Source organism: Haemaphysalis longicornis, unplaced genomic scaffold (genome assembly GCF_048455015.1).
Source record: "Haemaphysalis longicornis isolate Haplotype H1 unplaced genomic scaffold, Haemaphysalis longicornis Haplotype H1 scaffold_1, whole genome shotgun sequence".
NCBI classification, from domain to species: domain Eukaryota; kingdom Metazoa; phylum Arthropoda; class Arachnida; order Ixodida; family Ixodidae; genus Haemaphysalis; species Haemaphysalis longicornis.
Window position 1 is genome coordinate 402507303 of NW_027526203.1, and position 72089 is coordinate 402579391.

At 48.2% G+C, this 72089-nt stretch overlaps 1 pseudogene; it reads left to right on the top strand.

The window, feature by feature from the left end:
• The first annotated feature begins 14619 nt into the window (after positions 1-14619).
• LOC144161177 (uncharacterized) lies at positions 14620-22188 on the top strand (annotated as a pseudogene).
• Positions 22189-72089: the final 49901 nt, after the last annotated feature.

A 72089-nucleotide genomic window follows, 5' to 3' on the forward strand; every position in this document is an offset into this window, starting at 1 on the left:
ATAAGGCAGGAATTAAGATGCATTAAGGGCGGTAAAATAGCGTGGCTGCACGGTCGATGGGCGAACATGTTAAGAAATAGTGCCAGTCACAATATTGCGCGAGGATTTGGCTTTGCAGCACTTAAGAGGACTTGAGTATTCCGACAAAATCATCTATTCGCTTCTCCTCAAGACATCCCCAGTGTTTGGGGATGGACCATAACATGTTCTTAGTATACGATGACCTTGAAGACAACCACCTTGGGTACCATGCCCTAGGCCAACAACCTGAACCCATTCATTAGCTGAGGGCGCCAGGCACGCCGAAATTCTGAGTAAATCCATCCGAGAAAATCGATCCGTTACACTCGTTCCCCGAAAATAGAAAATCGTGAATTCTAATTGAACCAAATGACCCTACCGGTTTTTAGTTTATTTTGCGTGTAGGAGAATTCCCGTACCGATTCCGAGACTTCACTGCCATGCTTATGCAGCCGTCAGTTACTGAGAGTAGGTAAACACTTACAACAGTACGCTTAAATTGTTGGGCCAGTCAGAGCACATTTATACCGTAGTGGATAGCGGTTAAAACGTTGATTAGCGCCGCGTGCTCTCGTTTAGTAGGGATACTTATTATGCACTCTTAGAGGCACAACATTTCAAATGAAAATATATAATACGTACACCTGGCTCATTGTATACTCAACTGACCTGCGCCATTTCCTCCAGTAGACCGCTGTATACCACAGCCAGAGCTTCACCCAGTACTAAAGATTATTCCTTGCAGGCATAAAAATGGGTGACACCAAACGGCCGTTAAAGTCAATGCCTTTAATGGTTGTCATAGATCTACTCTTTGCGTGAAGAACTAACAGGGTCAAGAAGTGTTATGAAACTGTTATGTTATTTTATGAAACTGAGTTACGAAATGTACGCTTTTTTTTTTCGAAAAATTTTCACTGTGCAGCTTTTCGCCAGACTTCGCTGCCGTTGCACTGTGCGCATGCCCAGCCCCCCGCAGGCCAGCTTCAATGCAGAAAACTTCGCCCGTTTCAGCCAGTGTTAGCCTGGAATTTTCGCGGATAATTTCGCTGGCTCGCTGTTGGGCACGTCCTTCGAATTTTCTTGGGTCGAGAGCACCAACATGGGAGTCGGGAACAGATGAACCTCTTCAGCTGAAGCAGCAGGCCAAAGCCCGATCCTTTCCGCATTTGCTCAAGAGGAGATGCTGCAGGAGTTCCACGATGGCGACGTGAGCTTGGTGAGCTTGGGCTGATCAGTGCTCGCAAACGTGGGCGCAGCATGGGTGACCTGGACTGGCAGGGCTGCCATCTGCACAAACTCAAGCTGCAACAAGAATCAGGCGCTTCAGTCAACTACAAACGGGGGGCAGCAGCTCCGTGAGAGCGCTGAAACAGGACTATCAGGCCAACGCAAAGAAGAGCTGGAGCCCCATGAAACGTCGTAACAGGGCGACGACGAACTGTGCCTCACCACGTGGTCTTCAGTAACATCCAGAAGGGAAAGGAGAAAAGCATCCCGGGAGGTCGTTTTAAGGCTCATGATCATCATCATCGGCGGCATTGTAATTGTCGTCGTCGTCGTCGTCATCGTCGTCATCATTATTATAGAAAGCGTCGTCATCGTAATCGTGTTCTGGAAGCTGGTGGTCAGCGCCGCGTGGCTCCTCGTTCTCCGCGCTTCGTCGCATGACGAATTTAAGCAGCATCTGCCCTAACGAAGCCTTCATCCCCGTGGTGAGCTGCTTGAGTTATTGGGCGCGTCATTCGCACGGCAGTGAAACAGTTCTCAGAAGGGCGTTCTTAACCCTTCAATGTCCCCAATCGACAGGTCTGACAGCGTGTGCCCTTCTCCCCGAGGCTGTTCGACTGGTGACCGGCGCCGTTTCCACGGATGCTGCACCCAGGGCATCGGACGCCCGCGCTTACCGTGGGCCCCAGCGGCCAACCCGATCTGGTGTCGCTCCCCCCAACGGGTTTGAGCAACGCCAAGCCTTCGAACTTCTGGGAGTTGCCAGCAGCGGCGGCAGAAGGCAAGTGACCGAGATAAAAAAAAAAAAAACTGCTCCTTAGTCGACGAAAGGCATTTAGCCGGGCAAGGGACTCAAAATCCCCAGAAAAAAAAACAAAAAAAAAAAAAACTCCCGCATCTGGAAATAAAGTAACCAAGATGAAAGTAGGTCCACGGTAGAAGTTCCAAACACGACGTAGCATATTTTGTTAAGAAAAATCGCGCTCCTTTTTGTTTTCTTGGGATTATTTGCTCATGGGCAATTTAGAAGCGAGTCGATGTGCCTTCACCTTACATTCAATACCATATTTTATCACATGGCTAAATATATTGCCTAAAATACTTCAAGCGGCTTCCAAAACAGCTAGAGCAGCCCACCTACTGCTTCTCCCCTGAAATCACCTGTTTATTGCAAGGCATTCACACTAGCTACTGCGGCTAATATAGGCAATTTATTGTGAAACGAAAGGAGACATCCACCTCATGTTAAACTGCTCATATATATAGTAAGTAGGGAAGCACTTCCATGGTCTCACCATCAGCTTCTGCTTAGAAGTATTAAAATATTCGACAATGTAGATTCTCAGCTATCACTTGATATTGATCTCCCTACAGCGAAGTAACTATTCCTGCTATCAACAGATCCGACTGGCGGTCTTTAAACTAGGTTTGAAAATGTGTATTTGGCACCCGCCGCGGTGGCTCAGTGGCTAAGGCATTGTGCTGCTGAGCACAAGGTCGCGGGTTCGATTCCCGGCTGCGGCGCCCGCTTTTCTGGTGGCGGTGAAAAGCAAAAACGCCCAAGTGTACGAGATTTCGGCGAACGTTAAAGACGGTCAAAATTAATCCGGAGTCCTCCACTACGGCGCGCCTCATGGCCTGTGTAGTTTCCGTGCATTAAACGCCGTCATGATCATGACGAACGCAAATGCATAGAAGCCGGTTTCATAACGTGAGGGACCCAGGTTAGATTCCGATCACGGGAAGTGTTTATTCCTCATGGTTTGTTTCATGCGGAGGGGGTCTCCCAATTGTTTGCTGTTGTGCTTAATTTTGGGGGTTAGGTTATCGCATTTTTTTGTTTTTTATCATTTATTTCCGGTTTCCGAAACTCATGTGTACGTTTGCATCCGGGTTTCGTAAATAGGCGGCCTGGGAAGGCGAGAAAAAAAATGGTTGTTCCGCGCTATTGGCGCCTAAACTCGTTGTTAGGTTTTTATTTTTACCGCTTCAAAATTAACCCCTTTGGCTCTAATATTAGTGGAAATCCAAATCTGGCCATTTTTCTTTGTAGGTGTTGAGCACTGCCGGCCGTTGGGGTGGCCGAGTGGTTGGGTTGCCGGTTTCATGGCGTAAAGGTCCCGGGTTCGATTCACGGGACCTCCGTAACCACATTTTCTTCTTGAGGCGCGCACTTCCAACACCTTCTGTTCGTGAGCTCCTTCTCTCCTCGCCATTTCCCCTCACACTTCTGGGCCTTGCATTTTCCCCTCTCTACTTCGACGATGATGATGGTTTTCTGGTAACGCTCCATAATAGGAAATTGTACCTTCTAAGGTGCGACTTGGTGGCTTTTAAATGGCGGTGAAGGCTCGTAATTTTTAATTTTCAATTGGAAGTGCTGCTCTTTGTGTTACGCGTGCGCTATATTCTGTACAACTTCCAAGATCGCAGCAACGCACCGACTGCGATGATCTATAACCCAGCGTGTGATAATCTCGGCGATAACGGCATTTTTCCGCTTCCAGGTGACGACAGCGCCAACAGCAGCTCTTTTCTGGACACGTCCTTGGAGGTTCCCTCCATCGAAAGCTCGAACAACGGCGCCGGGGAATCGTATTCCTCAGCAGCAGAAGCAGCAGCCCGACGCATGATCCTGTCTGCAGATGCCGAGGAGGAGATGCTGCAAGAATTTGACGATGGCGAGGTCGTCCCCGGTCCGCTCCTGCTGACCAGTGCTCGCAAACGTGAGAGCATTGTGGGGAACCTGGAAAGTGACGGATGGCATCTGTACAACCTCAAGCTGGGAGACGACCCAGGGACTACAGCCGAAATTCCAGTAGAGGAGCAGCTCCTCGAGAATTTGGAGCGGGGTTGTCAGGCCAAAAGAACGAAGAGGAGGAGGCTGAGAAACTCAATGGGATGATGAAGTGCGGCGCACAACTTTTTAAGTTTATAATGCCCCTTTACCACGATTTCTGCATTGACAAAATGAATTCTTAACGAGCAAAACAGTTTTATTGCGTCCAATGCTTGCGCTTTTTATGCGCGTGCTGCCGCAAAAAACATGCGGTTGCCGAGAGCAGTTTAATAATATATAAGCAGAATAATTAGAACCCTGACCACGCCAGTGCACCCATGCCCTAGTCTGCTCCGGAAATTTTCCGACGAACCGGAAAAAGTCATCATGAACCCGCATTATATACAGGAGAGAAACGAGGGCAGCGGGACTTTGGTGAGGTGCTTTGGTGAGCGGATTAGCGTTCGTGCTGACTTAAATGTTGCCTGTTATCTATAGCTTAAGCACGTGCTTCTCGGCTCTGATGCGCTGTAGATAAATGCAGGGGGGGGGGGGGGGATCGAGGTTTTTTTTTATAGGGTGGTCTGCCTCTATCAGTGATGATGATGATGATGATGATGATGATGATGATGATGATGATGATGAGGAGGAGGAGGAGGAGGAGGAGGAGGAGGAGGAGGAGGAGGAGGAGGAGGAGGAGGAGGAGGAGGAGGAGGAGGAGGAGGAGGAGGAGGCTTTTTTATTCCCCGATATTTCGGAAAAGCACATATTCAAGAGAAAAAAAATCAACTAGACTTTTTCTAGGACCTGAGGGGTCATCTCCTTGGGGGTATAAATTCAAAAATTAAGGGAGGGGTCAGGACATCCGGACCCCCACTCTGGACCCACCAATGCTGACGTAGCCGTTTATTGCGGCAGCGCGGGTCCCGTGTACGTTAAACATTTCTTGGGTAATTTTTGCAGAAATTTTGAAGGTATTTCGTATGCAAAATACAACTTTTATTCCAAAGTTTAGGGGTTTATAGTGCCCCCAGCGCTTGTCTGGCAGCAAACGATGCTTTTTTCGCTGAGAGAGAGAGAGAGAGAGAGAGAGAGAGAGAGAGAGAGAGAGAGAGAGAGAGAGAGAGAGAGAGAGAGAGAGAGAGAGAGAGAGAGAGGAGAGAGAGAGGAGAGAGAGAGAGAGAGAGAGAGAGAGAGAGAGAGAGAGAGAGAGAGAGAGAGAGAGAGAGAGAGAGAGAGAGAGAGAGAGAGAGAGAGAGAGAGAGAGAGAGAGAGAGAGAGAGAGAGAGAGAGAGAGAGAGAGAATAAACATTTAATAGGGCAATTAAACGGTTGTGGTTGAGCCGTCACTCTATGGGGTGGGTTCACGAGCTCAGTCCAGGTACCCTTGGGCCTTGGCTGCAGCCCTGGCACGGGGTACCAGAAAGATCTGGTCAATGTGACGGAGCTGGTCAGCAGGCCTTCCCACTGCTCTGGGGAAGGGTTGGAATTGAGGGAAAGTGATGGGGTGTTTTGACTGGCCCACACCATAATTGAACAATTTAATCAAAATTTTCAATTCTCCCGTCAATCATGTTTCGTGACGTCAGTGATGACGTAAATTGAAACGCACGCTAGTACGTTGACTAGTGTTGCAGCGGATGGCGAAACGTCTTTCGTTGCTTCGTTTACCGTCCGCCCTACAGGTGGCGCCACAATAACGCTCAGGACAGCTACATGTCCGCACTCGCTTTGCTTCTGACCGCATTAGCACGGGGCTTAGTTTCGTTATGGTTGATACTGAGCGCTTCGTGCAACATTATGTATAATCGATAAACATGGTGACGCCAAACAATGTCGCTAATGATGGCCAGTGTCGTGTGAGACAATTCATCAGCCCCAGACTGCTGTACAGTTTTGTGAAGTGTACTGCGCGCAGTACGCACTGGTGGTTCCAAGTTTACGTGCCCGTTTGTAACTTTAATTTTTACCACACCTTTCTGACTGCTATAAAATATTGTGCAATAAATGTAAGTGCGAAAAGCTCTTTCGGCAAACTCTCAATCCCTGTTTAATTTGTGTTGGATTTTGTCGGCCTCAGCCAATCGAACCAGCTGCCCATAGCACGTCATTGGTTCAATGCGGAAGAATAGCTATGGTGTCGCATGGCCATTCTTTGTTTTCGTTATTATATAGCTTATTTGAGTGAAGTCTGCATACAGAGTTGTGTCTAACGAGACAGTCTTTAGAATAAACTAAACTTTCTTTTTGTCTTCATGACCCCCTTAATCTTAAAGGGGCCTTGAAGACAAAATGCAAGTTTCGTTCTTTTGAAGGATTAATTCATTGGAATTCACCAGATGGCGCTAGAAGTATGAACAAAGTACCGATAGGAATGTCGCTGCGTGCAAATGGAAAGCGAAGAGGGCGGTGAGCACCGGCAGGAAGAGTTGAAATTCACAGCCTCTCCCTCGACAAAACAAGACGATGCAGAAAACTGAAGGGGTCCTCGAAAGGAACGAGAGCGAAGGAAACAAGTCCGAAAAGAGCAGCCGGGGACCTGGCAAGATTGTCGGGGGCCGTGCACTTATTCCTCGTTTGCCTTTTGAAGGTGTTTGTTATTGAGAGTTGCCACCCGCTTTATTGGATAACTCCTCGCCTGGTCGCCACCATTATAGCGGTTGTCTCACTACTTCGCCACCTCACCTGCGCCCTCACTTTACTTCTGCAACTTAGGGTTCTGCTTCATCATCTACCAATCTTAATTACTACCACTTCTCTGCCATTTATTTCCTCCATCCAGATAAGAACAATGTAGATCGTCAGCTTTGCTGATGGAGGCGAAAAGCGAAAACACCCGTGTGTTCATGATTTCGGCGCACGATAAAGATCACGAGGTTGTCGAAATTAATCCGGAGCCCTCCACTACGGCGCAGCTCACTGTCTCTGTAGCGTCGGCGTGTTAAACCGCATAATCAATCAAAAATCTAGTTCGTGATATGCCCCATCCAGAAGAAGAGGAAGCAGTCCTGTTGCCATTTCGAGAATTGTCATCATTGCATAATCAACAAGGTTATCATCATCAGCAGCAGCAGTAGCATCATCATCACCACAATCACCGCCACCACCGCCACCACCGCCCCCACAGTCATCGTTATCATTGTTGTCGTCGTCGTCGTCGTCGTCGTCGTCTTGGAGTGGTACCCGCCGCGTGCCGCCTCGTGCTTGGGCGCTTGGTGCGCGTGGCTCGAGGGTTCCTGGTTCCAATTTAGACTCGCCTTTGCCAAAATGAAGTCTCCAACCCCATGGTGAGCTGCTCGAGGTATTGGGCGTGTCATTCCCACGGCGGTTAATGCAGGAATTCTCGACAGGGCATCGGTAACCATTTAAATTTCCCCGGTCTGCAGTTCTGACGAGGTGTGCCGTTCTTCAGGAGGGTGTCTGCTGGTGATCGGCGCCGTCTCCAAGGATGCTGGAGCCAGGACATGGAGCGCCCGCGCCTCCCGTGGGCCCCCAGCGGCCAACCCGCTGTGGTGTCGCTCCCGCCAACCGGGTCAAGCGACGCCATGCCTTGGAGCTTTTGGGAATCGCCATCGACGGCGCCAGCAGGCAAGTGGCCCAGATAAAAAACTACTACTTACTCGAAAAAGGGGATTTAACCAGGCCAAGGACTTTAGAATTCCCAGATTCTGAAAAACTCCTGTATCTGGCAATAAATCAACCGAGACGACAGTAGGTCCGCGGTATAAGTTCCGTACACGACGTGTAACGCTTTGTTTGAAGGAAAAATCGCGTTCCTTTTTGTTTTCTTCGGGTTATTTGCTCGCACGCTCAAGAAGTCCGTTTTGAAGTGAGTTTAAGTGCTTTCACCTTACTTTTCATATTATATTTTATCACATGGCTAAATATATTGCCTAAAATATTTCACCCTGCTTCCAAAAAAGGTAGAGCGGCGCGTCTGCTGCTTCCTAACTGAAATTACCCCTTTATTGCAATTCACTCCAACTAACTACTCAGGCTAATATAAGCACTTTATTGTGAAACGAAGCGAAACTTCCCCGTGACGTTAAACTGCTCCCTGAATGCAATTTAAATACTAAGTGAAGAAATAGTTTCCTCGCTATCGCCTTCTGTTTAGAAGTATTAAAATATTCGACAATGTAGAGTCACAAAGCTATCACTTGGTTTTTGTGATATTTGTATGGCGAAGTAACTATTCCTCGTATTTACAGATACGAAGGTGCTCATTAATATTTTTGCAAATGTATGTTTGGGGCGCTTTATAGAACTGGCCTTATCGAAAGTGTATGCCACGATTATCAATAGCAGACAGATGATGATAAGATTAGAAGACGGTTTTGTACTGTCTTTGGACTCTACAGGTGATCGCTGACCCGATATTGTAGAATCCTTACCGTTTGTGCTAGTTCTCCGCACCCATGCTGTTTCGCAGCACCGATTATTTGAAGGGGGAATGTTAGCTGGCCTGAAGAATCAGGTTGAAAGGAGGGAAGAAAACAAGGAACTAGATAGATACGTAGATTAAGATTTAGAAAATAAGAACTCCAGGTAATCATGCTGGAAAAACCAGGAGGCCGTGAACGTGGTAACCGAAGTTTCCCAGTAGAAGCACTCCGTGCGCCGTAATCTTGTGAGGTTTATGCGACCCCCAGCCTGTGTGAGCATGCATAAACCAACCTAAAGATTGTTCTGGACGTAACGCGAACCCTATGTGTGTGCCTACTACCATGTTTACATTAACTTTCACGTACGCCAAAAACAAATTTAAGCTTTCCGGGAGGATGCGGTCTCACTAATCGTGAAAAGAAGACGTCATTTTGGTTGCAGTGTCTTCCCTTTCCGATTTCAGACGGCGCACCTATTGTCCGTAGATTCAAAGGGCTTCTATCTTATCAACATCATCATTCTGTAAAGAAATTTTATTTCCGAGTTATTCATTTTCTTCCCAGAGTCGATGCGGTCGGAACTGAGAACGCTGACACCGATTCACGATTAATGACGTTGTCTGGCGACGTAGAACTGCATACGACTGGGAATCGCTCGTCCCATGGTTTGAATAACCGCGGGGGATGTTCTTGCACGTGTGTTACGGCGACGGCGGTAAATGGCAGGGTTTTATTTTACGGCCGTTCGCGCACAGGACTGCTTACACAGGACAGCTAGAGATGTGAGCGGTTGAAAAAGAAAGCATAAGAAAAAAAACATAGCTTCTACGCGGAAAGTTGTTGTGATGCGATCAATCTGGAGTGAGGGAAACGTTTTTTGAAATCAATGCCTTGACGTAAAATCGTCCGCAGATTTTGAGAGCGGAATCTCTGCTGGGACTTTTGTGATGCAGCAGGTAACAATTATATTCTTTTCAGTGTTAACGAAAAAATTTATCGGGCACTAAGATCTCTGAACTGATTTGAAGGCGAAAGCCCCCGATTATGGAGGACTTCTTCACTGCTGCATCGTGCTTGGGGCGCCGTCCCGTTCACCTGCCATGCGGCACGCATCCGGATGATTCTTCTTCCATCCTGGCACGGTACAGGTTTAGAGCTGTAGTTACAACACTTGTCTAGTGCTCTTGACGAGCCCGGTTCATGTCCCATTCGAATCCAAATACATCCCAATGTATATTTCTTTACTCATTTTTTTTTTTTCAGCGGACGTCATTAAGTTTCATCCGTGCAGTCCCCAGTAACTACGGTTACTTTTCGCGTTTAATGTGACGTCTGAGGATTTCACCTTAAGAAATACGTAGATTTTTTTATAGATCTCTCCGGAATCATCTATTTTCAATTTTTCCTATTTCTCTGAAACAAAAACATGAAAAAACCTGTTTTTCTCACGCCCCTCAAAATTTCATGAAAGCTTGCATCTCTACGGAGACAGCGTGCCCTCTTGACATGTTAGCGTGTCGCAGGCTTTCCAACAATTTCATGGGATTCTCAACTATCGGCATAGGCCCCGAAAGAATTCGCGATGGAACGATGAAGAGTTGCCAAAACGCCCGAGAACAGTTCCCGACAGAGCAGTGACATTCACTGGCGGCGATGGCCTGTATTTACGCCTCGGAGTATTCACTCAGGTCGTGGCTTGCACGCTAGTCGTGTGGCTACAATCTACTCTATCGTGCTTCTGGCCTTTCTTGAAATCTTTTTCGGCGTTCCCTTCTCCAGGTTGAACTGGTCGTTAATCCACTTCTTCCGCAATTCTGTGCCCCAAGTCTGCTTGCGAACATCGGCTAACGTCGAGAAAGACCTAGCCAGAGCAGAGGCAGTGACATGCCCCTTTACCGCTCCTTAGCGCTGGTCCGCCTAAATTTCAGGGTGTGTGTGTTTTCTTCAAAGCCAGGATTCGTGGTTTTTGGTGAAGAGTACACTGAGAATTGCTTTTCAACAAAAAGTGCTATGGCTTCTTTAGCTCACAATGTTCGTCCATTCGGTGCCCTGACTATACTCTACTAGCGTTTCTGGGTGATTCTAGGGTACCTAAGTGTTTAGTAATACTTTGTAGTGTGGTGTTCAGCGTTTCAGCGCCAGAATATATTTGTTTGGTTTGGGGCATTTTGGGGCGACGGCACCTAGCATACACGAGGGTTAGCACCCATGCGGTTGGCACAGCGCATTAAAAAATACATTTTTATGTTTCACTTCATGAATCACGGTCCTGGTAGTGACATCGGGCGGGCTGGCAATAATGCCAGTAGAGATACTTAATGCGTTTTGCGCGGCTGGTTGCATAGCCGCAGTTCGCGCCTCGTCCGTAGCACGTAGCCCGTAGCCCGTAGCACGTTCCTCTTAATATCCGCGGTAGGGTGAGAGTTAATGTTAGGGTGAGAGTGTAAGTCGTCAGAAGTTGCAACCAAGTCCTCGAAGGTTCTCGGGTATGGGGACGCTTTTCCGCTTACTCGCATCTTCTCTCTCATTAGGCGATTGGGCGGCGCGACCACAGATCATCGAGCAGAACGAGGGAACATTCGGACTTACAAAGAATGGGCATGTGGTACTGTGTGTTTGGAGCAAGTTTGCTAGGCTAAGCACAGACTTCTTGCGAGCGAACATCCCATTGCTTCCTTTATAAGTAATTGGTTTAGAGAAACATAGCACTGATTGTTTTTTCATGCCCCAGCAGCTTTTTTAGCAGCACGCCTTGCAGCAGCGCGCATTGGTGCCGGCTCATAAAGCGTCGCCCAATACCGCAGTACGGATACCTATAACTGCAGGTTACGTATCGCTTTGGCAGTTTAACCGCGGCAACTATCGGGTATGTACCGAAGTTCGGGCCAACCTTTTCGCTTTCAGGTCATAAGACGGCAGCCGGTACCCGCAGCTTGAAGCACGTAGCACGTTGAGGGCAATGACTGTTTTCCCAATTGGCACCGCATCACATTGTGGTATGTACAGGTACTAACCTCAGTGCATGCAACACTAAGCCAGGCTTCAGAGTGCGGGCCTAGATTTCTGGCGGTTGACGTTCCTCGGGCCTGTTCTGCAAGTGATCGATTGACGGATTCCCTGATGCGTGTGGCATGGGGAAAAACCTGCTCGCGCTGCAGCAGGGTGCATACCTGTTCTTGCTAAAAAGAGTTGTCCAATGCCAACGAAGTCAACAGTTTTCCGCTCCTAGAAGAACATTGAGTAGAATGAGTACTTGTTAAAGCGACAGATTTCTTAGTGGTACCGACGGCGTCCTGTAAAAAAAAAGAAAATAAAAGCTAATGCATTTCACCAAGACCGGTTGGTCGGTCGAAAATCTGATAAAGTGTCTGGACACACGGCGCGTACGTGAAACCGGGCTTGCACTGTGTCAAAACGGTTACTTCAAAATCGCGAAAAAGGAGAAGTTCTAGGTGAGGCAATACACGCATCCATCATAAAGTAGTATGGTACAATAGACCAAGTCCAATTCTGGTCCTTTATCCAATAGACCACGTGCTGGTATACATTTAGATCATTCGTAGATTCGTTTACTTCGCGTGCGAGAAATAGTCAGATGGGTTCGTTCTTGGTTTGTGATTTGGAACTTTGAAGATTTTGCGATCGATTGGACACGCTTTTAGAAATGGTTTTGGAGCCCTTTCAACACAGTTTTGATGTTAGAAAGCTTTCGCGCTTGTCTCAACTTTGTTTAGGAAGGGAAGGTAGTTTTTTTTCCCAAAGACTACAAGTTGACGAAGTTAGACCTCAATGCGCTATACGCTAGGGCTAGCATCCTATGCTTAGATCTAATGTTCGCCAACCATCATGTTGAGCCACACGATGTTTCGAGCAGCGTCATGCTCATAATACTTGACCTGTGGGTTCCATCGACTACGTTAGACATCAAGCCCGGAGGGTAGGCAGAACACCGGGCTTTCACACGCCCGCATTGCCCCCTCCCTTTGATGCAAAAGACCATTTGCGGAAGCGAGTCATAAACCAGAAATTTCGCTTCACGAAAACCTTCATAAAGGGGCTCACACGAAACATGCTTCGGGAAACTGGCACCACAAAAAAGGCTTGACGAATTTTCCGCCAAATCGGCAGAGGCAAAGTAATATTCCCTTTCCAACCGAAAAGTCCTTAATTAAATGAGCGGGGAGCTAGGAAAAGGCGCTCTGGCGGTTATGCGAGGAAGCATATGGCAGACGGTTTGGCTAGGCCAACCGCTGCATGTCGCGCGAAATCAGCCTACATTCCTGCTCTACGAGGCAGCTTGAATTCGGGAAGGGCGCAACTGAGCTGGCGGTCAGTGCGGAACCACGCCGAAATCTTGTAGGTCCGCATGTATACCAGGCACACAAACCAGCCCAGGCAGCAGCAGGATACGCGATCATGAGCCCGCCGTGCTCGCCGCCTGAGCGTCAGTTTAAGGACACGGCCAGAGTCCTTATACGGCGTAGCGAAAATCGACATCAAGGGACAGAACCGCGTGTGCAACAAAAACAACGGGCCCTGATTTCGCGTGACATCACTTTCATGGGGCAGCAGCCGTTACGGGGAATTTGTCGGGAGCCCCGTCTGTACACTATAGGTGCACTTCTTGCGCTTTACGCTTAGTATTTAGCGTTTATTTGAGTTAAAATAAGAAATGTTTGCAGTCTCTGGGGCTTTTCAGACTTACAGTGCACCACAGTTTGGATTTGGGGGCATCCTTGCGAAAGTTATGCCTTTTTTTTCTAATGCAGGCGTACAATGAAAGAGCCCAAGTGTGTCGGCTTGTTAGTTCGTTAGTTAGTTAGTTTGTTTGTTTGTGTGTTTCTTTGTTTGTTTGTTTGTTTGTTTGTTTGTTTGTTTGTTTGTGTGTTTCTTTGTTTGTTTGTGTGTTTCTTCGTTTGTTTGGTTGTTTGGTTGTTTGTTTGCTTGTTTGTTTGTTTGTTTGCTTGTTTGCTTGTTTGTTTGTTTGTTTGTTTGTGCGCGGGATTTGGGGCCACGTTAAAGGACCTCCTCGCTGTTGTCCAATTATCCTCTCGCTCCACTAAAGGGCGTGCCTTATGTCCGAGGTACAGCTTCGGCCCCAAAAACCCAACCAGAACAAAAAGAGTGAATGTTTTATTTGAGTGTGAGGCGTAATGGTGTAGTTCTTACGTTTAAGCTCCGTGGTACACTAAGGGCCAATTAAGGAACAGCAGTGGGACATTTTTTTTCTTTTGTTTTTTGTGTTTTCGAATTATATTTTGGTTAATTAGGCAGTTTATAATTCTCGGAGATTTAGATATTGTTTTTCTGGGTAGTTCAGCTTTGATTAAGGCAAAGAGGGGTATTGGAATTTTTCACTTAACCTCATCGCTTATGGGGAGAGCGCAGTATAGCGCCAAACACGGCTTTACGCGACAAACGTAGCCGTACGGCATTTACGACGCGGATTTTTATTGTATAGCCTTCCTAAACATTTTTTTTTGGCAAAGAGGGTCTATCTTGCATGGTTAACAAATACCTAGACGTCCTATGGCTTCTTCTTGGGCTTTTCGTAAGCTGCCATGAAGTGTGGGCACATAACATCCCGACAAAACCATAAAGAAATACTGAAAGGTGCTCGGCGTATTGTCCACGTGCTCGACAATCAAGCATGGGCATGTCTCAACTTTCTTCAGGAAGGGAAGGTAAAGTTTTTTTTCCAAAGACTACAGGTTGACGACGTTAGACCTCAATGCGCTACGCTAGGGCTAGCATCCTATGCTTAAATCTAATGTTCGCGTCTCTTACCGAGCTCCACTCTGTTTTTGAACTTCACGACGCTACCCATTGCGGTTTCATGCAATGGTCTGTGCTGTGTGAACGCAATTGACGCCTCACGACGCAGGAAAGGGACGCTGGGCCGTGGACAGACGTGGCGGCGCCTGCAGCCGGGGGCCTCATTCGAAGCCCGAGAAGACTTCCACCCGCACTGCCTTGGGCGACAAGAGCGCTGCGTCCAGCCGACAACTGCTCTCTAAGGAGGAGGGCAAGCCAGGGAGAAAGAAGCGCAAGTAAGCGAACATTTACCGCCCCTGCTATCCTGCCCGTGCTCCCCCGCGTGCAGTCGAGCGTTTTCGTAAGAAGTCAATGTCTGGGGAGAAAGCGTGCGCCCTACGGCGTGCTTGCTACGGAAGTGTTTAATGCCAGGCGCGTCACCCGTTCACAATGGGAGGGCTTGGTGCTCCGTGGTACCCCGTCCAGCCGTTATACGATGCCGAAGACTTGACTGGGCTCAGCCGGGCTCCCTGGATGGAGTGGTCACTTCGGAAGCGGCCGGTGCGTGGTTGACAAGGAAAACGGTGCTCGAGACTGCCGAAGTAGCCATAAGGTTTTGTAGTGGGAAATCGGACTCGTGTGAGTAGGCGAGCTTGAAAGAGTGTGCCGTTATGAACTGTTAAGAAGAATTCCTTGCGACTGCTCACAAACAAGTTTAAAAGCTGCCTGTGGCTGCAAAAACCGTAATTCCGCTGCCAGGAAGGTTTAGGAGCTTCAAGCAACGTGAGCAAGAAGAAAAAGTTGCCCCAGATTATGCAAAGCCCAAACAAAGGCGTCTTCAAAGTCAGGCCAAGAGGAACGCTTCCAGATGCTATGCTGGCTAACATGACGGCACGCGATTTCAGCGACAGGTTTCACTCTAATATAAACTAGTATAGGACTTCTCATAAAAAGTAGCGGCGCTCTAGCCATTTAATCCCATTTAATTCATGTCCTCTAATGTACACACTAAAAAGACATTAAAAAATACGAGGACAAAACCCGCACCAACAAAGCTATCGCAGGTAGCCAGCGAAAAGAAAAGCTATGGGGTGCAGGGCTTCCTATACGTAGAGCTGAATGTGCGCCATGCCTTCGTGGCCGATTTCAACCACGCGCCACCACAAGGTTAAGTGGTCACGTGACTAAACCAACTGCGTATTACTGCCCCTTTTTACCTTCCTCCTCCAGCACAAGTGATCTTTTTAATTACCCAATCTTATCGTTACCGTCCCTCTATCTGGTCATGTGAGTGATGATCAAGCCGAGCTTGGCTGAGCGCCAAAATTTCGTTGAAGCGAAAACGAGCCTGAGAATTGTTCGCTGTGACGAACATTTTTTCGCATTGTCTTCTGTGGCTAGTTGACAGGAAATTAGTAATATTTCGTGGAAGCGGCGTTCGTTGTAGCGGAATCAAACAGTATGTTGGGAATAGTGTGAGCCGCGCGTAAATAGAAATCGCCTCATATCTGCGAATGATACGTACACTTTTTTAGTCTGGCTTCAAGCATTGTTCGCAGCATACTGGTCTCGACGATGGCGCTGATAGCGTGCACACCTAAAAATATTTGAAAGAAAAACTCACTGCAAATTCCTGTGACAGCGCGGCGCCTCTCCGGCAGCTCGCACTTGCTGGACGTGTGCCAGAGACGCTGCCAGAAGCGTCTCAGCTATCAGCATGGAGGAAAGAAAAGTTTTTCTTTTTTTTTTCTCCCTCCATGGCTATCAGCGCCTTCGCCGAGACCAGTATACCATAGAGAAATAAAAGTATACTACGAACAATGCTCGAAGCCAGGTTAAAAAGGGGGTTTAGTAGGTATAGATGGGCTATCGCCGTCGGCAGGCGCGCATGCGTGTTCTCGTCCTTTCATTTACCGCCGGTGCAGCTACACGGCGCTCCGATAAGGTTAGGCCACAGCTCCCGTGCTCCAATTGTATCTGAGCACCTGTATGTACGTATCATTCGCACGCTGTGCCGGTTAACGTAGGCGTTGCTCAGCCCGAAGATTGCGAAGCGCGGGGCGACCGAACGCTTCAATGAAACTGATTATGAATGCCAACTTCGTGGTTTCGAAACTACAAGTTCGCAATATCGCAAGGTAAAAGATGACGTAATTGAGTTCCATTCCTTCATCAGGAATAAGACTCAAACACGACGTCGAGCCAGTCTCTACGTCGTGATCGTCGGTGCCGGTGAAAATGGCGGGGTCACGTTGGCAAAAAGAGCCAGAACACAGGGTGGGCTCGGGCTGCGGGCGCACAATGTCGTGGTCGATTTCTCGGCGTTCTGTCTGGATCAGCCTCTTGCTCCACAATTCGAGGCTGGGAACCGTGAGAGAACTGCACCTTCATCAAAACTATAGCGAGGTTTATTGGTAGGGTGACTGGACGGTGGTCGCAAAGGCTCTATCCAAGCGGCGGTCTCTGAGGTTCCGGGTCGGTCTCACACAGCACTCTCGATGGGTTCGCTTTGCTTCGATCCAAGCAGCACATACCCATTTAATGGATTGCTTTCGTCCCGCATTGACGCTTTGACGATTGTATTTAACTTTACTGTTAAACTGATTTCCCTTGGATTCGAGAAAAGGACCTGTCCGCGTCGTCATATGAGGCCACAGTTTCCGTGTTAAAGTGCCCGGGATGAGGCTCTACCTAATGCCTACTCTGAAATATCTTGCAGGACAAAAGACAAAGGCCAATGTACAAACTCTGAAGAGCTCGAACCTATGACTGATTCCCACGGCCCCTCAAGTCGGCAACGACAAACGTGGCTGGAAAGCTGCACCTTTTATATCGCCTCGTTTTTTTCTTTTTTGATTATGTTTATATCGTCAATGAAAGTATCTTCAGAATTTGAGGAGTGTTCATGCATCCTGTTTCTCGCATCATCATTTTGTGTAAGCTCATGTAGTTTGCGAGTCATCATACAGGATGTTACAAGTCTTGAACTTCAAAAATCTTCTGGTATGACAGTTACAGTGTGCAGTTCATATAGCATACTCTTTTGTATATTTGTTTCCGTAAGACACATCGCCTAACTGAGTCCCACACTAATCCGTTCATTCTGTCTCCCCAATGCCACTTGTACGCTCGGTCATAAATCGTGGAGTTGTAACCCTGTTTTAGATTCGTATTTAGGCTCAGCCTTCATTTCTATTTTGAAACTCATTTGTCCCAGGTGTTCAATGTGCGCTACAGTATTGATCTCAATAAATGCCTTTGACAGTGAGGTGTCATGCTATAAAGCATGACACCTGTTCGTTGTGTGGACATGGTTTCAAATCATTTTGAACAACGCTATGTTCATCCTTCGGCAAACACTTTGAAGCCAGTGAGCTCAACAACCAAGATGCAAGGGTAAAGAAGGGTTATTATTTGTAAAGTCGCCCCGATTTCTGCTATGATACATCAGATGTTGCATTTGGAGTCCTCAGCTGATCTGCGTACTACATCTCATCCGCCGTTATAAGCATTTTCACGTTTTAATCTAAGAGCCCTCTATACCCATATACAACATTTTTATGAAGTACCATACTCATCTGGTAAATATTTTAGCACGAACCTGATACACTGAATCACATAATTTAGTCTTGGCATGCTTTTTTCATAGATACCCTTGCGCCCATAAACACGAACATATAGAAATCATCCACACAGTTACATTGGCAAAGGCGTCTGAGAATACACTTCCGTAAATACCGTGGTAGTGTGGTGGGCGAACGATTTGCAAAAGTTTCCTCCGTTTCAACGATGCGGTGCCAAGAGCAAAATTTTACTTGTTTAATGCATGGCGAGAAATGAACAGCGATGATATAGGAACAGCACCCAGGCGTGATTACAGCATGAAAGTTGAACGGGTAGAACAAGGCACTCAATCGAGCCCGGTATGCGAGCTGCTGGCGGTCGTGGAAAGCCATTTTATAACCAGGAGTCCCAACGGTCGACAGCCTTTCAGCGAATTGGGCACGGCACTGAAAAGTACAAATATAAAACACACTCTCCACAGGTCCCGTGATGCGTTCGCTGAAGCCGGAGAGGCGATGAGTCAGACGCCGCCGTCAACGCCCGCTCGAGAGGGTTCCAGCTGGCCCGTGTTTTTGAAGTCGTATGATCGCTGCAAGTGTCTTCAAGTCAAGTTGAAGTTTATTCATCAAAATTAGACGGTTGCAAAGAAAATTTACAGACAAGGGTCACGAAGTCAGCGACTGCAGTGGGACCCACTTCCTCTCCCGGCACCAGAGGTATGCGGGAAAACATCGAGGTGCGCTGTCGCGCTGTGCGGTGTCGAAGCCCGCTCACCGCGTCAGCACACGCACACACAGAATAGATTCGTAACCACGCCATCTGCTAATTGTCTGTCTAGAATACAATAGTGGCAGTGGCCTAAAAACTGTTCGTGTTGCAGGGTTTTGTACGTGCTATCTCCTGCGTGCTGGTACCCGTTCTTCTGGGCCCGGTGTCATACATCGATGCGAGCAACCCTTTCCCGTCAAGGCCCGTCAACGCAGATGACTGGCGCCTACTTCCAGCATTGGCCACCACTGCAGCCACCACTTGTTGTTTTACGGCATATCGACGCTGCAGCCCGGAAACTGGACGCTCGAAAGTGCTCTAACAGCTACACCGTCATCGACTTCAGCAAGTGCACAGCGTATAAATCCCCACCACCAGCCGGCCGCACTCTGTGGGCTCGGTGGCTGTGCCACGACGCAGTCTAATCCACTTCTGTTCGTGATGCAGGTCAGTAATCAACACTGTATCTTTGCTAAAAAAACAAGCAACCGATGCCTTGGTCAGCTGCCGAGCCCCCAGTGCTGTGTTTGCATTATTTCTGATTGTATGAGCATTGTGTTCTCTCTGCTGTTACTGTTGGGTGGAGATATTGAAACTAACCCTGGCCCGACCACCCTAGAGGAAATAATGACTGAACTTAAAGGGGTCCTGAAATACGTTCCACCGATGCATGGATGTACATGTAACCAAATAAGACAATGTATTAGCAATCTCCTCCCGCAAGAATTTTGTTAAAGCGATGAGTATTAGCTGAGAAATCGTAAATCAAAAACCGCGCATTATCGTCGCGCCGCGTTTCCTCCTCCTTTCAACTTACTCTCCGCTGTTGACGGCGCGAAAGCCTTCCCTCCCGTGATGCTGCGCTCCTCGGCGGTGACGTACTTCCGCTATCGCGCTGCTCATACTGCCGTCTGCTGCGGGCAAGCTTTGTTGACACCTTGAATCCCTCTCCGCTCAAGGCTGGAAAAGCGAACGAAAAATCTGGCCGCATTTGTGCGGCGGCCTGGCCTTGCCCTTTCGCGGTGTGCGTTGCTGCAGGGCAGCACGTGACTTTTAATCGGCGGCGAACTCGCAGCCGCTCGGGGAGGATCCCTCATGCCCCTCAAGCACCGCGCACTGTTTATCCAAAAAGCGCCGTATCAGATGTGGCCCCGCTGGTGCCGGGATTTATTTTGCGGTGGTGGTAATTCCTGCCGGCGGCATGTGAAAAAGACATTTTAAACCGATACAGAACCCGCGCACAAAACGCTTCAATCATGTGACTAGATCAGCTTGGGGCGACGCGTGGTGGACAGCGGCAACGTTGACAAAACATGCTCCGGCGCGGCTCTGAGCTTTCTAGCGCTGGAGCGAGCGCCATTTCTTTGACAATCTCAAACATCGGTTGCCTTGGCAACAAGGCACAAACCGCCCCAGAAATCAATTACGGTTGCGTGATCCCGGTTCAGCTAGGGGCCCCACCTCGCGACATGTGGGCACTACAGGCGTACAACTCGCTCCCATTGGGAAGTGTGAGATGCGTTTGGCATTACAGGAGGCGATGGTGTGTGTGTTGTGGACGCCTTTGTTCCGCGATGAAATGCGACGTTGTGCTTCTGCGGGTGGATAGTGCTTCCCATGGTGTGGATTATCTTTCTCGAGCGACGTACGACTCAACCTCGCACGGGGTATGTGCAGTGTGCGCGGCTAAAAGCCATCTCGGCTTGCACGCCAGAGTTAAGTGACTTGCTGTTCGTCCCCGCAACCGCGCGCGAGGTGAGTGCCGAATTTACGACGGGCAGGAGGAGGCAACCCATTGTCTGTCAATCGCGGTTCAGACTTGCAACGCATGTTGTGACGTTATGTTCGTTCGAAACGCATCTCTGGATTGTTTTGAAGTGGAATAAAATGTATCCATCAAACCCGGGCATTCGGCTCAGGGCGTTCTCTGCGATTGCACGAAAGAAGTGCCACGAGGCTTCAACGCTTTCTTTATGAAACGTACTCAGGTAATAGAACATCCATGTCGTGTTATGGCCGTGTTGCATTCAATACGAACGGTTAAGCGTTTGTTTACACTTGTTTAGTTTGTCGTAAAATGTCCAAGCACTCCGACACTCCGCTGGCAGATCAGCCGGCGAGCCGACGCTCAGCAGACGACTCATCTCTTTGCCGGAAGTGCGTGAAAAATCCGCCCAATAGCAGGATGTCTAGCTCATGACGAACATCTGGGAATCGATGATGTAGACATGTGAAGATGGCGGCGTCCAAAAACACGAAGGAAAGGGTGAGAAAAAAGCGACAAACTTTGCAACAAAAGTGTGAGCTTTCCGCTGCGCGTAAAAGAGTAATACTTGGCCCAGATGACCTTGACGACCTAATCTAACGATTGCGCTACTTCATTTAGTGTGCTCAAAACGCCTTTCAGGGCCCCTTTAAAAGCCTGTCTTCCGGTCAATCCCAGCTTATTGGCGATGTACAAATCCTAAAAAGCGAGCTATCTACCACTGATAAAGCCATTTCCGAACTAGGCAAGAGAATCGACAGTCTAGAATCCCACTACAGTAGTGTCGACACACTCCGAACCGATCTTGACGCCATGGCCGCCGCCACCTCCCAGACAGCTACACAGGTCTCTGTACTGGAGGCTCGACTGGACGATGCGGAGAATCGTTCCAGACGGAACAACTTGTTGTTTTACGGCATAGCGGACGACAAGCCATCCGAAACGTATGCGCAGTCTGAGGAGCGTATTACTGGGTTTTGCAGGGACCACCTAAAAATAACTGTCGAATCCAAGGACGTCGAGCGTGCCCACCGTCTTGGCCGCCACTCGCTAGACCGGTGTCTGCCTATTATGTGCAGTTTACATCCTTCAAAACCAAGGAAGCTGTCCTTTCTAATGGTCCCCAGCTTAAAGGAGTACTGACACGAAATTTTCGTGTTACGTTTTTTTCGCTGCTATGCGTGCCTACCAGCCCACTAATCATAGAATGACAGATTAGACGGTCGAGCGCAGCGTAAACATTCATTTACGGCGTCGTTTATTCGTGCCAGTTTCGGTTTCGACTGAAAAACGCCGAGCGGCCGCCATAACAGGATGTATCACATGACGTCACCATTCTTGCCGCATCGCTGCCTCTCTGGAAGCGCGCGTGAGCGAGCGCACGTGCGCGCCCAGACCGGCCGAGGTCTTCGCCGTCCCCACAGGCCCGGGCAGCATGACGTCAGTCCCAAAACCATGATGTGTACACACGCCCGAGCAGCGCGCGCCAACCACAGCCAGCGCGTCGGCTTTGTCACGGGAGCCCCGACGTCGGCAGTTTGGGGCAAGTAGCACATGATGTCATGTCGGTCCGCTCTGGGCTTTCTCGCGCGGGCGAAAATTAAAATGGATTTTAAATATGTTTCGCTGAACTGTTGCTGTTGAAACTTGCTGGGAGATATCTCCTGATAAAAAGGAAGCGTTTTACATAGTTATCACAGCTTTGAAATTTCGTGTCAGTACTCCTTTAAGAACACCGATTTTAGCATTGGGGATGATTTCTCGCACCGGGTTCGGAACGCACGGAAGCATATTCTGGCTTTTGTTAAAGAAAAATCAGGTCCCTTCCTTTTACGGTATAAGACTCTTTTTATGGGCTCAAAACGATACGTATTTAACGAGGCAACTGAAAATGTGGAAGAAAGCTCGTAGAAATTGCCTTCATGCCCCAGATCTTCTAATGGTCCCGTCTTTGGTCACAAAGCTAATCTTTCTTTTTCGGTCATTTTCACCAACATACGTAGCTATCTTTCCAAACGCGACCACGTGTCCGACCTTGTATCTTCATCTAGTAGCAGCCTACTCATACTAACTGAAACGTGGTTGACCTCTGACGTCACCGACAGCGAAATTTTGACCGACTTGCCTCACTTTAATCTTTTTCGAAAAGATCGCCCTGGCACCCGTGGCGGCGGCGTCCTGATTGCTGTCACCGACAGCGAAATTTTGACCGACTTGCCTCACTTTAATCTTTCATGCTCCCTTATAAACATTGCCTCCGACTTCGAAATATTGTGGTTTCTCTTTCGTTCCGTACCTTAGTCCGTACTATTAGGTGTTTGTTATAGGCCTCCCAAAAGTAGTCCGGATTTCGCGCGCCAGCTTAATGGTATTTTAGCCGAACTTACGGCCAAATACCCAAATGCTCGCGTCCTCCTCCTGGGGGACTTCAATTTTCCTAACATTGATTGGCTTAACCTAACTTCATCTGCACCCAATGCAAAGGAAGCCAACGATTTCCTTGATGTTTGCCTCAACTTTAGTCTCAGTCAGCTGATAACACAACCTACACGTGTTACTCAAGATACCGCTAACATTCTTGACCTAATCTTAACAACTGAGCCTGAGAGCCTGTCTTCTCTAACATATCTTGATGAAATAAGTGACCATAAGGTCATTCAGCTAATTTTACCTTCGTTCCTCAAATGCGCCCAGCCTGCAGTAAAACTATTAGGCTATATGATAAGGGTAACTACGGGGCCATCACTTGTGAACTTGAAGCCTTTCTTCCTACGTTTCGAGATGGTTTTTGGGAGCGACCCATTAATGATAACTGGTTAATCTTCAAAAACAAATTAAACCAGCTAGCTGATCAATTTATCCCTAAAATAACTTTCCGTCCCACCCGCCAAAAACCTTGGTATACTAAAACATTAAAAAGGCTTGAAAATAAGAAGAAATGCCTCTTTCGGGCTGCGAAGAATAAAAACACTGACTCTGCATGGGAAAAATATAAGGTTGCCGAGAAAGCATATTCAAGTGAAGTGCGCAACGCCAAGCACTCATTTTTCCATACGGAACTACCGAAAATTCTTACTGATTCACCGAAGCGTTTCTGGCAAATAATAAACCCACATAACACGCCCCCCATCGCCCTTACTAATGATTCTGGTCAAGAATCAAGTTGCCAATATATGTGCCAATATATTCGATGCCGCCTTTTCGTCTGTGTTTACGAATGAATCTAACCCCGTTGAAACAGAATTAGTCCCTGTTAATCTGCCTGAAGTGCCACCTTTTAACATAGGTTTCAATGGTATCCTGTCTTTAATAGAAAAAATAAAACTGTCATCCTCGGCGGGTACCGATGAAATTACATCCAAGGTGTTAAAGAACACTAAGCTCATATCAGCCGAGTTTTTACTTTTGCTGTTCTCCCAGTAACTTTCCTCAGGTATCCTGCTTTTCGACTGGAAGTGTGGGAAGGTCATTCCGGTTCACAAGACAGGTAAAAGAGACTGCCCGTTAAATTATTGCCCCATATCATTAGCCAGTGTGTGTTGCAAACTCATGGAACATGTCATATACACTCATATCATGCATTTTCTTGATTTTAACCATTTCTTTCATTCCTCTCAAAACGGATTTCGAAAAGGCCGCTCATGCGAAACCCAACTAGCCCTTTTCCTTCACGACCTGCATGCTAACCTCGATGGTAACCTCCAAACTGATGCTATTTTTCTTGATTTCACTAAAGCTTTCGATAAAGTTCCACACCAGCGCCTACTAAAGAAACTTTCTCAATTAAATCTAAGCTGAGCTTCTTAATTGGATTACTCAATTTCTGACTAACCGCTCTCAGTTTGTTTTCGTTAACAACGTCAAATCTAACTCTCTTCCTGTTAAGTCTGGAGTGCCACAGGGATCTGTCCTTCGCCCGCTTTTGTTCCTAATCTACATTAACGACTTGCCTAACAATTTATCATGCAACCTTCGCATGTTTGCAGATGATTGTGTTATCTACCGCAAAATAACCAACACATTTGATCAAGCAGCACTACAGAATGACCTTAATGAAGTATTAAACTGGTGTGACCGTTGGCTTATGACGCTTAATCCTAACAAATGCAAATTAGTTTCCTTCCACCGCCGCAAAACTCCACTCCGATTTTCCTATGAAATTGCTAACGTACCAGTCGAAACAGCCGTATCCTATAAGTATCTTGGTCTAACTTAACCCCTGATCTTTCCTGGCGAACGCACATCACTGACATGATTTCATCAGCCAACCGATCATTAGGATTTCTAAAACGTCACCTACGTCACTCACCGTATCACGTGCGTCTTGTGGCCTACCAGTCGCTAATCCGGTCCAAACTAGAATACGCATCACCCATCTGGAGCCCTTTGATCTGGAGTTTATTTGATCAACGCCATCGAAGCAGTGCAAAATCGCGCCGCTCGCTTCATTCATTCTTCTTATTCTTACGATTTCAGTGTTTCATCCCTTAAAAATGAATCCGGTCTGTCAAGTCTTTTCCTTCGGCGCAGAATTGCTACTTTGCCACTGTACCACAAGTTGTACCACAGCTCACTCCACCAACCACCTTGCATCGCTACCGCCGCACGCGTTTCCCCCCGCACTGGCCATCCGCTTCAAGTCTTCCGACCCCGATCTGGCACCTCAACATTTTCTGCATCATTTCTCTGCCGCGCCGCCAAAGAATGGAATGACCTTCCCCACGATGTAGTTTCAATCGCCTGTCCATCACGTTTTATTCAAAGTGTGTCTATGCATCTGCAATGTTAACCTGTGGCTTTTGTATCTATGTTGAACAACCCACCCCTTATGTAACACCCCCCTGTGGGGTCTTTAAGGAAATAAAGTGAAGTGAAGTGAACTTCCTCTAAATGGCGTACTTTACCAGACAACAAAGTTGCTGGCACACTTGCTGGCAACTTTGCTAGCAACTTGTTGGCAAAGTTGCTAGCACTCGTACGCCACGGAATACGAAGGGGCCCCCAACCCAGACGACGACGCACCTTTTGCCAGTACGGAACTCCATCAAGCACTCGCCAAACTCACCCGCAATACCGCACCAGGACATCATCAAGCCACCTACGTACTCCTACTAAACCTCATCGACGAACACACCCAAGTCCTTCTCAAATACTACAATGACCATTGGAACAGCGGCATGTTACCAGCTCAATGGCGCCATGCGGAGGTCAGCCTTCTACCAAAACCCAACAAGCCAATCAACTTAGACAATCCCCGGGCAATCACCCTGACCTCATGTATCGGCAAGCTGGGGGAATACCTGATCAACCGTCAGCTCACAGCCCCCCTCGAAAACACTGCCCAGCTCCCCCGCGCAATGTTCGGGTTCCGGGCCAAACTGAGCAAGACCCACCCAAGCACCGTCCTACACTAGACATAAAAGGGGCCTTAGACAACCTGACTCACTCGGTGGTTTTAACCCAGCTCCAACACATTGGGTGCGGTGCGGCAACGTACAACTACGTCCTAGCGTTCCTTTCGAACACTACTCAGTGCATCGCCCCACAAAAAAAAATTCCCCCGCATTTCCCCGAGGGGGAGAATGTGAAAGTGCGAATGCACGGTTGTCGGCCCGCTTGCGGCGCTTGCGCTCGGCCCCCGCAGCCCACCGCCTCGCCGCCTTCTCTTCCATCTCTTCCATCGGGTTTGTAGTATCACGTGTACACCACGCAGTTATCAAGCCGCTATAACGCCGCTGAGTCGCCAACGCACGCCGCTGACGACGTAGTTTGAATGCGTTAAAGATATAAGGCGCGTCACTAACACTGATATCAGCGTCGCGTCCGTGGCTTGGTCGGTAGAGCGTCGCGCTGCGGCCGCAAAGTCCTCGGATCGAAACCTGGCGCCGGATGCTGTTTCTTTTTTAAGGAGCACTGCGGACGCCGCCGGCGGTGGATGGTTTGGGGTCGCTTATAAAGTGCATTCGCACTTAAAATGGAACGCCTTCACACCTCTGTGCAGGGCACACCACTAGGCTGTGTTAATCGCCGCTACTCTTTAATATTGCCCTGGAAGTTCCACCACCCCTGCTATCCTGCCTACCAGACGTCTCTCATGCATTTTATGCAGAACATATTACCCTCTGGATTTGCAAGGCCTGTGCTGGGTACCAGCATGACCAGCTGCAAGAGGCCATATACAATATCACCCAATACTCACTCACTGCGAGCCTTGCTGCCCATCCACCGAGTCCGTTCTTCTGGTACTACGCGGCAGAACTGGCGGCCGCCACCCACAGCCCACCCCGACCCGACGGTTACCGTCGAAGCGCAGCCCACACCAGCGGTCAAAACTCTTCGTATCCTCGGCGTGATGTATACCGCCACACAGGCTCGGGGGCAGCCTTTCTACTCCAAAATCTTGACAACGGTATCCCAACTGACAAACCTTATCAAACGAGTTTGCACCCGTGGACACGCGCACCGGGAAACTGACACCTGTCAGATCGTGCGATCCATGATCAGGAGCCGCATTATACCCATTCAGGGGGATTTGCCAGCGATGCTGCAGCTACCATCTGAAGGTCATGTGCCCAATTCTCGTTTGGCTGAACGTTTTCATCCTCCTCCTCCTCATCATCATCAGCCTGCCTACGCCCACTGCAGAAAAGTCCTCTCCCATAGATCTCCAATTATCCTGGTCCTGTGCTGACTGCGACCAATTTATCACCGCAAACTTCTTGATCTTATCTGCCCACCTAACTTTATGCCGCCCCTTGCCACGCTTGCCTTCGCTAGGGATCCCTCTGTGGCCCTTAATGACTAACGGTTGTCGTGCCTTCTCATTACATACGCTGCCCACGCCCATTCCTTCTTGATTGGTACTAGTAATGTCGTTAACGCCAATTCCAGGTAACGACTGGCAAAATCACTGGTTTAACTCTTTGTAGAGCCACGTGTGTGAATGCAAGTGACGTCGCATGGGCAATTGTTGTGGGTTTCGTTTAAAGCTTTAGATTCCAACCACCTTCACAGCGTGAATTGGAGCCATTTTTTTTGTGTGTGTGCGTGTGTCGCACACAGCTGGACCAGCCAAGAGGACCGCTTCCGTGACGGCGGCTAATTCCTCCCAAGCGGCCCCTCTGTACATAGCCCGACCACCCAGTAAGAGCACTTCCCTGGTGGCCACTTCCTCCCCGGGGGCCCAAAAGCCCGCCCACCCGTCGGGTGGCTGGATGGGTGCCGAGCACCCACGTGGCGCTGCAGTCTCAGCCAGCGGAACGCAGCAAGTCCGCGTCGTCTTCTTCGGTTGGGCCACACTCGAACATGCGTGCTGCCACCGAGACGACCAGCCGCCGCCACAGGCTCCTGGCGACGCTCGGAGAAATGCTGCACGAGCTTTCCACGAAGAATGGTAAAACTAGCGATCCCCCGCCCGTTGACCATAGGACAAATATTCGCGCAATGCGGCGCGCATAACTAAGCAGGTAGAACACCGAGTTCACGCGGAAAAGTCCGATGCGGTGGTTTTTGGTATCTGATCTTAGCAGCACCGCTTCTAGCCCGAGATAAACGTTACGCCGTCGCCGTAGATATTCGTTGTCGTACGTAAGGCAAGCCTTCAAAAAACTCCCTGCCTCCTCCTCCGGACATGGTCAGAGGACAGTTTGCCCCCCCCCCCCCCCCCCCCCCCCCCCCTCTCCCCGCTATACATGCACACGCACCCAGTTCGCACCTGTCACACATACTCTGACAATTTTCGGCTGAGCCACGTGTGCGGGTGCGGCTACATCGTATACTTTCGTGTCCGCCGCGCAGAAAGAGAAACGTCAGGCTAGTGGACTGACTGGTCGTTTCCGTTGGTGACTGTCTAATAACATCTGGTACCTTCAGCGACCTACAGAAACGCGCAATACGCCAGCTACTAGAGTCCCGTTTTATCTTCTCCCTCCCAAGTACTGAGCGAACCCAATGCTGCTTAGCTTCGGTGATAGGACCGCTTCTTCGTGCACACAGGCCTGGAGTTCAAGGACTTCGGCTTTCGGTTTGTTGAGACGGATGTCAATGCGGCCTGCCTACAGGGTACCGCCTGGCCTCTAAGAGTGTCGTCCTGCCTCCGTTGTGCCCTCACTGCCGTGGTGCCGAAAATCTAGAACATTCACTCTTCCAGTGCGTATCAGCAACGCATGTTTGTGGCGACTAGTGTCTCGCATGGGAGGTGCCTGCTAAGAGTCACGTCCACAGAACTCGGCGAACTTGGTTGAGTCTTGGTGGGAGCTTAATGCTGTGCCTTCGAGGTCTGGCGGACTGTCGGCTGCACTGGCAACGCGTGCACGACTCCCACGCCTTCTTCGTAGGATTAGCGCACGCCTAAACACAGAACATGATTTGGGACAGGAAGCCTTGCTTCGAAGTTAGATATTACGACCCACGTGTTTCTTACAAGTGAACGTGATATAATAAATTGCTCCTGCAATCACGCCCCATTCTTCCGTGTGAATATGTAGCGGAATACTTGTCTGCTGCAAATCGCTTAACACGTGAGTGATCGGCTCAGCTCACGGCGAATGTACAGTATACGGACCGCTTAGCGAGCTCATTGGCTCTTGTAAAAGAGGAAGTTTACAGGAGTAAAATATATCCAAAGGAGGGTTCCATAGTTAATTCTGAACCGAGATCCTCGGTATATTATTAAATAGAGAAATACAGTCAATGTAGCCAAAGACAAATTACATAGTCGCAAATCTGAGTTACCTTTCTAGACTTAAAGTAAAAACAGAGCAATACGAAGCAAGGCACTCATCTTATAACATTACTAGGGCAGACTCAGTTGAAAGACAAAGGGAAAAAAGAAATACAAAAGGTAAAAAGTAAAGTAATAACAAAACGAAAATAGAAAACTTAACACAACGCACTCTATTATAAGTCACATATTTAAGCAAAACAACAGTTTGGAATATTCAGGAAAAAAGAATAGCCGAAACAGTGCATCAAAGCCAAATCTCTAAGCACTTTTTGCCACGAGAGACAAAAGCTAACGTAGTGCAATGGCTTAGTATTGCGAAACAACTTGAACAAAAAAAAAAATAAACAAACAAGCTATTTGACTTGAAATCCCGCTGACGCTGAAGGTAATTTTTTTTTCTATCCCACTAGTAGTACAGGACCACAAACATACATTGCAATGAAAATGCGTCGCAGTAACGCGTTTTTGGCGACTAGTGTCTCGCATGGGGGATGTCGGCTAAGAGTCGCGTCCACATCCCGAAACACCTTCGCAAACTTGGTTGAGTCTTGGTGGGTGCCTTATACGGTGCCTTAGAGTAATGGCGGACTATCGGGTGGACTGGCAACGCCTCCGCGGCTCCTACGCCCTCTTCGTGGGATCGGTGTACGCCTAAACGCAGGAGATGTTTTGGCATAGGCGGCCTTGCTATGAAGTTAGTCCATGGGATAATCTTCCTTTTGCAATTACGACCCACCGTTTCTCACAAGTGAACGCGATAAAATAAATTGCACAAGCAATCACCATGCGCTCCATTCACATGTGTGGATAATACTTCTCTGCTATAAATCTCTCAACACGTAAGTGATCGGCTTAGCGCGCCGCGAATGCGCCGTGTACGGATCGCTTCGCGAGCTTCCCCGCTACTCCATCTCTTTGCCTGGACATGGACCGTGTCTAGTCTTTATGCTTTTTTTTCTCGTTTCCAGCCCCGGGATGGATGTGAATGGCCCACATGTGCCGAAACGTTCCGGCGTGGTTGCCATCAACAATACACCGCCTGATAGTGACCAGGCGGATGACGATAACAACCGTCAACGCGAACATTACGATGACGAGAGCCGGGGCGACGAAGGTTATGACAGCGAGGACGTCTCCTCCGCTTCGGACTCCAGGAAGTCCATTACGCCTACTTTAATAAAGATTTCCCACTGGAATTTTCGTTTTGTGTGTGCTACTTTCCTGACCAGATTGAAATAGATTTGTCAACGTTGACCCTTGGGCAAATTGGTTTTCCATATCCTCGAATTTACAGCGCAACATACAAGGACGAGAGGGAAGACGAGACACGCAGCGCTTGTGTGCCTCATCTTCCCCTCGTCCTTGTTCCTTGAGCTGTGAATTCATGAAATAGAGACAGCCTCGGTCACATAGGCCGTAACTATACTCGGGCTCACTATCCATTACGGTGCTACACGCACCTACGTTCGCCATGCATTTTTAACAGTATAATTAGTTTATTCAAGTTGCAATTGAATTTTTAAATGCAACGTAAATTTAGCTTAGAAGCCTTTGTCAATTACGTTTGTCGCGAGGCCAGATAGCGTAGAAATCGAACAACATTACGCACACCGGTGCATTACGGGGATGACGAAATGGTGGCTGGCATACTGAGGGGAACACGAACAATCTACGGAGTTCTGATTGCAGCGGAGTACAAAGTATTTTTTTTTAATAATTCGGTGACTTGGGAAATCAGGAGTCCAAATTCGAAGCATTACGTTTTGGGTGCACCTGCCCTTCTCACCCGCCCTCCCTCACCCGCCCTTCTTTCTTGGCTCGGCCGTAGGTCTCTTATTTGCCAATTAAGAGCAGTGTTGAGCAGTTCCTGGGCAGTCCAAAGCTGCTCTAGTAATATCAAGTTCACGGGAAAATGAAGTACGGAGTTGCTTTGGAAGAATTCCGAGCAGTTGAGCCTGACAAACAAAAGAGACATCGTATTACGTTCCATCTAATTCCACGAACGTAACAAGCGATCAGGGGAGCAAAGAACGGACTGGGCAAACCCGCGATAGAAGTGGCAGTCCACAACTATACTTGTGAGAGGCCTCCTTCCTGCAGTAGACAAAACACCTTGGTCTGTTGTTGTTTTTGTTGATGATGATAATGAATATTTGGTTGAAACGTACCGCAGGGGAGCCTGAATGACGTTTCTTGCCCAATGTGCGTTCACCACCCGAAAAGACACGCCCCTCCTGTCGAACGCTCGTGACTAGTCGCGGCTTTCATGAAGTCAGCAGACGACACTGCAACAGCGCTGGCTGCGGCCATCATTGCAAATACTCGGAGGACGGTAACGACGCTTCTTTTTGCCTCGAATGAACAGGCAGTTTGGTGTTTGCATGGGTCGGTAATTTCAAAGCGCAACTTATTAATGTGCTAAACGGTTATTGGAGCTTGGATTTGCTTAGAAGGCTGGGCCATGAGAAGAAACTACAAGTTCGGTTCACCAAAAAGACTAGAGAGACTGTTTTGCCCCGACAACAGCGATGCCAGTTTTATTAACAACCTCGAAAATAGATGGCGACTCTCCGGGCACTTTACGACGACGTCTCTATGACGCCACAGAATCTTAATTGTTCGAGTGCCGGCCGTCGACAATCATAAGTGGGTGATTGTGGTGGGGCCTCTAGTTTCGTCTTATCGTATCACTTGAACGATAACATGTAGTTAACGCACTGCTAACTATTTTTATAGTGCTGGTCTCTATTGCCTCCATCCTACCCATATTGTATCACTCTAATGCGAAATTTCGAAGTTTTTCAATCAGCTTTGCGCTTTTTTGTCCTTAAAACAACATAGTTCGTGACTATAATGGAGCTCAGTGGGGTAGCAAAAGCTAGCTCCTTCACACTTCAGTGAATAAAGTTGTATTTTGTCTTAATGGAATGAATGAATGAATGAAACAAATCTTTATTAAAACAACAGGTGCAGTTGTTAGGGCACCCGCCCGGTGGAGGGGATCCCTAGTCCGGGATCCCCTGGCTGCGGCTGGCTGCGCGGGCCCTTTGCACCAGGTCAAGCTGGAACGTAGGGTCCTTGCTGATCAAGAAACGAGTGAGTACGATGAGCTCTCAGGTTTCTTTAGAACATATAGAACAGGGCAAGCAGCATACACGAATAACGCGTATTTAGGCTTCCGTCGTTTTTTTACATATCAGTTCCCGTCACGCTCCTGACTCAGCGGTGCTTTATAATGAGTGCCCCAGGGCATAAAAACTGGCACGCACGAAAATAAAGGGCTCGTGTTATAAGGGCATATTTCTGAAACCTCACCCCCCTGTTCCCGCTAGAAGGAACGAGCCCTGCCGCCAAATATTCTTAGTTCGTCCGTGCGCACAGCATTTACAATCGCAAAAAAATCACACAGGCACAGGCATGATTCGCGCCTGCGTCTGGTAGACCAGACAGAGGTAGTGTCAGTCGTCTATTACCCATTGGGCTACGACCGTGAGGTAGTCAGGGAGAGTCAAACGGCTTACTCCCTCGCCTGTAACGGTGCGGAGCACCTTAGGACCTCCCAATGTCCATCCGCATCCATCCGTGCGCACACCACCATAGAGCGAAAATCTAGCGAAATTCGATTTGAGCCGTGAGTTGCAGTTTCATTTAGGGAATAATCAAGGTGAAACTCACGGGTCAAAGCGAATGACGGTCGGGGCGCAAATCGGATGTCACTCGGGGAGCAACTTGGTTGTCATTTCGAGTCCCCGTACTCCGCACCCTCGCCATCATCCACGGAGTAGAGATGCATTTTTATCTGTTCTTAATTGAAAACGATTTTCTTTCACGAGGGTTGGGTGTACAAGGGAAGTACCTTACCTCGCCGTAGAGTGGATCCCCTAGCGATCATTCGGAGTGTTTGAGTGATTTCAGATGCAAACACATATAGAAATACCCAGAGCTACGGATTGAACTGAATTCAGTTGCCAAAACGCTTGTCCTTTCTCTCCCAATTGTGCTTTATCTCCCTTTCTCTCCCGATGTAAGCACCCGCTTGCTTGGATAATCCTTTGCGTGGTCACCTCCACTTAACTACTCCGCCATATTGTCACGAAGCCAAGGACGACGCAGTTGTTTTGGAAAAGAAACAAGTTTATTGGAGCGAACTTGTGCTCCCCTAACAACTCAAAAGAATACAGAGGCGGCGAAGCAGCAGTCAACAAAGTGACGTGCGTCGGCGAGCGTCGCAGAATCGAATATCCCGGCGTCTGCTCTGCAGGCTTTTTATCTTTCGGCGCGCGTACGTGGTTCTCGAACCATCGATTCGCATCGAGAAAATCGTAGATCCAAGAAGATTATTCTGGGCTGTTCACGTTAGATCGGAATGCTCTCCATATCAGAACAGATAACACATGCGGCACAGAAAGAAAGAATGGAATACGCGCGTCCCTTGGCACAGAGATAACACAGACCGGCGCAGCCGGGCGGTAAAAGCAAAACACAAATAAACAAACCCAATGCATGGGTCGCGGCAATATTACCTGCGCCCTCAGGTTTGTTGCTTATTCTCCAACCTAAAATATTCTTGGTTCCGTAATTCTAGTTGTTACCCATTTTTCCCCTTTAACTCCATCCCGCTCTATAAAGAAGCATTGGGTGGCTAAATACCTTCTAGAAGCGGAACAACAGGCTTTAAAAAAAATTCCGCCCACCTCCCCGCGAGGGGAACCCTGGGTAGATGCGACGCATCGTGGGGTTCACTTGGTGTTTCCGTTGGATTGATTCTGAAATCGCGTGAAACGTGTCGGGAACGCGTATGATTATTATGTTTTATGACTGTTATTATGTTTTATTGGCTAATCTTGGTCAATCTCTCTAAGTGGTATGCTTGGGGCTTCGCTGTCGCAACGACCTTTACTCCATCATTGTTGCTGTAAGTGGGAGCTTCTTTTCTTTTATTGCAAGTGTTAATCATTGCCCCATCATGCGTTGTATCAGTAGCTTCTTGACGTAGTTTGAATGAGTCAAGGATATAAGGCGCGTTCGTAGCATTTGATTATGTCTCGATTTTGTGGCGCAGTGGGAAGAGCACCATGTACCTCACGTTCCGCCCACAGGGTCGTGGGATTGAAACCGGGCGCCGCTAACTATTATTTTTTTTTATAGTGTAGGGGGAAGGGGTGCAAACAACGCCGTGTGGAGGGACAAGGCGAGTGAATGAGATGCAGTCGCATCTAAAAGTGGTTTCGGGCTCGTTGTAATCCTGATCATCTTGACCATCATCGTTGTCGTTGTCGTCGTCGTCATCTGGGTGAGGTCACCGCCGCGCGCCGTCACGTGCCTTGACGCATGGTGAGCGCGGCAGGGGGTTCCGTCGTTCCAATTCGGTCTCGCCGGAACCCTAACGAAGCAGCCTGCGGTCCCGTGTTGAGCTGCTTGAATGACTGGACGTGTTATTTCCGCAGCGGCCAAAGTGAAGGTCCAATGATCCAGTGATCCGTAGGTCTCTCGTTGTGTGCCCTTGTTTCTTAGTGACCGCGACCGCTGATTGGCGCCGTGCACAAGGATGCTGGGCCGAGGACATGGAGATCCCGCGACCACCGTGGACACCCACGGCCCACCGGTCCGTGCGTCTTTACCGCCACCCAGGTTTCAAACGAGCCACCCCATGCCGGGGTATTTCGGGGAATCGTGGGAGGATGCACCCGCAGGCAAGTGGCCCCAAGGACGAACTATCTAGACCCGACTTTGAACATTTTAAGTTAGTGAAACGACCGAATGTGCGCAGTATAATTTGGAATACCAGCCCAGGTTTAGATAGAATTTCTGTGCGCAATTTGAAAGCAGCTGCTGAATTCATTTCCTTCCGATATGCCATATAATTAACCTTATCTATTTGTCTGGGTCATTCCCCAAACAGTTGAAGCAATCCAAGATTATTCCCGTGTTAGAAAAAGGTTACAAAGAAATTATCGGTAATTATAGCCCGATTTCTATTCTTAATTCTCTTAGCAAAATAACAAAATAATAGAAAAATCGTTTGCCAATAGATTAAACAGCTATTTAAACCAATTTGGCCGATTGAACCTTGTCAATACGATATTCGCGCAGGAAGGTCTACTAACTTGGCTCTGATTTCGTTAATTGACTATATCAAATGGTCAATAGATAATTCTCAGCTCGTTGGCTCCATTTTCTTAATTTTACGAAAGCCTTCGATACAGTTAATCACAACATCTTTTTCAGTAAGCTCGAAGCGTACGGCATAACTGGTCCGTGACTAACATTCTTGAAAAACTACTTGCTTGATAGAGAATACGTCGTATATGCAGCAGATACGTTTTCTGAAATTAGAGTTCGTAACAATGGGATGACTCAAGGGTCAATTTTGGCACCCCTGCTCTTATATAAATGATCTTCCCGACACGCTGCAGTCACCCCATTGTCTCTTATATGCGGATGACACCACTATCTCAACATCGGACATGTGTATATTCTCTTTAACATCTAAACTTAGCCTCGCTCTCTGTAACGTCTTAGAATGGGGTAAAAAGCCCCAATTAGTAATTAATCCTACCAAATCTATATGCATGATTTTCAGCTCAAGTCAGAATTTCGTACCTCAGCTTCCTTCCTTAACACTTGTTGAAAATTATATTCCAGCTTGTAATTCTGCAACATTTTTGGGTATACGTCTTCATCCTCACATTAAGTTTCATCTTTATATCAACCATCTTAAACAAACAACTGCATTTGGAATTCGTGCGTTCATTAAAGCCCGGCATTTCTTTTCGTCTTCCTCACTGTTATCACTCTGTTTCTCCTTTATACATAGTCACTTTAACTATGGCATCATCTCGTAAAAAACACTTATCAATGGCACTTAAAATCGGTTCAACATATCGAAAACCAAGATATACGTATCATTACCACCAGCCATTTTAGCACTGATGTTTCGTTTGCGTTAGGTATCTTATCCATTGATCATTTATTTCAGCACAATCTTGCAATCATGTTATTTAAGCTTCTAAAACATCAACTTTCTTTTCAGATCATAGATGTTCATTCTGTACAGAATATGAACCCCAGAAGGTTTGCCTCTCGTAATGATTTTTTACACCCAATTATTCATACAAATTACGGGAAAAAAAGCACCCACTTCACTGCTATTCAACTCTGGAACAGCCTGCCTTTTACTCTGAAATCATTCATAGGTTCACTCTGTACAGAATATGAACCCCACAAGGTTTGCCTCCCCTAATGATTTTTTACACCCGATTGTTCATTCAAATTACGGGAAAAAAAGTACCCACTTCACTGCTATTCAACTCTGGAACAGCCTGCCTTTTACTCTGAAATCATCAATGCCGTTACCTGTGTTTAAAGGGACCCTGCAACAGTTACCATCGACTGCTAGGAATGTATTTTGGGTTAAAGTCTATTGTCCCAGCAATCTCCTACCGCAAGAATTATGAAAATCCGTTCACTATCACCGAAACTACGCGCGATGACAAATCGCGCATAATCGTTCCCTTAACTCGACCGCGGACAACGCGACGAAAGCTGCGCGCTCTCTCCCGGAGAGGGGGGCGGCTCGCGGCGTTCTCTTCGGCGGCCTTCGATATTTCACAGGCCGGGGAGTTTTCTCCTTTTCTCCGCAACGTGGAGACGCCTATTTCTGATCTGGCGCCACAAAAAAGCAGGCATGGGTGCCTGCTCGCAAGCAAGCGCTCGGTCTGGTAAGGCGTTTTCGAAGCAATAAACGTTTGTAGTCTAGTGGTCCCGTTGAAAGGGAAGTATTGAGCTCATCACTCAAACTCCGCGCGCACTCAAAACACAAAAGAAACGGCAAAACTGTGCCTACAGGTTCAGGCATAGAAGAGGTTCGTACACAGCGATGACGACGGCGGAAATGGGAGAATCTAGCCGCGAAGTTGACCAGTGACAGCCGATCGGGCAGCCATGGCCTCAGTGACGCCGCTTAGGCCAACGTTACTAGAATAAGCTAGTAACGTTGGCTTAGGCCATGCCAGGGGTGCATAATGCGGAGAACTTTAAGAGAGCGCGGTTGGTTTTTTCGCGTCTTTCACAGCGATTTCCGCACTCACAACTTCACGTGCACGTGTAATATTTGGCTCAGGTATTCCTGGCAGTGTAATCTAAACGTTGCGCAGGTTTACTTGCACTGCTCAAAGAGTGTTGCAGGGTCCCTTTAAAACAGCACTAAAGTTATTTCTCTTAGAGCGAAATTAGACGTTCTTCTTATTTTTCTTAACCTGTGTATTTTCTCAAACTTTGTTCCTTGGTGTAAACAGAAAAACAAAGACACGGTACGATGTAATTTTACTGACAGAAGAGAATGTTTTGCAGTAGTTGTAATGGTGTCAGTAGGTATTGCGAATCTAATTGATAGACTTGTCCAATTGAATTGTCGAAATTGCGAATGTTCGAAGTGTTGCATTTGTTTCCGTAATTATTTGAGAAAAACAATTTTGTTTTCGCTGCGATTGCATGCTACCTTAGTAATGAACTGCGGAGGGTCCCGTTTCAGCCTTAAGGCATTGCGACCTTCGTTTGTATATACGCATGCATCAGTTATATATCGGCGCCATTCTTTTGCCGGTGGCACATAGCCCGACCACCCAGGAGAACCGCTTCCGCAGCTGTCGCTTCCTCCCCTCCGGGTTCTGTGTGCGAAGCTCCGCCACCCTGGAGCACCACTTCTGTGGCGGCCACCCTACCCCCAACGGGCCATGAACAGGCCTCCTCCTCGGGTGGCTGGGTGGACCCCCGTACCCTGATGCTGCAGCCGGGGTCTGCTGAGCGCAGCAAGGCCGAGTCACCTCCTTCTACGGCTGGCCCCCAGTCGGAGATGCACACGCCTGCCGCAGCCACGACCGGGCACCGCAGCTGTCAGGGGACTCCCGCAGGAGGCCTGGACAAACTTTTCACGACGAATGGTAGGGTTGCTCATCCCTAGCACCTTAACAATATTACAGGGTTTTGCGCAGCGCCGCATGCATAACTGAGCTCCGGGAGAAAACTGCGCAGGGGAAAGTTTGCCGCAGGGTTTTCGTTTAAAAGCGAAGCTTACTCCGGCCCTTCCAGCAGTTTTTTTTTTTTTTTTTTTCTGGGGTGGGGGTGCACTGCTGCTGCTGGCATTCTTTCCGGGCGTGCCGCTGGGTTTCATCTTGAAGGGACACTGAGTCAGTTAGTCACGCGGCTCAGGCGGCTGAAAAGTTAGTCACGCGGCTCAGGCCGCGTGACTAACTTTTCACGCGGGCCTGGGCCGGACCCGGGCCGAAATTCTGCCGCGCATTCTCCGTGAGACCAGAAACGGTGGAGTGAGCTCCACTCGTCGCACTGACGGAAATAACCCCTACAAACTATAGAAGGCTGTCCCGATAAAACGTCTAGTCTACCTTTAAGTGTTGCATCTTTCATGTGACACCACTTCATTCGCAAGGGAAAGTAATTATTCATGCTGCGGAAAACTGCAATTGAAAATGCAGTTAAGAGGGCGGTGTGGTCGGGGCTGTTTCCCTCCTTCGTCGTAGGCATCTTACGGTCTGTAACACACAATCCAATCCGCTCGACTAGTGAAGACACCGGACAGGTCTCATTCGGCTGTTTGACGTTCACGTGTGCGGCTCCCGCCAGCACAACGGACATGTCATCAGTGAGGCAATGAAACCTACAAAGCTCAAGTCCTTCGAAGTTTCATTCAGCTAAATGGCTAGGAAGTATGTTCAATCGCAAATTACAAACAAACGTGGTTTGTTTCGAGCACTCCGTCGACTGCGTCCGGCTTCTAAGGTCATCCATCTTCACAGAATAGAAGGGCACTATTTTTTTTCAATCGAACGTGCTGAACCTGGTGTTACACGTGAGCTATATATTGAGTTTAACTTCCAAATCACCCCGTCTTGGCGCAGCGCCAGGTGAGAAGGAGCAAGATCACGGCAACGCGCCGACCGCGATGATCTACAACCCAGCGTGTGATAATCTCGGAGACAATGGCATTTTTCCGCTTCCAGGTGACGACAGCGCCAACAGCAGCTCCTTTCTGGACGCGTCCTCGGAGGTGTCCTCCATCGAGAACTCCAGCAACGGCACCGGGGACTCGTACTCCTCAGAAACGGCGCAGAAGCAGCAGCCCGACGCCGGACCCTTTCTGCAGATGCCGAAGAGGAGATGCTGCAGGAGTTCGACGATGGCGAGGTCATCCCCGGTGCACTCCTGCTGACCAGTGAGCGCAAATGCGGGAGCATCGTGGGGGACCTGGACAGTGACGGAGGGCACCTGTACAAGCTCTAGCTGGGACACGGCCCAGGGACTTCAGCCGACTCTGCAGCAGAGGAGCAGCTCCTTGAGGGCTCGGAGCCAGGGACGCTGGGCCAACGTGAAGAAGAGGAGGAAGCCCGCGACGCCTCGGAACCAGGCGATGAGGAAGAACTGTGCCGCATTACCTTGTGATTTCTTACTTCTTCTTCAACACAATTTCACATATCTATGCATAAAATATTTTTTTGATCTGAATAGCACAAACTACGTTATGTCTCCAAAGCTATAGCGTGGGTGGGCGCGCACTGGCACGCAAAAGATGCAGTGTACGGAATGAAGGAGAGAGCAGTTCTCTTTTACAGAAGTGTTAACATTTGAAACATGGAGACGCCTGTGCACCCATTGCCTGCTAAGTTCTGTGATTCTGCAATACTAAAAATGAATTATCATGAACCTGTGCTGTATAGAGGAAAGCAGCCGGGGCAAGGAAATTTTCATGATACAGTTTTTAGGATCGGATTGGCGCTCCGACTAGTCCCAATTTTGCTTTTTTGGGTTTAGCTTACATAGCTAGAGTCTCTCGGATCTAATGGGCCAACTTAGGCATCCTCGAAATGCGTGAGCGCCTGTTTGGTGTGTGTTAAAGACGTGTTGTGTGTTTTTAATAGAATTTTTGTACGTCGTTCAAACACTAGGGGTTTCGTTACGATGATCACCGATTAAAGTCACCACCTTATTAAGCTGATCTCTTCAGCATAAACCTGTTACTTTAACCCAAGAAAGCACAATAGGCACGCAGTTTACTGTAGCGATTATATTATTCGCCAAAAGAAGCGGCAGCTAACTTAAATCAATACTTGTTTATTATTGATCCAGTGCACAGCGTTTACTGCATATCGTGCTATAGTTTCCATTTAAAAGCAAGTCCACATGCTTACAGGATTGTTTATTTTTTTCTAGTTTCACATTTTCGTTTGCTGCCAGGAACAGGGCCCAGCTGTCCAGTCGGCTGCAGGGCACTCTGAGCCCAAAGTCCACACGGAGCGTAATCCGCTCCCTGTTAGGCGACAAAGCCACCGTCACAGCTCATAGATTTCGCCACGTCATGCAATTCACAGTAAGCAATTCACTCTCTTAGTGAATTCCAGCTGCTCGCTCAAATGCTCACAAATACTCGGAAGAAACAGCACCTCCTGCTCGCCGTCGTTTCTCCTCTACGAGGGGCAAGAAAACCGGTAATTAGATGCCCCTCTCACACTCGTCCAATTCGCCTATGTGCTCAAGTCCGACACGCAATACCTCCCCCCGGCAGAGACCGTATCCATAATAAACTCCTCCAGAACCTCAACCCCGAGAGCCCTGCTGCGGTGTTAGGCTACACCAAGAAGTACTGGAAGACCATCCACATTCAGCTCCGCACACCTGCGGAAACATGCCAGTACTAATATTCTAATCACGAAAACAGTTAATCCAGTTCGTTCGGTAAACTCGGGGCCCCTTGCCTAGACCTCCTGCTGGGAAATCTTCACGAGCACTTCTTGCATACCGTGACTTACCGACCTTTCTTCCCCCACACAATGCTCGGATTTCGTCCTCGGTTGCTTGCGCAGGATATCCTCTTGCAAATTAACAAGTACTCTATCAGCCCGCACCGTTTAATAAATAACCAATCCTACCTCCAGACATCAAGAGGTCCTTCGGCAACATCTCGCCCCAGGCGATACCTGAGGGCCACCATACGATTCCCTGTGGCGTAGGGGTGTAGAATAAAACTCCGAGTCCGACCGCACCCCAATGTACACTCGGCATTAGCCACCGACGCTCAGTGGCTTTCTGATCCCCACCTCGCGGCACCCTCCCCCCCCCCCCCCGGGCTGTGTCCCGCCCCAGGTGTCGCACTACAGGGCACCCTCACCATGCATAGACACACTGTCGGCTTCTTAGGGTTTGCACTCCACTGGAGAGGCCGGCAGGGCCTGCCTTCATCTTGATTGCACATATCATCCACACTCCCCTCCAAAGACGAAATAAATCTGTGTTAATTTCAAAGAACTAATATTTGATAATCCACACAACACAATTGAAGTCCCGAAAGACGAATTTTTAAGCGAGAAAATGCAAGTATTAAAAAAATACAGCAAAATTTCGGGGCTACCAGGCGTCAGCAGTGCCATGAGAGGAAATGAAATCCCTCGGGGATTTAAGTATGCTTACGTGCTTTGAAGGCGAAAATGCTGGCGATACTTAGTAATGACTTCGTAACTGCTACATTGTATTTGCGTATATTTCTTTCTTCGCTTTCGCTCATTCGTCTTTTGGCGTGAACTGCTTCGGCAAGCTCATTTACTGCAAAACAGTTGTGGGCATTTTTCCTTTACTTGCACTGGCTACACTGGTGCAAGCAGTGTAGCATATGTTCATTGTTTTTACTCCCTTGTACCTCCAGTAGTACTCTGCACTGGGCTGCACAGCACTGCATTCATTTGCACCAGTTCAGCAAAAAAAAAAAAAAAAAAAAAAGTGCCTTCAGTGCTCGCCCTTCATTCTGCGCTTTCATTTCCTCGTATGCTTGCGCAAATTACTTCAACAACCAGACTGGCACAGACCACAGCTTCCCAGAACCAGAGTTCTACACGGCTAGTGTGCTCCTGTTTACTCATTTGCTTCATGTTCATGCGTCCAGTGGCACGCACCATCTATCACGTTTGATTAAAATTCATAGTTTCGTGAAGCGGGCAATTTAGCCCCTCGGAGCTCCCGATCCCCGGCCAATTCCCCAAGTGGGTATGTGTTATGAAGAAAGGAAGAACTTTTGTTAACCTGCTCCCAACGGGCAGTGATGGAGCGGTGGTAACGCACTCATTCGTTTAATTTACTCTTTACAGCGGCAGAAATTTTTTTCACCCGGCTACTACAACGACAACTTTCGCAGAAAGGGGCACTTAAGGGTTTCGCCTTCGTAAAAAGAGTTATCAATGTGTTACTGCATATTTCATTCAAGGGATACGACCAAACGGGGCTAGAGGCCTCACTGGAATCGCACATTTATGTTTCTTGGTGGTGACCTGGGTCGGCGGCCCCCAATCGCACAAGTCCCTGTGACGTCATAAGAACCTAGTGGAAAAAGTGGCATGCTTAATCGCCTCTGCTTCATCGGTTCTTGATAACATAGCTAGTGGAAGTCTGTGTCAAAATTGGAATCATTGGTATTATGTCAATGCAATCATTCAATGAAACAAACTTGGATTTTGCTTTCACGACCTCTTTAAGGAAACTAAACAGTACAGTCGCAAGTCACATCTCAAACGTCTCCTTCTACATAGCACAAAACGACGAATGGCACAAACTCGACACTATTTGACAAGCACACAAACCAGCATAAAAGGTTCCCCCAACTGCCAAAGTCCTGCAGATGATGCGAAACTCATGGGACGATCTAGGAGAGGCTCATCATGTACACAAGTTGCACGCTGCTTATTCCTTACGCGCTTGGCTTATGTATACCTGACACCCTAAAACGGGGATAACGTATCGCCTTCCCATCCGCGCAAACCTCTCCATTAGCCCACTTCCCAAGCAGATGCCCCCGCATTCGTGCTTTTCGTAAACATTAACAAACAACACGCCCGTTGTTCATTAATGCTTATGAAGGAAGGCGAAGAGCTGCAGACCCCGAGGTCAGCGTGCACCGAGATGCCCCCATCTGCGCGCACGCAGAATAACTGTAGAGAGATGTTTTCGTTACCCCTAATTCAGAACTGGACGCAGGGTGGGGGCTACGTCCAGTGGACAAGCAGGAATTAAGTCACCCAAAACAAACCCCTCCAAAGAATGGGTTTGGCTTCATGTTAGTGAAGCTGTTTATGGCGTGCATTTTTGTTCTGCGTCAACAGTTTTCCCAAAAGAAAGCACATTGCGCAAAACTCTGTCCCGAATGTTCAGCAGAAAACTGCTGAACATTCGGTAAAACCCTTGTTTTACCGAAACTTTCTAAAAACTTTCTAAAAACAAGCCGCTAGGACTACTTAACCATCACGCTGAGTTTCATTAAGTTGTCATAATTAGTTGTCCGTGAAGTTGTAAAAGTTACTGAAATTCTGTCTATACTGTCAATACATGAACTTCAATACTCGGCAGCAGCTCTCTGGTGGCTGCAGCCGAGGCTTGATCGACGGCCCCCGGGTGGAGTAGTACTTTATTTAGAAGGGGTGACTCAAGGTCTAGCCAGGGATGGGGAAGGCGGTAAAGGAGGTTAAAGCGTCTAGATCCTCTTGTGTATCCCCGTGGTACTTGCGGAAGTCAACAGAGACATGACAGTCTCTGGACATGACAGTCATGACATGACGCGCCCGGCCCAGAGGAGGCGGAACCCACTACTGGAGGGTCCTGATGCTCGGCGGAAGATGGGCTCTTGTTGTTGTCGTTGTTCCTTTCCTGATAGCACATACCCACGTGGGGGATTGGCCAAGAAACGAGGTGGCTTTTTTGGGCTAAAACGCCCACCTCATAGCCTTATACAATCACCCTGTAGAATTGAATTGGTGAAAAGGTCACCAAATCATACAATAGAACAAGAGAAGAATCTGTGATTGATACCATTTTGGGGAGAATAGGCTAAAAAAACAATTTTCGAACGGGTTATCAAAACAGGCATCAGGTCTATGATATATACGTGTGAATGGCCGCAATAATCCCTCTGTGGCAAAATCCCAGGGATGTGCCCCGAACGAAAGAAGCACAGGCATCGACAGAGGAAGGCCAATACGTTGAATTGGTGCGGCTAGATAACGGTTTAGAAAGAAAGAAAAACCGCGGCAGTACAAGAAAAAGTGTTCAGTTGTTTCTCTTTCACCGCAATCAGCACAAAGGCCGGTGGAGGTGAGACCAGCGCTATGCAAATAAAAATTAAGCTGCGGTATTCTCCATCTGAGGCTGGTTAAGGTGACCTCACACTGGCGGGACTCGCAAAATCTCGCATTCCAAGTGTGAGCTACATGGGCATAGTCATTCAAGCATGTGATAGTACCTTCCTGTGTTATCCTTAGCTGTTGGTATCTGCGGAACCTAGCTCGCGCCAGGAGAAATGGGGTAGGGCTGACGTCCACCCATCTAAAGATGAACCGGCCAGAGAGTAAGCCGTTTCATTGAGCCATAGGCCCCTGTGACCTGGAACCCAAATTATTTATTCGCTGTGCCTAGAGTGCAGTCCGACGGCACTCTAGCTGATCGTTGCAGGCATGGCTAGAGTGCCGTCCGACGACATTCGAATATTTAACACTAGGCTAGCAACGACCAAAGAGTCTGTCGTTGTAGTGTAGGGATCCATCGTACCTTCTTGATCCCAAAGTCGGTGGTTCGAGACCGGCTCTTGCCTCGGGTTTTTTTTTTCATTATTTAATTGAAGTGTAATTTTTATGCCCTAGGTTAGTTTTGGTGTTTTAAATGATTTCTTTGCGTGCGTTGGTTATCTTATCTTATGTTATGTTTAGGTTAGGTTGCCTAGATTTACATTATCTAGAGCGATATACTGCCACACGCGGCAATTTTGCCACAAAACGCCGGTGGACGTCGATATAGTGGAGTGCTTATAATACCGTCGGACGGCACTCTAGACACGGCCTTATTTATTATTTATTTAAACGTACTGCCAATCCCTCACGGGATTCTCGCAGGAAGGGCATATACACAATACATGTCAGAGTTTTTCGAGCACTGTGGGGTTACACAATCGGTGGACTATAGTACACATTAGATACTCTACTTGAAATTTAGTATGCAACATTGTAGTTACATGCAACAAATCTAAACGAGTAATGCATACATTTTCCAAAAGTAACATACCGTACAGGCTTCGATAATACAGGTTAGAACATTCATTGCGTATGGGATTACTGATCAATACTCTTCATTACAATTCTTCTCAAATATTCATGATTTCATGTCAAGATGATACACACATTCACACGGTGATAACAAGTTATAGTCACATCGTGTTAATTTTTTTGTACCAGTCTTAAAAACTATCTTAAACTCGTGGTACCAGTTACTGAGTTGCCTAGAGAATTCCATTCTCTTATTGCTAATGGAAAGAAAGCATACTTAAAACAGTCTACTTTGAACTGGTATTCTATTAGCCTTTGGGGATGTTTTAGTCTGGTTAACCTTGCTCGATTAACGGATATATAGTTTGAGGCCTCTAAATTGAGGTGACCGTGAATGAGTTCAAACAAAAATTTTCATCTAGCTATCTTGCCTCGATTACCGACGGTGAATAGGCCAGTTTGTTTTAATAGCTCGGTCGGAGAGTCGCTCATTTTATATCGGTTATAGATAAACGTTACCGCTTTCCTTTGGATACCTTCCAACTTATCAATTAATTCTTTGGTAAAAGGGGCCCAGACGATTTTGGCGTATTCAAGTGCGGACCGCACATACGTCGTGTAGGCTAATAGCTTTACGTGAGGTGGTGCCTGTCGCAGTCGGTGTCGGAGCATAAACAGGCGTTTCAGGGCGGAAGACGTGATGTTGTTTATGCGCGATTCCCATCTGTAATCGGCGGTATTGTAACTCCCAGGTATTTATGCTCCGTTACACGCGCAAGGGGGTTATTGTTGATATTGTAAATAAAGTCGGAAATATTTATTTTTCTGCTTACAGTCAGGAGCGAACACTTTTTGGAGTTCAGCAGCATTTGATTTTCCTTGCCCCAATCGCATACATTCGACAAGGCGGTTTGTAGAGTTAAGTTATCTTCTATTGTGTTAATTTTGCTGTAAATCACTGTCACCTGCGAATAGTTTTATGTTAACTGGTACTCATGATGGTAAATTATTAACAAAAATAAGGAAGAGAATAGGAGCCAAAACAGAACCCTGAGGAACTCCTGATAATACCGGTGTGATTGCGGATGTCTTATTGTTGAATTCTACGTACTGCATGCGATTAGTTAGGTAATCTTTAATCTAGTTAACAATCACAGTGTCGCCAAGCACATTTCCTGCTTTCGTAGTAGTTTTAAATGAGACACTGCATCGCAGGGTTTCGAAAAGTCTAAAAATATTAGGTCAGTTTGTTTCTGATTATTAAGACACTGTGATATATCGGGCGTTAGTTCGACTAGCTACATGACAGCAGATAAACCTCGTCTCTAAATCCATGCTGGTACCGCGATAAAATGCTCTCGCTCTCAAGAAATGACGTAATGTGTTTGAGGATGACGTGTTCTAGTATTTTTCATACAGTGCATGTTAAAAAAAATGGGACGAAAGTTGGCGAAATCAGGTGTATTTCCTGATTTATGCACTGGGACAACCTCGGCAATTTTCCATTCTTGTGGTAGAACACCAGTTGATAGTAGCTTGTTGAAAAGGATGCATAAATATTTAGCCATTTGTTCTGCATAACTGACAAGAAAAATATTAGGGATATCATCCGGGCCCGTAGCTTTCTTTGTGTCTAAATCAAGCAATAGATTAAGTATTCCTTTCTCTGTTACAGTATGTTGGTCAATCTGCCTGTTGAAAATGTATTCTATTTCAGGTAAGTTACCGTTATCCACAGTGAATACAGACTTAAAATATTCATTTAGTGAGTCTGCGTTTACAGTTTTTAGGTTTAAGGTAATCCCAGAACTTTCGGGGAGAGTTTTTCAGAAATGAGCCGGATGTCGCGTAAATGGGGAGACACAAGGCAATTGAAGGTACGAATGAGTAATGAATTTTTTGGACATGTTAACGCGGTACAATCCGACAGGGCATCAGAAATAACAGCAATCTTTCAATGTTGTGGAGGTAACCTTGTAAGGCCATTACTGTTTCGAAAAACTCAGCTTCGAATATAGGAGTAAAATCAGGTAAACGATAAGAAAATGACCAATTAAGTTGTGGGCTGAAAATTCCCACGCCCGCCATCTCCGCACGTTGCGATGCATCCGTTGTTACTACCAGATGAGAGCACAAGCTCCCCAAATGCTCGTCCAGAAAACCCGTTAGTATCCGTGTGAATAGCACTTTGGCGTTATTGGGGAATACGTTATCGAGGGACATAGGAGCAGTTACGGCTTCAGGTAACATCGGAAGAATTGCAGGAAGACTGATGTTGAGCGGTGAAAGCAAGCTTTGGGCAAAAACACATCGAGGACCATGGAGTCGAGGACAATTGTACCGAGGCCATGGTGGAGGAGGAGGAGAGAGAGAGAGAGAACTTTATTTTTGTCCAGTTGTTTGTAAGGAGTCCTCCTTTCTAAACGGCGGCCAGCAGCCCTTGAGCCCTGGCGGCGTATTCAGCCAACTGGACGGCCCAGAGTTGGTCGTTTGGGTCAGAGCTGAGCAGCACGGTCTCCCACTGCTCGTCATTCGCGATTTTACGGCCTTCTTGGGTCGCCTGAGGACAAGCCCATAGTATATGTGACAGGTCCGCCCGGTCCTTACATAGTGCGCACATGCCTGAATATTGTCTAGGGTAGTAATGACTGTATGCCGCGGGGTTTGGATATGTATTCGTTTGGAGGAGACGCCAGACCACCGACTGTTTTGTTTAGGGATGGATGAGCGGGAGGATAACGGGCCCGTTTGAATCTGTAATGATTAGTAATTTCCCTTTATGAGACCATGCGGTCTCTTCACGACCTCAGCGGAGGCTGCTCGGTGGCTCGGCATGCGAGTCCTCGAGCCGTGTTGTGAGCTGCCTCGTTGCCCGGGAGGGAAGAGTATGCAAGTGCCCATAAAATTTGGACTTTTCTCTGGTCTCGGAAATTTAGCAGAATGCGTCGTGCCTCCGGCGATATGCGCCCTTTAATAAAATTTCTAACTGCCGTTTTCGAGTCACTGATTATGTATTTAGCTGTCGTGGAGGCTATCGCAAGTGCGATGGTGCATTCCTCGGCTGTCTCGGATTTTGCGGTTACGACCGTTCCGCAACAGGTTAATTTACCTTCACAGTCTACTGCTCTCATTGACATGGCATCACACGTGGCATATTCTGCCGCATCGACGTAGATCACGTCCCTAGAATTTTGAAACCTTTTCTTAATGGCTTTGGCTCGCTCTTGCCGCCTTCCCTCGTTGTGTTCCCGGTGCATGTTTCTTGGCAACGGAAGTATTTTGGCACACTCGCGTATTTTCTAAGGAATGTCTACCTTGGTGCCTTGTTGTGCCGCGTAGTTCCGAGGGAGTCGAGTATGTGTCTACCCTTTGGGCTGTGTGTAAGTCTTTCGTATTGTGCCACTGTGTGGGCTTCTATAAGCTCTTGCAGCGTATTGTGAATTCCTAGAGCTAGTAATCGTTCGTTAGCCGTACAGGTAGGTAACCCGAGGGCTTGCTTGTATGCCCCTCTAATGATACGCTAGATTTTAGCCTTTTCGGCGACTTGCAAGTTGAGGTACGGAGTAACGTATACTATACGACTGACGACGAAAACCTGCACTAATATATGAGGTTTGCCTCCTTCAATCCGTAATTCCTGTTGGTGATCCTCGAGATGAGTCTCATCGTTTGATGGGCGCTCTGCTCTAGTAACTTGATGGCTTCCCCATTGTGCCCGTTCGACTGCAGTCGGAGCCCGAGGATTCTGATGCTTTTAACGATGGGAATCGGATTCCCGTCCGCAACTAATTTAATGTTTGGGGTTTCGGTGGGGCTTTTCCGTCCTCTACGTGTTGGTTGATAGAGCAGCAGTTCCGATTTTTGTGGCGAACATTTGAGACCTCTGGCGGACACGTAGTGTACGACTGTATTAATGGCCGTCTGTAGCGTTTCTTCAATTAGGCCATCGCTGCCTCCCGTAACCCACAGAGTGACGTCGTCTGCGTATAAACTATCATACAGCCCATCTATCTTGTTGAGTTCTGCGGGTAATCCTATCATTGCAACATTGAAAAGGAATGGAGAGAAGACTGAGCCTTGCGGCGTGCCTCTGCTCCCGAGGTTGATACTCTCTGATTTGACTCCGCCTATAGTTATTTGCGATGAACCGCCGAAAAGGAAGTCTTTGATGTATGTATGCGTTCGTTTTCCGACTCCTACGTTTTGTAAATTGTCCAATATGGTTTTGTGCGTGATGCTATCGAAAGCTTTTTTGAGATCTAGGCGAAGTATGACTTTTATATCTGTCGATTAGGATTCTTTGTCAATTATTTGATGCTTTAATTGTAACATTACGTCCTGGGTGGATAATTTAGGTCTAAACCCTATCATTGTGTGAGGGAATAACCCTTTATCGTCCATGAAGTTGCTTAGTCGGGTTAGGACTACATGCTCCATGAGCTTACCCACGCACAACGTTAGTGAGATTGGTCTTAGATTTTCCAATTGCAACTTTTTACCCGGTTTCGGTATCATTACGACTTGTGCAGTCTTCCACTGTTGTGGAATGCTGCCCCTCTCCCAACATACGTTAAAGTATTTGGTGAGAGCCTCTATGAATTTGTCATAGAGATTTTTTTTAGATTTTATTAGTGATGCCATCTGGACCGGGTGCGTATTTAGTGCGGAGCTTGTCTAGCACCGCTCGTTATTCCGCTACGGTTATGGGCCTATCTAAGTATTGATTATCCTCCCCAGCATATGGATGTAGTTGCTCGTTGGGTGTGGTGTCGCCTACATATATCTCTTGTATTTCTTGTAGAAGGCCTTTTTCGGTACCCGGATAGGTATGATTGATTTTGGCCAGGTTGTGCCTTTGGGTGGTTTTACTGATTTCCGGGTCGAGTAGGTATCTTAAGGGGTTCCATGTTTTAGCTAACCCTATCTCTAACCCCATGCAGTTGCACGTATTTTCCAAGTTTTGTCTAGTTAGCTTATTTGCGTAATCTTCTATTTCCCGATTGAGAAAGGCTGGTCTTCTCCGCAAATTTCGGTTGTGTTTTTGCCCACTAAGGCGTTTCTGTATACTGGATTTTGCTTCCCACATGTGTAGGAGAGGAGGAGGAACAAACGTTTATTTTACATATTTAGAGCAGATGGGCGGCCGCCTTAGTCCAGGTAGCCGAAATAAATATTTAATTGAGCAGTCAATGTTGCTGAGCCACCATCAATGACAAAGATTTGCTCAGCGGAGACTGGAAGATTCCCATCATAGTCTGCACTGTTAGAAGTTTAAATCGATACTCTAGACACAGCAAGCGGGCCTCCAAATACATATTATTATTTGCCACATATTGCTCTTTTCTCCGCCGCGAGCCCCGAGCACTCCCACAGCATCTGGTGCATTGTGGGCCTCGTTGGCGCGTGACACGAAGCTGCAGGTCACGATGGTGGTCTCCGTGTAATTCTTGGGGGTACTCTCAGGTGTATTGAGCGGCGAGGAACGTATATAGAGTTTGACTTCAACCCAATAGTGCGTCTTCGGGGCCGCTGAGTAAGAACCGTCTAGAAGGAGAAGAGGCATTCTGGGCAGGAGTTTTGAGGCTCACCGCCATCATCATCATTTAATCATCGTCGTCGTCTGTGGTCACCGCCGCGAGGCGTCTCGCGCTTTGTCGCTTCGTCAGCGTTGCGAAGCAGTCGTGGTTCTAATTTGGCCCCGCATCCGCCCCAACAAAGCCTCCAACGCCGAGGTGAGCTGCTTAAATTTTTGGCCGTGTCATTCGTGCAGCTGCTAAATTAGCAGTCCTCGAAAGGGCGTTTTAAACCGTTTAAATTTCACCGATCCATATGTCTTTCGTTCGGTGCCGTTCTCTCCTAACATCTCTGACTGGCGACTGGCGACCGGCGCCGTGCTCAAGGATGCTGGACCGAGACCAAGCGATGCCCGCGCCTCCCGCGGACGGCAACGGCCGACCCGCCCTCGTCTGGTTCCCGCCGACCGGTATCGACACGAGCCTCGCCATGCAGGGGAGCACCCGGGAATCCTGGGCTGCGGCGGCAGCAGGCAAGTGAGGAGCTTTTTTTTTTTTTTTAAATGAGCCAAATCCACCTGAACCTAATTTCAGAAACAAGCGAAAATTTGTGACCGGGCCCAAATGCAACGCTGCCAAAGCTATTATATATGTTCTACGTGTCAGCTAGGTGAAGTTAGCTTTGACAGCGTTGCATTTGCGCCCGTTAGCCAAATTTTCTGTTGTTTATGAAGTTCTGTTTAGGTGGATTTGGCTCATTTCGAAAACAAAGCTCCTCAAGTGGCCCAGATGACGAACAGGTCGGACACTAAAGGGCCAATGTCTTCAGAATCGCCATATTCGAAGTATCGTTTTAAAGAAACCGAGGCGACAGAAGGTCTGCGGTATATGTTCGAGAGACGACGTAGGACGCATGAGGAGGTTTTTTAGGAAGACGCGCACCGTGCTTGTTTACTGGGGATTGTTTTATCGCATGTTTTTCTTACTCATAGACCCAATCCTTGGTCCAATAAGCCGTTGAATGAACGCAAATTTTCAGACAAATGTGCGCAAAGCTGAAACTGGATGAAGCCGTGATTTGTATGAGTACCATGACAGGTCATCAAGCTAATGGTTTAGAGGGATGCATAGCAGCTGTAAATACCAATATCAGTTACTGCAATAGCCAATGCCTCTCAGTGCGTCTCGGGGAAAGGCTGAAGAGTTATGCACTGAGGTGACGTCTGTCTCTACTGTCGGGTCGCAGATAAATATCTTGCCTCTCTACAGGTGTTCGCACGTCGCAAATACTTGCCACGAGCACCTCTAAACCACAAAGAAAGCTGCGTTTTGGCCCTCTGAAGGCCCGAAGATATTCCGCGGGAAGGAAGGGTTCGGTTTCTTGACAATACCTTTCTTCTCCACAATATAAAAGGCCCTGTAAATGTGAAACAACCTGAAACTGGTGCACGAGCCGTTTCTTTGCTTTCGCCATGTTCAGCTGTCACTCTGTGAGCGCTGCTTCGTCGCTACTTAAGTTATATGTCGGCGTTTATCTCCTGTGTGTGGCAGATAGCCCCACCACCCAGGAGGACCACTTCCCCCCCGACGGGCCACAAGCAGGCCTCCTCATCGGGTGGCTGGGTGGACTCCGAGAAGCTGGAGCCGCAGCAGAAGCCCCAGTCTACGGAACGGAGCAAGTCTGCGCCATCCCCCTCGGCGGCTGGTCCACAGTCGAAGATGTACACGTCCGCTGCCTCCAAGACTAGCCACAGCAGCCAAGCTGGGCCCATTCGGAGGCGTGCTGGACGACCCCGCTCAGAAGCATGGTAGGGTTTCCGATCACGTGCGCGTTAACCTTATGCGAAATTTTGGAGCAATGCAGCTTGCGTAACTGCTAGAAAACCCTTCAATGGGTAAAATCTGCTCCAGTGCTTCATTTTTTAAAGGGGTGGGGGTCTTTGCTGTAGCTATTTGTTTGGTGGAAAGGTTGGCTCGTCCTGACTACAACAGGCCGGACCGCCTGGCCGCTGGGTGTGTCTTCTCGTGTCCATTGTGCACACAGTGTCGAAGTGTTAAAACGGTAAAACACGCACTGTGAGAATGCGTCATAGACCGGCTGCAGTCGCATCCGGGTTCCCGGGCGACATGCGGACTATGTTGAGAGTGTTTGCGCGTGCTTGACATGTGGTCTCCTTTGAGGACTGTGACGCGATCTCTACGTCCCAGACTAAGGACACACACGACTTGTGAGCTTACAATGACGTTTTATTATAGCGCGGCTACGCCAATCACTCTAGTGCGCCGCACAGGTGGCCGTCGAAGAGAGCGCGAAAGTGGGTAATTGGAGGATGGGAAGAGACGCCGCGTGTGGCGAGGAGTATAGGCGACTCGGGAAAGAGGCGACGGCTGTAGAAAAGAGCATAAAAACGTGTGGGTTCGAGCAAGTTGGTAATCCATAAGACTTTCAAGCGCTAAATATTTAGACAGGACACGTAAAGGACAGGGACAAGTGCATGTCTCTTGTCCTTTACCTCCCCTGTCTAAATATCTGGCGCTTGAAAGCCTTATCAAAGAGTATAAAGGGGGGCTGTAACCACACTCCCTCCGTAGATGGCCATGCTTCACTGTGCAACGCACAATGTGGGAAAGCCAGCTTACAAGACCAAGCGTACACTGATTCCCTTAAAGTCGGCTTCCTTTCTGAGTTCAAATGCATTGCTGGGAAGACATTTATCCCAGGGCAGTAAAAGTCGTCATACTAAAATATGGAAGTCCTAGGACCTTTTATTTGCTCTATTCATCAATACTTCATTGGACGATGCCAATAAATTGGGGTACTTCCAAACTGGTGTTTACTGTTGTCGTCGTCCGCTAGTGCTTATATGATGTGAACACGAGAGAGGCCGGGGAACCGTTCGCATTCTTTTAAAGACGATAGTCTTTCTTGGGCTACTTAAACCCAGAAATTTTGGTCTGTCTGTATGTCTGTCCGTCTGTCTGTCTGTGACTCGATTCAGCCACCCGGCCAAAGCAAAACAATGCCTGCGCAATAGTCTTATATAGTCACAGCTAAATGTGCCCGTCTAAGTCCGGTGTAATGTTCATACTTGTCAATACTGTTGAAGAAGAACAAGACATTACGCAAATATAAGACAACAAATTAATACAGAAGTGATATTTGCAGCGCTCCTTTATAATAAATAAAACATGCTTGACGTTTGCGAAATTAAATACTTCATAAACTGCAGAAAAAGAATTCACTCCGCCGTCGCCGCTGTCGCCCGCGCCACTATAGCTTCTGGCGCCATTTTAAGAAATCAACCGGCAACAGTTACGCAAGGTTCCACTAGATAGGCTCGACGTTCTGCTTGCAAGGCACGTGGAGTAGGGAAACGCGGTTCTATAAACGTTGAAGTAGGGCGCCTCAATTAACGCGCGTCTTCGCCGTACGGCAGCGTTCGCATCGAGACACCCGGTTTGGAGCAGTGGAACGCGGGAAATTTAAAATGATTTAAGCAAACCTTTGGCGTATTTACCTTGGGAGGAGCGCGACGCAAGAGGAACAACATGAGAGGTGAGCGGGAAAGCGAAGGGAGGCATTTACTTCGCAAAAGCCGATAAAGACTATCGTCTTTTGACGTCATTTGCAACGAAAGCAGCAGATACGCGGCCAATTTTTTTAATGGCTGACACACCGATCACGCGCTCGCGCTGCGAGGAGAATGAATGAATGAATGGCTTTATTGAGCAGGAGGCCGTAGGCCCTGGTTGGGGATTGGGTCAGGAGAAAAAAAAATTTACAGTTAAAAGATCACTGTTCAATGTTCAAGTCATGGCTATAGCCCTAGCTCCTTTCACATCTGTGTCCGGGCACATAGATTAGAAACACATCACACTGCCTTGAACAGGCCACTCACAATCGCGTAGTTCGCCACACACTCAAGCGCGGAGGGGTCCGATCTAAGTAGGTCGAGGTGATCTTGCTCTGAAGATGGCGGGGTGAATTTCTGGATCAGTGTATCACGTCCTTTGGGGAAGGCAGGACACCTCCAGATTAGGTGACACAAGTTCGGAATGGTGTCCGTGTCACAAAACGGGCAGAAGGCCGACCAAGTGACGTTTGGAAAGTGCCATTTCCTAAGAATGTCCGGGGTGTAGGCCACGTTCGCGTGGGCTTTGTTTGCGAAAATTTCAGCCGATCTTGACAGTCCGCTTATGAGGGATAAGAAGCCAGGCGGAGACGCATCGTGTAGTCGCCTACGGCTCTCAGTGTGCAGTTGGCGACACTGTTGGTGCCAGGTATTGGAGGGTTGCTCTTCGTGCGAGTGTGGGTCAGTGGGAGGTGAAAGAGACTGAAGACTCTCCCGGGCAGCGTCGTGTGCCTCCTGATTCCCAACAGCAGTGGTGGAATGGCCAGGTGTCCAAGCCAATCTAATTTCCAAGTTTTTCTTCTGTAGCGTTTTAATTAGTGAAAGAATCTGATTAGCAACGCCATTGCGACTGTACGAGGAGCTTGTCTTCTTCCTCTTCAGGGCAGACGATGGTGATATTTAACAGATTCCCGCCCGCCAAAGTGCGCTAGGATGGCCTCTGGCGCGCTTATTGGAAGCAGTCCTGGAGCGGGTAAACGTGTTTTGTTGAGCGCCGTATCAGCTCCTTGTTGCTTCGCATCAGAAGACACACTCTGGTCACACCTTCACGTCCAGGATACTTCTTCTCGATTCTGCACATTTCCCAGAACGTGCGCTGTCCGGTGCCTCCCAGGAGCACGATGTCTCCTCCTTCCAAGGTTTTTCCGGTCGTCGCCTTTGTGCGCACTGTTGCTCCGACTTCTTTCAGGTACTCTCGATGCCATCGTATCCACCAAGCCCTTGTGATCTGACACCGGCTTCTCCAGGCCTCTTCGATATCACCGAGAATGACCCGCTGTTCATCCTTGAGCTGAGGTCGTCCTCCGATGATATCCGCAGGCGTAATTGGCATGGGCTCTCCAGGCTCGCTGTGGACGTAGGTTAAGGTTCGATTATCTAACCCTCCTTCCACCTCTGTCACTATGGTTCGCAGCTCTTCTATTGTGACTGTCAGCCTACCGATGATTTTTATCATCGAGCTCTTAAGGCTCCTTATACGATGATTGTGAAATCGCCCCCAACTCTGAAGCACCATTTTTGTGTCGTCATACAATTTGATGGATTCACCGATCATAGCCGCTCCGACTATAATGTCGTCGACATAAATTGCCACCTGTAGCTTTTCGATTGTTCTTGCAAATTCGGAATTAACCTCTTTCAGAGTCCTTGATCGCGACCGGAAGTACAAATGTGCTCACTGTGGTTCCTAATGTCCCTCTTTTCATTCTCCATGTTTCAATTTCATTCATTAGTCTGCTCTGGTCGTCGTGTTTCTGCCATCGAAAGCGCAAAATTTCTCGGTCGTCTTCATTGATGCTCATCTGCAGCAACATTTTTTCCAAGTCTCCGGTTGGTGCCGTCTTTTCTTTTTGGAAAAGTGACAGTATGTCTTCGATGAAGTTATGGCCCGCTTTTGAGTTGTCGTTGAGTGATCTGATTTCCATCGAGCTTGCCGACGCATGAAAAACGATTCTAACTTTCGTTACATATTACCAGCGAAAAAACAGACAGGGACGAGGAAAGAAGCAGACGGGACACTTTCCTTCCTTTCTTTGTCCGGGACAAGTAAAGCGCGAAATTTCTGAGGCTTTCTATATTCAAAAGGAGGCAGATAACTGTATCAGTAAGCCTTCCATCGCTCTGACGGCAAAAGAGCTGAATTTTTTGCAAGGCCGCATGCGCGGGATGTAATTTGGTCGTGTGGGTCGTACGCATTTAAGATTGTGGACGGTTTTATCTCTTGTGTTTGTTTTTATCATTTGCAAGGTCTATCATCCTTGTCTGTTGGCATTTTCATATATTACGTGTTTCTTGTGTAAACTTTTCAGTTGAAGTCTAGCGAGTGTCCCGTCTGCTTCTTTCCTCGTCCCTGTCTGTTTTTTCGCTGGTAATATGTATCTAAGTCAACACCAACTAGCCCAACTTTCAGCCTTAACTCTAACTTTCGTGTTTGCTCCGTCCTCCCGAATCACTGCGTGTTCAGGCACATAGTATGAAAGATTGCTCGTTTGTCCAGTTTCCTCTTTGGCTGTTTCGGCTACACCAGAGGTGAAATATTCCGATATCGCCTCGTCATATCTATTGACATAATCACTCTTCTAAGCCTGATTGTTAACTGTAGTAGCCTTTTCGTTGCAATTCCTTTGTTGTTGTTCAAATTCATGTTTTCTTTCCATGGTAGACCTACTGAGTAGCGACCATTGTCCATCGTTATTTGCTCCTCGAACCACTCCAGGATTTTTCTTCTGAACTCGGTTGACCATGTTTCGTTGCTTGGCCGATCAACTCGAAACTACAAACTTTCTGCAATTCGTCCGGAATCCCTTTGTCGGCCGCTTCAATGTCAAGTACCATGACTGCCTGCCCTTTTGTTGTTTTCAGCTTGTTTTGTTGGCATGGTCCTTGAACTATCCATCCAAGCGTTGTCTCCGCAGCCATTAACTTCTCACCTAGTCGTTTTATTTGTCCCGCGAAAAACTCCCAATAAAAATCAGAGCCAATTAGCAAGCCTATCGATCTCGGCGTTCTTGTTCTGCGTGGCTCGTCTGCAATCTCCATATGTAGTTTCTTCATTTTTTCGCTGATTTCTTTTGTGGGTCCTGGCAGACAGTTACGGGATATCACATCCCCTTTTAGTGATTCAATAACAGTTTCCGAACTTTTGGTTTGATGCCCTACTTTTACTTGTACCACGTCCATAATCTTCACCGTTTGATTACCGCCGAACGAGCCAATCGTCAACTTTTCTTGTTTGATGACCTTCGCTCCTATTGATTCCGCTAATCCGGCTGTAACGAATGATCTTTGGCTGCCGCTGTCAAGTAACAGTCGGACGTAGTTGCCTGAGGAGTCTCCTTCTATCCAGGCTACATCAGTTTGTAGGAGCACGCATTGCTTTTCCTGCCGTTCAATGGCATGCATGCTGCACGCGGTCGGTTCTTGTGGTTGCACTAATACGGCATGTTGTTCTTCTGTTGCTTCTCATTTTGTCCGACACATTGACGTCGCGTGCATTCCTTTGCATTGTTTGCATCGCACATTTGCTCTGCAAACACGTGCTGTGTGGTTCGGCCGCGTACACCTGAAGCATGCTCTGCTGGCTGCGAGCGCCGCCTTTTTCTCTTCCATCAGCAAGCTTTGCCGACAATCTTCTGTCGAATGGTTGCTTTGTTTGCAAAAGATGCACACCCTTTCTGATGAACTGTAAAAAGTCGCTGTTGTTGGAAACTGTCTCGTACTTTCTCTTGTCTGTTTCTGAGTCCCCGATCTTTGCTCTTTTTCGGTCTCCTCCCTCAAGTTTACCTGATGCCGAATAAATTCAAGCAGTCGTGTTAGGGCGTCCGCACTTGTTTTTCCTGCTGACTCGCTTTGCTCTCCTTCTTCCCTTTCGCTGTCCTGCCTACTCTGAGCCATCTCCTTCAACTTGAACTCCACTGACAACTCTGAGGGAATAACTCTCTTCAACACTGGCATGAGCATTGGGGCATAGAACTCGGGTTTTACATTCAGTGAATCGAGGGCGAGCATGTTCACTTATACGGCTTGGAATAGCTTTCTTAGCTCTTCGGTGATTTTACCTTTGGGAGGTTCAGCAGCTCGCTCATGTGCAGATCCACTGATCTTTCATGCCTTCCGAACGTGTCCTTCAATAACTGTATTGCGTGGTCATAGTTCTTCTCAGCGGAAAATTGCAATCCTTCTATTGTAGCCGCTGCCTTGCCAGTTAAAGACGCCGTGAAGTAGTTGAACTTCTGGGCTTTAGTCATGTTAGGCCGGTGTCGTGAACTGATGATTTGTATTGATTCCAAAATCTGTTCCACTCCAGCTCATTTCCATCGAATTTTATAAGCTCCAGCTACAGTAGATTGACCAGCTATGTCATCTGGCTTGGCGTTGTGCTGAGTGCTTGGTGCTAACGTCTGGATGTTAGTCTCGGCATTTACGCTGCTTGGGATGGACTCCGCAATGCTTATTTCAAGCTTCGATGGGATAGCCAATATATTCACGTCGTATTCATTTATTCCCTCAAATTCACTGTCTGCAACTTCGTCCGTTAAAAATTGCTCCATTTGGTTGTTTGCTTCTTTTAGTCGCGCTTCTAGCCCCTTGATTTGTGCTTGCGTTGAGCAAAGCGCCATTCTTTCGGCTCCTTCTCCTATTTGCTGTTCGGCTGCGTTGATGAGCTGCGTTATTTGCGACCGTGAAGCCTTCCTTTTCTACGTTACAATCTCTTTGCTCATCTTGGAAGGTGGTAGTCTGAAGCTCGCTTACGTAGCAGTCAGCTCGTCGGATCCCGTTGATTTCCTCGGTAGCCTCCTCGTTGTCTGGACCAGGTCGATCAGCTGCTCCGACGCCGCCGTGTTCTCCGCTGCTCCAAGGCAGGTTATTGGCGTTCGTTGCGTGGAGGTAGAAATCCTGGTCACGGCACCACTTGTGAACACGAGAGAGGCCGGGGAAGCGTTCGCATTCTTTTTAATGGCTGACACACCGATCACGCGCTCGCGCTGCGAGGAGCTTGTCTTCCTCTTCAGGGCAGATGATGGTGATATTTAACATTTGATGGTTCCGTTTAGGCTTGCTCTAATTGACCCGCTTTTTATTATTTTTTCAACTAACAGACGGCATTTCTCGGTTCCCGTGGGAAACATTGCTATACCTTGCGATCCAGTATTGGGTGCCCTTTAAATGAAAGCAAGTTCTCAATATTTAAATTGGGATTGAACGCACTGGAACTTCAGAGCTATGCTTCATATGAAAGGTGAAGCATTCTGGAGCTAGACAAACAGTATCATTAGGAAGATCTGACGTTTCTTAATGCGATCTGTTGATTCAATGGGCCTGATGGCTGCCTAGGCCTCATGAACCGTTGGATCTGTCGAAGAGAAGCGACCAAAGCACTCTTTGGTTGATTAACTTGGGCAGCGTATTATCTTTCAAACACATCTATTGCCATTTGCGCGCGCATGTTATTTCACGTCGATCAGACGTAGTCAGCAAGTACTCCAAACGAAGTCAGTATCTTGTACTCAGGGCTGAAACGGTTAACTGAAGCCAACCGCCCCCTTGAGGTATGGCGACCGCGTGGCCTAGGTGAAATGGAGTGGCTAAATTTATTAATAAAAGAGAGATGCAATCATCTCGTATTGCGACAAACGAGGTGAGAGGGGGAAGAAAGGGCAAATTAGGGTCCTAGTTTATCTAGCGGATCATAAAGTACGGCACAGAAAAGTCATCCCGCTCAGATTAATTTAGCACGAACGTCCACAACGTTGATATGGCTGCTTTGGCACCGCCTTGCGCATAAGCATCGGCATGATTTTGTCTTTAGGGGGAAAGCACGTTGCATGGCGGGGGGCGATGGAGAGGGCGGGGGAAGGGGGCAATTGAGCTGGTGTGTCTTGAAGGGGGGGGCAAGGCCCCATTCGCGCCTTCCCCCCCTTCCCTCCCCCCCCCCCTCCCCTGCCGATGCCCACGGCCTTGCGGAATAATCCGATCAAGGCAGGTGGTCACGAGAAGTGGTCTGTGGTACGGTCTCTAGAGCTCCTCTTGGAAATCCTGGCGGACCCAGATGCGGTAGAAATGTTGGCGCAGTTTTCTCAACAAAGGATTAATGGTGTATGGGGCGCGTTTGTGCTATGGTGCTATTCAGCAGTGTTTTGGGGGGAAGCGTTGGTACTAGGTCCTTTTATTCCGTACGTCTGGCGTGTTGGTCATTCGTGCTCTGTATAGTGGAACCTGTATCCCCACCCACCTGTATGTCGTGCTGTAACAAGCCGTCTTATGTGGGTAATAACTACAAGCTACTTTTGGCGTTCTTTCGTCCGGAACCGGCACTCTGCAACGTTGATGATGATGGTTGGATGTTTATGGCGCAAGGCCAACTGGGGCAAAGAGCGCCAAAACAATAATATGAGGGGTGAAACCTTAAACAGTAACTAAGTCAGCAAAAACAAAAGTAAAATCACAAAACGACAATGAGCATGGCTGGTGTATAGGGCCAGATTTCATTATGCGTGATAGGAAATGAGGTTTAAAAACTTGACGACTGACAAATACTCAAACACACGTTTCACGGAAACAATGGCATCGTCACCTAGAAAAAACGATGGATGTAGGGGAATATGTTGTCTGTAGAGTTCTCTGAAGTGTTTGTGTCGTTTTGTGTGAAGTGCCTTGCATGTGATTAGTATGTGCACTACGGATAGGGCCTCTCCGCACCTGCTGCACTGGGGTCTAGAAGATCCCGTCAGCAGATACGAGTGCGTTGCATGGGTGTGCCCTATCTGCAGCCTACCCAAGGCGACTTCCGTGTGTCTGTTGTGTGAGTCAGCTGTGTACCGTCCCAAGTGTGGCTTTATTACATGTAGTTTGTTGTCTGTTTGTTCATCCCAGTGTGTTTGCCATGTTCTGCGCAGGTGTTGGCTTGAGGTCTGTGTAGGGTATCGTTGTAATGTCTACAGTGTTCCTGAGTGCAGCAGCAGCGGCCCTCTCGTCTGCCAACTCGTTCCCAGCGATCCCAGCGTGTCCTGGGACCCAGCAGAGGACCAGCTGATGCTTCTGCGCATACACGGACATGATAGTGTTGAATACAAGATTAACTATGTGGTTTTGGGGGGGCTTGTGCGATGACAGTGCGCGAACAACACTCAAAGAATCTGTGTAGATGATAGACTTCGGAATTTGATTTTCAAGTATGTGTCGTACAATCAGTAAAATTCCATATGCTTCTGCTGAAACAATTGTTGTGTGGACGCTCATGGTTCTGGCTGCACTGAAATTCGGACCATGAGCAGCGCAGGAGACCATAGTGGAGGTTTTAGACGCGTCACTGTAAAATTCTGCAAGTGGGTATTTAAACTGCAGAGACAGAAAGTGCTGCAGTATTGCAGCTCGCGGTACCCGATTTTTGTCAAGTTTCACAAAAGAAAGGTCGGAGGACGCAGGACGAACTTTCCGAGGTGCAAAATGTCTGAAAAGGATGATCTGTACACATCTAAAAACGAAGCGCTCAGATCCGAGGCTCGCTCTCTCACTCTAAGTGAAAAGGGCAGAGGAACGGATGGGCGATTTCTAAAAAGCACAGATGTGGATGTGTCATTAAAGACAGGATAAAAAGGATGGTTATTCAGCGATGAAATTTTAAAAGCATAAAGTAAGTCCATGTACGTCCGTTGGTTCTCAAGGCTCCACTTATTACACTCGACATACAGACTCTCGACAGGGCTAGTGCGAAAAGCACCCGACGCAGGCCGTAGCCCAAAGTGTAGCACTGGGTCAAGCATTCGCAACGCTGTTTTAGTTGCCGACCCATATACCACACTGCGATAGTCTAAACGAGACCCAACCAAAGCAGTATAGAGCCGTAGTAGGAGTTCTTTGTCGGAACCATACGATTGGTGGGAGAGAACCTTCAGAATATTCATTGTTTTAAGACATTTATGTTTAAGTTCCTTGATGTGTAGAATGAATGCGAGTTTCTGGTCAAAGACAACACCTAAATACTTGTGCTGCTTGTTCACAGGAAGCGACACGCCATTAAGAGTAATGTCTGGGTCCGGAAGGATCCCGCGCTTCCTGGAGAACACAACGCAGGAGCTTTTTGCAGGATTCAATTTAAACCCATTCTTGTCTGCCCAGCTGGCAAGCTTCTTGACACCAAGCTGGACTTGACGTTCGCATATTGACATATTACATGATTTAAAAGATATTTGCACGTCGTCTACATACATAGAATAAGAGATTGTTGGTGGCAATGCCTTTCCAAGAGAGTTCATCTTTACTATGAAGAGAGTGCAACTCAACACGCCACCTTGCGGCACGCCATTTTCTTGGACGTGAACCTTTGAAAGTGCACAACCAACTCTTACTCTGAACGTTCTCTCTGACAAATAACTAACAAGGGTGTTCAACATGTTACCCGAAACACCGAATGACTTTAGGTCACTAAGGATCCCATAACGCCAAGCGGTGTCGTAGGCCTTCTCGAGGTCGAAAAAGACAAACAGTACTGCTTATGCACGAAGGCATCCTTGATGTACGAGTCAAGTGCAACCAGTTGATCGTTCGTCGATCGACCCACCCTAAAGCCTGCCTGGCAGCTCTCGAGAAGACCATTGTACTCTAGGAAGTACACGAGCCTGCGATTGATCATCTTCTCGAAGAGCTTGCACAGGCAGCGTGTTAGGGCTATTGGACGGTAAATTGAGGGGGAAGACGGGTCCTTTCCCTCCTTCAAGAAAGCCACTACAATGGCCTCCCTCCAAGAGTGTGGAATGTGCCCCGAAAGCCATATTTTATTATATAGATGTAGAAGTGCTTCAAGTGTGTCTGCGTGTAGGTGTTGTATCATTGTATATGTAATGTTGTCTGGGCCTGGAGCTGAGGGTTTACACGTGCTCAGAGCAGCCCTCAGCTCATGTAGTGAAAACAGGGAGTTGTAAGAAGTCTGTGATTTGTTGTTGTCGTGTAGGGACTTCTTTTCACTAGAGTCTTTATACTTCAGGAAAGTGTTCGTGTAGTGTGCTGAACTGGACACGTGTTGGAAGTGTTGTGCGAGTGTGTCAGCCTGGTCTTCCATTGTGTCCCCTGTTGTACTGACTAGGGGCAGGCCTGTCTGTTGTCCTTTGAGTTTGCGTATACGTGTCCATACCTTGCGTGTGTCTGTGTATGAGTTTATAGATGTTATGAATGAGCGCCAACTATCTCTTTTTGCCTCACGCGCACACGTTTTCCGTATGCCTTGGCCCGTTTGAACAAGAGGAGGTTTCCCGACGTGGGGTACCGACGGAGGATACCCCACGCCTTGTTCTGGGCCTCTCGCGTCCGCCTACAGTCCTCATTCCACCACGGCCTCCGCTGGTTGCGCGGGGCACCAGAGGCGTGGGGAATGGACTTTTCGGCGGCGTCGAGGATGTGCGCCGTGAGCAGTTGGGTAGCTTCTTCAACGTGTAGGTGTCCTATGGATGTGTGGTGTAGTTTGGATTTCTCTGTAAATGTATTCCAGTTAGCTCTTGCTTCATTAAACCTTTTATGGGAAGATGGACTGCTCGGGCCTGTACCTATATACGTTAATGAAGTGGGGAAATGGTCACTACCATATGGGTCCGTGCCCACACCCCACTCAAGACATGGAAAGAGAATTTCAGAACAAATAGCCAGGTCAAGATGTGAGTATGTGTTGTGACCTATGTTATGGTATGTAGACTGTTTATTGTTGAAAAGGCATGCTCCTGAAGATGTAAGGAATTTTTCTATCAGGTGACCTCGGGTATCCGTTCTGGAGGAGCCCCAAAGAGAGTTATGTGCATTAAGGTCACCTGTAAGGATGTATGGTTCGGGCAGCTGGTCAACCAGCGCCTCAAAGTCAGAGCTCGAAAGTGCAAGATCCGGAGGAATGTATATGGAGCATACCGTTATCAACCTATTGAATATTATTGTGTGAATTGCTACAGCCTCAAGGATGGTGTTCAGAGTGACAGGGTGGCAGGCTAAGGATTTCCGGGCGATTATGGCCACACCGCCAGAAGAGTGTGTGCAGCCATCCCTGTCCTTTCTGTATACCCGGTAACTATTCAAGAAATTCGTGTGTTTGGAATTCAGATGTGTTTCTTGGACACACATTACACTTGGCTGATTGGCATGCAGAATCTCATACACGTCGTCAAGATTATTCAGAAGGCCTCTGCAGTTCCATTGAACGATATTTTGTCTTCCCATTATGATGTGTCAGAGCTACTTGAGTGTGACTATTTATGTAGGGTCTTTCGGGGCTTGGACTCTTGGAAGGGGTTTCTTGACTCTGCAACGTTGTCATTCAGGACAATGGTTGGGCCCCAGGGTATTTGGGGGTAGCGTAGGGTAGCATGTGCCATGCAATGAGTTACCTTGTTGCAACGGTTACTTTGACGTGCGGGGATCCATTTGATGCATACGAGCTGTTTTTTTTCTTTCTGGACGTTCTACAGATCCGTCGCGTAAATGCACCCAGTAAAACCGCAGCGAAGGAACCTACGTGCTTCACGAATATGAATGATTATTTCTACTCCCCTGTTGGTCCTTAAGCTTCTACTTTGAGCCTATGCCTTCTTTAATTTAACACCTTATTTTTTCAGCGAGCGTTTCAGTTTTTTACTGTTCATGTCACGAGTTAAATTCATGAACATCATGCGGCACTTTGGGTGTATCCATGGAGGAAAGAAAAGCTTAGGAGAGGCCCTGACGTCACACCCAGCGCAGCCGGAAACGCCATTTCTGTAAGTCGAATGGCGGACCATTGGCCCTCCATGCCATTGGCGGACTCTTTTTGCCTCTCTCTCTCGGTGCACCTTCTCCGCCTCCTCCGTCCTGTATCGCCTCTCTTGTCGTCTGCATCTGCCAGCGCCGAGCCGGCGGAAATCAGCTGATAGGCAGGTAGAAGGCCGTTTTGCAGCGCGTGACCGTGAACCTAAACGCGCGGTTACACCGTTACACGTCTTCAGTGTGGCCGCAGCAGGTTTGCGAAGCGGCTCGTTCTAACAATGCCGCAATGCTCGGTGCCAGGCTGCAAGTCGCGATCGGTACCCAAGGAATTGGGCGTCACTTTCCACCGGTTAGTGCATCATTCCGCTGACAAGTATTGCTGTACATTGGCGTGCATTCATCCTTTGTTTGCAATCGCCGCCGTTTATAGGTTCCCAAGCGATGGAGAACGCCGCAAACAGTGGGCGAACGCCGTGCGGCTACCGGACTGGAAAGTGCCCAAGTTTGCGTTGCAGTTTCACTGGCAATCCCAGAGATGACTAGTCAAATAAACGGCCGTTCTATATATATAGGTAAGCAGTACTTCATGCAGATTTCACGCTAAAAAATTGTGGAATGTTTTTACCGTTGTTCGCGTGCCTTCGATAGAATTTTTTGCGAAGGAGGAGGAGGAGGAGCAGGAGGAGGAGGCAAAACGTTTTATTGAGTAAAAAAAAATGAGAGGGTGGGTGGCGTCAATAAACTTTTTTTCGCCAAGTTTCAACTTGTCTCAGTGTCAATAAATTCAAGGTGATATCAGTTGAAAACGTTCATACACTAACCTCGCAGTATGAAGCGTTGAAAAGCGAAATCCAGAGCGAGACCACAAAAAGATCCAGATTCCAGATCCAGCACTCTTCCAGTCAACAGACGGACACCTACTAAGGTAATAGGACGATGGAATTATATTAACTGGGAATCTACCTTGTAACAGTTGCAAAAGCACTGCCGCGCATTGCCGGCCTAGCAAACTATATATTGCGGCGGCGGTAACCAAAAAATTGAGTTGCGAATCGTTCGGTTGCAAGTCGCCTACGTACTGCACACCGTGTATCACTTCCCGAAAATCTACCAGACGGGTGTCCGCGCGTACGACGGGACGGCGCGTTCACGATATCTGCACTTCAATAGGCGCGTCGTGATCGCGACCGGAGCAATAGCTTGACGCGGTACAAGGTGCACTTTCAAGTAGAAATTAAATGACATATTCACATCGGCGCAGCTGTCGCAACTCGCAGCATCCTTTTCGAGTTCCGCAAGACCACAGCGCAGCAAAGCGAAGCAGCAATCTTCGCAATCGGACGACAAGGCAGGCGCTGCCTTTCCTCCATGACTGGCGAACGGCGGGCGGGCTGTTGCTAGGACGCCGTTGCTAACGCGATTTCCAATGGCCGCCGAAAACACGTGACTTCCTCCACACTTTTGCCAATGCGCGGGGATAGCTGGGGGCCTCTCCTAAGCTTTTTTTTCCTCCATGGGTGTATCGGTCGCCGATGATCGAAGCGATGGTCGCTGAAATGACGACTGGCTGGCTCGTTGGCGGACAGCACGTAGCCGACGGCGCGGTCTACTCAGAAAAAGCAAAATGTACAATATGTACATTTTATTTACACTACGTATTTACAACTATCAAGGCTCATGATCGCATACAAGAGGTCGGGCAAGGCCCGCATCTAGCGGCGCTCCCCTCTCTCTTCGCTCTCTCCCCAAAGCATCACTCCTCGGTTTTACCACCAAAACATCGCGCACAAACGGGAAGTCTCAATTTATGAGTGAGGATGGGGTATTCATTAACACACACTAGGCCACTGATTGGCCAACGTGACAAACGAAAGGTGAAAGCAAAATAGTCACGTGACCCACCTTTCTCCCTTTCATACCGAAACCCGGAGGTGTTCAGCAAAACACAACTAAAACAAATAAAAACCAACCAACTAGAAGCAAACCTAACGACGGCCATCGGCCCTCGGGCGGCTGTGTCCATACCATGCGTGCCTATAACTGTGTCCCGCGGCGCCAAAATTCCTTTGCTTTTTAAACACGCCGAGCGCCTAACAAAGCCTGGTCACCTACCCATTGACGCATCCCAGCCACCGAGTCGCCAGGGTCAGACGTGGAGAGAATGGAAACTTCGCCCAGTAGCTTTGAGCCCTGTAACCGTGGTAGACAGAACGTCTGGTGCCCTCTTCCTAAATTTGACCCCTTGATCGACTTTCAGCTCCCGTCTGCTTCGGGCTTTCTCGTGGCGGCAATAAATGGTCCCCCGCGGCCGGTTTTCCAAACGAACGAAATTAAATCCTCCTTCGAAAGCTAACATCGCTTTCAACTATTTTGGGGTGAACACAATAGCGCGGCGAACAAAAAAGAAGCTTCCACACTTTCTCCCCACGCTCCTCGCGCCCAACTCAGCTCGGCCGACGTGAAAACAAACACCATACAGGTAAACAAGCTAACCCCAATGAACAAATCTAGTTGCTGGGTGGTTTTAGTTAAGTGAGGTGACCGAACTTCTTGCAGGAATCAGGAGAGGCGGACTTCAAGCAGCCGTACCTCCCAGTTCACGGTCACGGTGGTGTCGCGATGAGGTCGGACTGCGTTCTTCATCACGTGTTCTTACTGACATTGTCCATAGATTTCTGGCAGCGGTGTGATAACAAGTAGTCTTGCGTTCATGTGTAATTCCAGAGACAGGTCCGCTTCCATAATAGTTCATACGGAAGACCGTTCGGCAGTGGACTCTTGTCTAGTCTAGAGCCTCTCACTCCTATGGCGTCACCAGAAGCAGCAAAATTCACCAGCAATCGCGAACCGTTCCATTCACCCATGTGAACATGTAGTGGGATAATTGTATACATATATATATGCCGTAAATCTCTCGATGTACCAGTGATCGGCTTGGCGCCCCCCCCCCCCCCCCGCGAACCGAGTTGGGAACTTTCCCGCAGCTCCTCCTCTCTGCATGGACATAGATCGCTCTTAGTTTTTGTGCTTTTTTACAGCCCCGTTGGTGGACGTGAATGGCGTACATGCGCCCAAGGGATCCGGCGTGGTTGCCATGAACAATACACCACCCAGGTGCGACGAGGCGGACAGCGATAACAACCGTCAACACGAAGTTGCGATAACGACAACCGAGGCGACGGACAGCGAGGACTTCGGTCTCCAGGATGTCCATTACAGCCTACTTCTATTAAAGCTTTCTAGTTGGATTTTCGCTTTGTGTATACCACTCCCTATACTGCACTGAAATAGCGATTAGTTCGGAGCCTTGGCCCCGAAGGCCGAAACTACTCCACCCATTGTGGGGCACACGTATTTAAATACCTTGTTTAAAAAATTAAAATAAATTTATGGAAGTTGGAATTGAGTTTTAAACACAGCGTTAATTAAGCTTCTAGCAGCCACTGTTGTCTGCCGTTTGTCGCTAAGCTGAGCGTAGAGCGTACGCAGAGTGCATATTTAAAGGAGTACTGACACGAAATTTCAAAGCTGAGATAACTATGTAAAACGCTTCCTTTTTATCAGGAGATATCTCCCACTAAGTTTCAACAGCAACCGTTCAGCGAAACATATTTAAAATCCATTTTAATCTTCGCCCGCACGAGAAAGGCCAGGGCGGGTCGACGTGACATCTGCTACGTGCCCCAAACTGTCGACGTCGGGGCTCCCGTGACGAAGCCGACGCGCTGGCTGTGGTTGGCGCGCGCTGCTCGGGCGTGTGTACACGTCATGGTTTTGGGACTGACGTCATGCTGCCCGGGCCTGCGGGGACGGCGAAAACCTCGGCCGGTCTGGGCGCGCGCGTGCGCTCGCTCGCGCGCGCTTCCAGAGAGGCAGCGATACGGCAAGAATGGTGACGCCATGTCATACATGCTGTCATGGCGGCCGCTCGGCGTTTTTTTTGTCGAAACCGAAACTGGCACGAATAAATGACGCCGTAAATAAATGTTTACGCTGCGCTCGACCGCCTAATCTGTCATTCTATGATTAGTGGGCTGGTAGGCACGCATAGCAGCGAAAAAAACGTAACATAAAAATTTCGTGTCAGTACTCCTTTAACATCACGCAACGCGCAAGCATATTTTTCTCGGTCCTATTGCAGCAGGGTACGAAAATGCATTTTCTTTGTACGTAGGGTAACCATGCTCCTGGAGCTAGAAAACGGGACACAACAGTGGTGGGGGGAAGGGGGGGGCGTACAAAGGACAAAAGGTTGAGATTGGGAGAAGAGTTAAGATCGGGTGTATTTTGCCGACGATTTAATTTTTTAAAGCAGGACTTCATGACGCTAGACTCGGTTGTAAAATTATTCGCACTTGTAGATCAGCCATTGCACGCAATATTGTGAGCATTTTGATGTGCGTATCGAGTTCACAATGAAAAAATGCGCTCCACTAGAGCCGTGGTTCCAGGAGGAGGAGGAGTAGGAGCAACTTTATTTAAAACTGGGTCTAGGGGAGACGGTTGGCGGAGGAAGCGATGTTTTCCGCGACCTGGGCGGCCCGATTGGTTAGTGCCAACTGCACTTCCGCGTCGGAGCTCTCCAGGGCCTGATCCCAGTAAGGGGGAGGGAAAAGGGGGAAATGGGTAGTGGGGACACTCGCAGAGCCAATGATAGTATCCGGTGCGAGACATTGAGGGCAAAGAGGCGAAGGGTAGAGAATGAGGTTGATGCAGGGAAATAGTTCGGCGGGGGGTTGTGTGGTTTTGAAGTAGTCGCCAGTGTCGAGCGGCTTATTGGGTGAGGAAGGGTGTGGGGCAGGATATATCCTGCGGGGGAGGCGGGAGTATTGTGCAATGCCCCGGTGTGAGACTATAGTTCATCTCATAAGCTAGCTGCAGCACTGTGGAGGCTACATTGTTATCAATAGTGCGCCCACTGAGGGCGCCTAATCCGCCGTGAAGGGGGTCCTGAAAGGACACTCCCTTCTCCCCTCTCGGCAAGTGGCACCGCACGGCCCCAGCGCCTTTTGTCGCTTCCTTCGCGGTGAGTTAGGCGCCCTGAGGGGGACAACAATGCAGCCTCCACAGTGCTGCAGCTAGCTTCTGAGATGAACTATAGAACGTCTCGGAAGCAGGGGTGCCGTGGGAAGAACTAAAAGAAAGGCCTGCTCGGGTGAGAAGAGCTCGAGCTGAACGGTGGGCCGCGCTTCTATTCGTGTATGGGCCGGGGTCCACAGCAGCGCCACGGGCAGAATGGTGTTCTAAGGGAGAGGACGTTGAGGGTGATTGGGGAGAGTAGTCTTGCAGAAAGAGTTTGAAAAAACGACTCTGTGTGGGGGAGACTGTACTAGGACGAGGGCGATGGCCGCCTCCTCCGCAGCAGTTGCTGATGTGTGTATTTGAGTGCATCCAAGGACGACGAAATGACGAAAGGGCGACGATGTCCAGCGAAGAAATGACGGTTGCGACGATAACCGGATTATCGTGGTGGCTAGCTGCGTCGACGCATAAATGATGCTGGGAGGGAGAGAATAACACAGGGCCAGTTCTTCGACGCGAGAAATCTCAGCGCAGTGTACATACCCTGTTGTCATCTCTTTAAAGACTTGAACCCATCTCTCACAGACCAAAATACCTGAAGAGTTTCAATCTTCTACTTTCTTTTCAATGGTTTCCTTGACAATGGTCCACTGGTGACAAAATAACGTCTCTTCAAAGTCGCCTTCACCAAGAAATTTCAAATCGCTCTTCGGTAAGAATAGACCAGGATGTTACTCTCTTGGTAAAATATTTTTTAAGGTCATTTTTGTAACATATACGAGTCGGCATACGTTTGATGAACTTGCTTGGTGTTAATTTTGAAACTATGCAGTCCTGAAAAAAGGGACATGAGCTTTTAATGGGACAAAAAAGGCGGGAGGGCAGAAGCGGAACTCGAAAACGGGACTGTCCCGGCTAAACCGCGACGTCTGGTCACCCTATTTATTCGGCGACTTGGGAAACCAGAGGTCCTAATTCGAAGCATTACGTACCCTGCGGGCGCAGCTGTCACGCATTGCGAAAGGAATTACTGCATGACTGGCGAACCCCGAAATAGCTGCTCTTGCCAGTAGTTTCCTTGGCTGGCATTTTAAAGCTAAGCTTTTTACCTCTACCAGCCAACGGTTCCTTCGTGGCGTGCGGGACAAGAAACTCCCAACGTGGCTGGGGAGGCGGAGGGCGCTTTTCACTCACGGAGCACAGTGTAGATGGCGCGGCGATAGGGCGCTATTACCCAGCGTTCCCCGTGCTCACCTCGGCGGTCGCGTCGGCGGGACCCTTCCATCGGCTTTGTCGTCTGCTATCGCGACGATGTTGAGCCTGTTTTGGCGCAGCTTCGCGTCCATTGCGTTCTTACTTCGCACGGCTTGATTAACTTGTTCGACAGCAACTCCTAGGTAACCCGGACCCGTCGGAATCAAGTGGCCGTACGGCAAAGATTTGTTAAGGATTGGTTTGCAGGACGGAAAAACAAAATGTAAAGACCACTTACAGACATCTGGCCGCTAGAACAACGCCACCTTCTGCGCACTGCTTGTCACGAATGGGACTGCGAATACCAATTCGCTTGTGTTTTAGCAGGTATTACAAAAGACGAATGGAGAAACTGGTTCTGAGAAATACAGATTATAAAAGTTCCGTCAGCTTTCTCGCAATTCTCAAACTTTCGAAACTATTTAGTTTAAATCTGTATAAATGGGAATCACTACGCTCACATGCCGGATTGTTTCGTTGTCTGCGCTTGTGTCGCGTACGTGGTGGTGTAGCCCCGAGCTAGCACATCAGGATGGCTAGGTTCCGCTGTCTCACCCTTCGAAACACGCTCCTCTCCGTTTTCTTTCTCCCGACGCACGGCCGGGCTACAGCGGCGGTCCGCCGCTAGAACCCGGCCATGGCCGACGCTGCTGCGTTCGGGACGGCGCCCCCGCGAATCCCAGGTAACGGCTGGCAGAATCTCTGGTTTCACTATTTCTAGAGCCAAGTGTGTGAATTCAAGTGACGCCGCATGTCGAATTGTGGTGGTCGTTGACAGCTTTGCTTCCCAACCATCTTCACCGCGTGCACTAGTGGACCCAATTTTTTTCTATTTTCATATAAAAAGCCTCTCGCTTAGTGACATTCTGA